This window comes from Haemaphysalis longicornis, unplaced genomic scaffold, assembly GCF_048455015.1.
Source record: "Haemaphysalis longicornis isolate Haplotype H1 unplaced genomic scaffold, Haemaphysalis longicornis Haplotype H1 scaffold_8, whole genome shotgun sequence".
NCBI lineage: Eukaryota > Metazoa > Arthropoda > Arachnida > Ixodida > Ixodidae > Haemaphysalis > Haemaphysalis longicornis.
Window position 1 is genome coordinate 9,937,041 of NW_027526445.1, and position 72,089 is coordinate 10,009,129.

The 72,089-nt window shown below is 47.3% G+C and overlaps 2 pseudogenes; one reads left to right on the top strand and one right to left on the bottom strand.

The window, feature by feature from the left end:
* The first annotated feature begins 25,283 nt into the window (after nucleotides 1–25,283).
* LOC144149770 (uncharacterized) lies at nucleotides 25,284–55,012 on the top strand (annotated as a pseudogene).
* Nucleotides 55,013–55,449: 437 nt separating this feature from the next.
* LOC144149771 (uncharacterized) lies at nucleotides 55,450–57,718 on the bottom strand (annotated as a pseudogene).
* Between the last annotated feature and the right edge of the window lie 14,371 nt (nucleotides 57,719–72,089).

The window sequence follows — 72,089 nt, forward strand, 5'->3', positions numbered from 1 at the left end:
TAAAAAACACACCAATAAATTTGGTGGGAACATGAGACGTACGCTCAGATGTCAAGACAGCGCACCGCTGCTAGTTGCTATTTAACACCAGTAGACCATATTAAAATACGATAACTATGAGCAGCGAAGCATGCTAACTTCAATTTGTCGTGATCGGTTGAGCGATAAAGCGCATAACTACAAAAACAAAAATCACGCACAATTGTGAAGGTAAAAAATAAAAAGCAATCAAAGGGTGTTCTCATCTTTTCTTGAGAATGTCTTATCCATTTGTCTCAATCTTCGGTGACGGGGAACTCGTGAAAGAAAACATTTGTCACCTTCTTCAGATCTACAATAAGGTACGAAACAGTACACCATCGTGCTCCTTCAAAATAAAAACTCGCTTCAGAGGAATGAATAAGCTGTATTTTTTATGTTTGAAACTTCGTCCTTTACATCAGCAGACGCAACTTACGCTAAACGCCGCGTTTGCAATAGCGCCTTGGGCTGTCTGCGCCCACGCGGGTGGTGGCCGGGGTGGCGAGGATCGACAGGGCGTAAGTAGAGCCACTCCACTAGCAGCGGCGAAAATTATCTCTGCGACGGCGGTGCTGGGGCCGCGCTCGCTGGGCAGGTCCGAAGTATAGTTGGTCGTGCTTACAACACCAAACATTGAATATGCATCAGCCATTTGGGACCGTTACCAAGCTTACATAATCAACAACAGCGAATCGCTTCAAAACCACGCAGTTCGCTTCACCTTTTCGGACTACTCCCGTCATTCCAGTGTTACAGCCTTGAAAATTCGTGCAGAACTGCTCGACTTGTCGCAACGATGCACAGCTTCTACGTTATCACTTTTTCACAAATGTTATCATTAATAATGGCTCCATGACGACTTCTTTTCATCACCAGCTTCCATCCTTCCTAGGCTAGACCATCCTTTCAAAGGGAAGCGTTTAGCATGTCATACTTTTAACTATTCAGGGTGATACGTACACCGTACAATCGTAGACTGGAACGCATTGCCATCACACATAGCCACCGTCATTATTGCTGTTAAATTTAATCAACTAATACTGACGGAAGTTGCGAATTGAAAACAAGCTATCGCTTTCTATTGTATAACTTCTGAAAGATTGTTCTTTTTTCTAAAGAGGTTTGTGTGTTATTGCTTCTTTTTTGTTTATTTTTACGCGTTATTTCGAGCTGATGTTACTTTGTCATATTTCTGATCGCGCATTCGCTGTTCTTTTTATGTTGTATTTCTCCCCCTGTATATCTTTGTATTTGTTTTTTGCATTGACCACTTCCTATGTAATACCCTCATGCATGAGGGCCTTTAGGGGTACTTTGAATAACTAAATATATAAAGCGGAGGAACGTAGCCCCCCGTCGCCCCACTGAAAGACCGAGTGAAATAATCTTTTTTACCAGAGGTCTGGTTGATGCGATCTGCGGACGACACAGGGAAGTATAGCCGCTTTTCCGAAAGCTTGGACGGGTACTCCCAAAAGTGAGAAAGAACACAAGAGAAGTAATAAATAAAATGAATAAAACAAAAAAGGAAAGAGAAACAAGTCTCAAAAGAATTCTTTGCCCTTAAAAGGCCAAAACTTGATATATGACCACACATTACGCGATCTTCTGATTTTTATACAAAATGATCGATATGCCGTGAGCCGACTTTTCAAGCTACGTCAACCGAGTCCGTATCTTGCAAAAGCAAGAATATAAATGCACATCTTTTCTAACAGATATATTCACTCCAATTTTCCAACCCCTCAGGTTAAAAAATCAGGAAAGAAGCGGAGACTCCTTGAGTACGACGGTGCGTCTGCTGGGCTGCTGTTCTGATGCAAGCGCTTTTGCAGGGGTCTTTCTGCAAACCGCGGCGCTATTTAAGCACAGGGCACCTGTTATGCATACCAGGCGAAGTAAAAACATCGGTACGTTCTGTACAAAATTTCTCAAGGTGTCACCCTTTGCTTTATGCTACAGCGTAAGCTATGCACAGGAATCACAGGAAGTTGTTGCTGTGTATACGTCAGCCAAGAGAGCAACGGACGACACTGAATAAAATATGGGAGCGAACAGGTGAATAGAGCTGCCTTGCGGAGTGGACAGAGTTGTCCTTGTAGCGCGGCCGACGTTGCCACACCGATGTAACATAGTAGTGCTGCTCCCCACTTCCGTCTGGCGACACGCCAGATGTATGACGTCTCGCCAAGTCCCGTGACTTTATTTGACGCCTGTGCTACTCGTGAAATATCGTGTGCCAGAAGTGGAAAGCCGCCAAGGAAAGGGAAAGGAAACGAACTGGCAAAATACCGGCAGTGGTGGACATGGGAACGCAGGTGAGCAGGCTCCTTGTGCCACTACCAAAATGAGCAGACGTGACTACTGAGAGGGTTATAGAGGCCTAAGAATGTTTGGAGCTCTGTACGAGGAATGTGCGGAACAGCCGTGTTGTGGACTTCTGTAGCTGTAGCAAGGCGTGGAAATTGGGCAGAGGCTCAAGTTAGGTATTGACAGGTACGCAATGCTTGCGCATTGTTAAAGAGGCACCAACATATGTTTAATTACTATTTCCCCATCAGACACCTCGCATTGTCGTTTTTTTGGGGATTTTTCTCGGAGCAGCATCAGAGCCGAGCACCTGACCCCCCTACTGATTTTCACCATGCATGCTCGCGCATCCTATACACTCGAATACCTACTGCAATTCGCCCGCTTCATGAAAAGATAAACGGGATGATCACACCCGGCTGGGTACCTTGTCTGGTCGGCATGGGGGGTACGGATAGTGCGAACCGACACACCCGCAAAACGGGACTCCGGGCTTTCTGCAGCCGCATCAAACCCTAGAGATATCCCATCCCAGATAAGCGCATAATGCTAAAATATCTACGACATACCCCGGAAGCTTACCATAAACCGCACTGATGCACGCACGAATGCACGCACTCATGCACGCACGCACCACACACACACAAACACACATGCACACACACAGGCACACACACGCAGGCACACACACGCAGTCACACACACATGCACATTCACACTCACAGACACACCCACAGACCACACAGAGGCGCGCACACGCACCAGCACACACATACCCGCCCACGCAAACTCACACACACGCACAAACACACGCATACGCACACAAAAACACGCACGTACACACACACAGACGCACGCACACAGACATACACGGGCACACACGCATGCACACACGCACACACACGCACCCACACAGATTCATGCACACACACACATACGCACAAGCACACACAGGCGCACGCACACGCACACGCAAGCACACACGTGCGCACGCACACGCACGCACACACACGCACGCGCATGCGCACACGCACATAGAGCAAACCATACAAAAACAGATCTTAGTGAAACAATCTCAAACGGGCACCCTCCTAATTGCGGCATAAAAGGCCCTCTATCAAGGCCGTCCACGCCCACAATGCTCTAAATCCCTGCTACAGTTCGGACAGCGTCACCTATTCGGAAAGTGCAACAAAGTACCAGCAGAATATGCCAGCGTAGAAATTTAGCCACGACAATAAAAACAGCCCTTACGGCCTTCATGAAGCACAATTTCGAATGACGTCGCAAGGAAGAGCAACAAGCCCCTGAGAATGACTGAAACCAGGCCACAAGGACTACGATGCTGTCTAGGTAGCCAGGACAGGCAACCTAGGGGTGCCGTGAACTTAGCAGACCTGTACAGTGAGAAATAACAAAATAAAGCTTTCATTCATTCATTCATTCATTACAAGCCACGAAATCAGTTGCTACAAAAACTGTAGATTTATCTATATTGGACAACTGACAAAAATGTCAATGAGCCCCTTTAAGTACTGGCGCAGCCACCGTTGGCAAGTACCATCGGGTTACCTTCCTGCGTCGATTCGCTATCCGGTTGCGCAGCTGGTGCAGCTTCGCCAGACCTCAAACAGCCCATCAGCCTTCCTGGCAGTACCGTGAGGGGCGCAGACTTGCTAATTTTAAACTGAGTGGGTATAAAACCAAACTGTGAGATGGCAAGACATATTCAAGAAGGTTTTGCTCGTATATTCCAGTTCTTTATTTGAAAGTGAGAGTTAGACAAAGTGCATATTGACAGATCTTGGACTTTAGGCCGTGCTGTTACATAATATTGGGTCTGTTTTTTTTAAGGCGCCGTAGTTTTTTTCTTCATTTAGGTTCTAATAAAAAAAAGTACCGCAGTACAACGCTTGGTAGGCTATATTAACAAAAGTTAGTTCTAAGCTATACAAAAAAAAACAAAAAACAAATATTTTTTGTTTTTCAAAAAACAACTTCCAATTTGTCCTATAAATGTATTACAACAAAGTATCTCGTACACGTTTAGTCTGCGAATTATCATCGCCTGTTTAGACCCTTTACAATAATAGTGGTGGTGTTGTTTGGGGCGAACTAGTTGTGACATAGCAATAGTTTGTGCGCCTGCTGTATACATTTTTTAATTGTGTGTTGATTGCTGGGAGGACCAGAAACTCATTTTACGCCATGTGCTGTAACCATTAGTTGATACGCCCTCATGCTATTTGGTTCTAATCATTTGTTTTCACATAGTAAGTTATTGGGTGATTTCGGCAGTTTTCGGATTTTGTGTAGCGTACAGCACTGCCAGAACGATAAAATAATGCGAAAATGCCGTCCAGAGGGAACCCAAAGCAACACGTGCATGCGAGTTCCGTACAAGCTGAATTTCAGATTCCACACAGTCTGCTTCTAGATAAGGCCAGCGGAGAGGTATGTCTGCATTTTTAACCAACCGGCCAAACCGTTACGATTTCCGCAGGCACTTGTGTTCTCGGAGATCTTTGTCTTGCCGCCTGACACGGTTTGCTTCACGATCCCCTTCACCTGAGGCTAATCAATTTCTTCGATCAGTCTTCTACCCGCTTCCCCGCTGCACATCTCTGCCGCCACGGATTGGCACAGAGGACGGCGAACGCGTATTCCGCTGTCGGTTTGTACACCCACCAGGCTGCTTTCTGCTGTTCCCTTACTTCATGTGATGTTCCCACAGTTAGAGCACATGCTATACATTGAAGTTTTTGCGCTAGAAAATGCCTCGTACGTAGGGAGAGAGAGAGAGAGAGAGAGAGAGAAGTCCTTCGTAACGAGGGCTCTAGGCATGTTGGGGAAAGGGGACTAATGAATGGTCTAAAAAAGTGGGCGGTAATTTTTGGGGGGTCGTTTTAGGGTGAGAGCAGAAGCAGCGCCCTATAGGCTGCTCGAACAAGACCACTTAAAAGTCGGAAGAGTGCGATTAGGTGAAGAGTTGGGGGAGTGTCCGCGACCCTCGCAAGTATTTGTGAATTTTATTGACATGACCAGGAAAAGTCTATAGAAATCTGGTAAGAAACAGCTCCGCTGTAATAACGAGATCAACGATTAAGGCAGAAAGGGGTAAACTTGGGTACCACGAAATATCGTTCGCTTGTGCAAAAATAGAATCCCCATTTTTATTACAAAAGCGCAAAGACCCATTTAGTGAAATAGCCGGCGTAGGCGTTTGTAGAGGTGAAATTTCACGTACATCCTCAGTGCATGCCGAAGCGAGCATACACCAGACTGACGCCCACTTAAAATTTGACGGAAGACGGAGCCCCCAACGCGCGTACATGCGCCAGCTGGGTATACGCGTCATCAAATAGGAGCCATCCTGAATGCTGAAGGTGCACGTGTAGGGAGGGAGACGCTGATGTCGCCTGAGTCATATAGGGCGCAGCAGTCACCATGGCGTCATGCAACTCAGACCGCACTCCCTTGCAGCGCTGCAGCCGTTCCGGCTCTTCTCGGAACAAAGAAGCGTGCCGGCGCTCACAATAGCGGAATATCTGTTTCCGCAACATCGACGTTGTGCAAATAGCATGCTGCATTCGCAACAAAGCAGTTTTTGGAACTATCAGTTTGGAATTGGAAATAAAGAGACAGGAAATAAAATGAAATCACTGCACCAGTGGTGGTGGAATCGAGATTAAGCTGTGCTCTTATATAGGGCATTTAAACCTGGTTCCAACGCTGGGAAGGACAAAGAGCAAGAAATTATTTTTTTTCTGGAAGAAAAAGGGTATAATCGACAGATTTAAGGTGAATCCCTAGGGTAAAGTAATTTTTTGCCAAGGAAACTTTGACATCCACCTGAATGCAGCCATACGGCTATCAAGAAACGCTATAAAGCGTCCTCGGTAATTTTCCAGTGGAAGCAAAATTCGTCCTGCTCCGGCATTCGAACCCGGGACTACCGCTTAACCGGAGCAGTCGCAATATACCAGTGCAAGATCTCGCATAGGCCAGGTGAGCGAATTTTTTTTCAGATAACGCTTCATCTCCAAGGCGGAAATGTATGTCCCGGTGAGTGGCATCATACTATGTTTTACATTGTTGCTGCGCGGCTTGAGTGTTTATACGGGCTAGGTGACGCCGGTGATTGATCAGAGAGAAGAAATGGTCGGAAAAATGGAGTTTCAGCAGAAACCGGAGCAGAGAGGGTTGTGGTGTCCATAACAAAGAAGAGGGAACGGCCGAAAAGGCGGAAGAAAAGTGATCAGCCGGTGGTGCGCTGAACAGACATATTATAGGCCAATGTTACGAAACGAAGAATGGGTCCCTGTTGGTGCGGTCTGGCCTAACCTACATTGTGAGCATGTCGGAGACTGTTCTATGAAATCGCACAGGTTTACTTGTATTACTCAAAGGGTGTTGCAGGGTCCCTTTAGGCCATCTCACGGCCTTTGAAGCAGGAACGTGATGGCATCCCCTGGCGACAACGTATGGTACACTTACAGGCATAGAAGAGGTTGGTGCTGTATGGTATGGTATGCTATGAGACGGCCGACATATCGGCTGCGTTTTCAAAAATCGCAATTCAGAAACTTTTGAGGCATGGTGTTCCTGCTATTTAACGTATTTCAGCGCTGATAGCTATTTCTCGTGGCCTTCAAGCTTTACCGAAAAATACTCAGGACTTCTGTAGCTGGAGCATGGCGTAGGAATTGGGCACAGGCTCAAGTTAGGGATTGGCAGGTAAACGATGCTTGCGCGTTCTTAAACAGGCACCAACATAAGTTCAATTATTTTTCCCCTTCAGACAAACCTCGCGTTGTCGTTTTCCTGGGAATTTTTCTCCGAGCAGCATCTGAGCCGAACACATGAACCCCCTACTGGTTCGCAACATGCATGCTCGCGGAAACTATACAATCGAATACCTACTGCAATACGCCCGCTTCATGAAAAGATGCTTGGAATTATCACACACTGCTGGGTACCTTGTCTGGCCAGCATGCAAGGTACGGATAGCGCGAACCGACACACCGCAAAACCGTACTCCAGGCTTTCTGCAGCCGCATGAAACCATAGAGATATCCCATCCAACATAAGCCCATAACGCTAAAATATCTACTACATAACCCGGAAGCTTACCATAAATCGCACTGACACACGCACGCACGCATTCACGCACAGACACACGCACGCACGCATGCACGCACAAACACACGCACAAACACACGTGCACACACACACACAAGCACATACACGCTGATAGACACACAGGCACACACTGACAAACACACACACGCGCGCCCCTGCACACACACGCACAGAAACACTCACACACACGCACGTGCACACGCGCTCATACACACTCACAAAAACACGCACACACACATACGCACACGCACACACACATACACACGCACACAAACCAACACGCGCATACGCACACACACAGGCACGCACGCAGAGGCCATTCCAAACACACGCACACACACAGACACACGCACACGCACACGCACACACACGCACACTTACATACAATCAGACACACACACGCACACACACATGCGAAGGCGCACACCCATAGACACACACATAAACACGCACACACACACACACACACACACAAGCACCACACACGCGTGCACACTCGCACACGCAGCAAACCATACAAGAACAGATCTTAGTGAAACAGTCGAAAACGGGCACTCTCCTAACTGCGGAATGAAAGGCGCTCTATCAAGCAGACCACCCCAAAAATTCTCTAAATCCCTGCGACGGTTCGGCCAGCGACACCTAATCGGAAAGTGCAACAAAATACCAGTAGAATATGCCAGCGTAGAAATTTTGCCATGGGAATAAAAAACGGCCATTACCGCCTTCAGGAACCACAATTTCGAACGACGTCGCAAGGAAGACGAACCCCCTAGAATGACCAGGCCACACAGGAGTACGACGCGGTCTTGGAAGCCAGGACAGGCAACCTAGGGGCCCCATGAACTGAGGAAACCTGTAACGGTAAGAAATCACAAAGTAATGCTTTTATTCAGTCATTAACTACAAGCCACGAACTCAGTGACCACAAAAACTGCAGATGTATCTATATTGGACAAATGACAAAAATCTCAATGAGGCCCATTGAGTACTGGCGTAGCCACCGCCGGGAAATACCATCAGGTTACCTTGCTGCATCGATTCACGATCCGGTTGCACAGCTGGTGCAGCTTCAGCTTACTTCACGCTGCTCATCTGCCTTCCTGGCCCTAGCTAAATGGGCGCAGACCTGTTTATTTTAGATGCGACTGCATCGCATTTATTCGCCTTGTCCATGCAGCGTCGCCGTCGTTGTCGTCCGCCCCTTCCCCCTTCTCCTCGCCGCGCGAGCTGCGCTCTCGGCCGCTCAACCCGTCTCCTCTCCGTTGCCCCTGTCTCGTTCATACATTCCCCCTATGGTATAAAAAAAAATTGGCCGCGTATCTGCTCCTTTCGTTGCAAATGTCGTCAAAAGACCATAGTCGTTATCGGCTTTTGCGAAATAAATGCCTCCCTTCGCTTTCCCGCTCACCTATCATATTGTTCCTCTTGCGTCACGCTCCTCCCAAGGTAAATACGCAAAATGTGTGCTTAAATCATTTTAAATTTCCCGTGTTCCACTGCTCAAAACCGGGTGTCTCGATGCGAACGCTGCCGTACGGTGAAGACGAGTGTTCATCGAGGCGCCCTACTTCAACGTTTATAGAACCGCGTTTCACTACTCCACGTGCATTGCAAGCAGAACGTGAAACCTGCGTTTCACTACTCCACGTGCGTTGCAAGCAGAACGTGAAACCTATCTAGTGGAACCTTGCGTAACTGTTGCCGGTTGATTTATTAAAATGCCGCCAGAAGCTGTAGTGGCGCGGGTGACAGCAGGCTACGGCGGAGTGAATTCTTTTTTTTTTGCAGTTGATAAAGTATTTAATTTCGCAAAAGTCAAGCGTGTTTGATTTTTTATAAGGGAAATCTGCAAATATCACTTCTGTATTGATTTGTTGTCTCATATTTGCGCAATGTCTTGTTCTTCTTCATCAGTGTTGACAAGTATGAGCATTACACCGGACATATACGGGTATTTTTAGCTCTGACTATATAAGACTATTGAGCAGGCATTGTTTTGCTTTGGCCAGGTGGCTGAATCGAGTAACGACAGACAGACGGACAGACAGACAGACATAGAGAAAGACCAAAATTTTTGGGTTTAAGTAGCCCAAGAAAGGCTATCGTCTTTAAAAAATTTGGCCCATCTCCCGCGAGGGGGACTCGAGTAAATGCGTCGCATAGGGGTTGGGTGTATTGCGTTAAGGTTTAGTGTTTGGGGAGTTTGTGGTAGTGAATGCGTTGTATCAGCAGCTTCTTGACGTAGTTTGAATGACTCAAAGATATAAGGCGCGTTCGTAGCCTTTGATTCTGTGTCGGTTTTGTGGCGCAGTGGGTAGAGCACCATGTACATTGCGTTCCGCCCGCAGGGTCGTGGGATCGAAATCAGGCGCCGATAAGTTATATTTTTTTATAAAATTTAGGGGGAGGGGTGCGGACCTGTTGTTGAGAGCGAGGAGGGTAGCGTGATGCGGGAGAGGAGGAGTGTGGGAGTGGGCGCACCTGCGCGCTGAGCTGTTGCGCGCGGGCGGTGGACGATACATGTGAGGTAAAGAATTGCTCTGCATTTAAAAATCATAGTTAGCGGAGCCCTGTTTCTATCCCACGACCCTGTGTGCGGAACGCGAGGTACATGGTGCTCTTTCCACTGCGCCACAAAACCGAGAAGGAATCAAATGCTACGAACGCGCCTTATATCCTTTACTCATTCAAACTATGTCAAGATGCTACTGATACAACACATGATGGGGCAATGATTATCACTTGCAATAAAAGAAAAGAAGCTCCCACTTACAGCAACAATGATGGAGTGAAGGTCGTTGCGACAGCGAAGCATACCACTTAGAGAGATTGACCAAGATTGGCCATTAACACCAAATAATAATAATAAAACATAATATTCATACGTGTTCCCGACACGTTTCACGCGATTTCAGAATCAATCCAACGGAAACACCAAGGGAACCCCACGATGCGTCGCATCTACACAGGGTTCCCCTCCCGGGGCGGTGGGCGCAATTTTCAAGTGGGTGGGTATAAAACCGAAATGTGAGATGGCAAGACATATTCAAGAGGTTGTTTCTCATATATTCCAGTGATATATTTGAGAGTAAGAATTAAACAACGTGCATGTTGACAGATCTTGAACTTTGAACTGCGTTTTTCAAATATGCGTGGGCCTTTTGTTTTAGAGGTTCCGTAGCTGTTTTTTTTTTCATTTAGGTTGTTTAAAAAAAAAGTTCCGCAAAACGATGGTTGGTAGGCAATATTAAAAGAAAGCTAATGCCAACTTACAAGAAGCACAAAGAACCAATATTCTTGGGTTTTTTTAGGACAAGTTGAACTTTGTCCTATGAATGTTTTACAACACACGCATTACGTCACACCTTGGCACGGTATGTAGTGATGGTACTCTTCAACTATTTATAATAAAACAGCTGTGGTGTTAGTTTCGTGAACTAGTTGTCATTCACCAATAGTTTGGGCATATCTATATACATCTTTTTAATGTGTGTTGATTGCTCACAGGACCAGAAAACTCATTGGATTTTGACATTTATTTCCGCCATGGGCTGTTACCACTACTTGCTACGACCTGGTGCTATTTGGTTCTAATAATTTTCTTTTCACATAGAACGTTGTTGGGTGGTTTCGGCAGTTTTTGGATTTTGTGTAGCGTACAGCACTTCCAGGACGCCAGGACGATAAAATAATGCGAAAGTGCCGTCCAGAGGGAAGCCAAAGCAATACGTGCCTGCGCGTTCCGTACAGCTGAATGTCAGCTGCCACACAGTCTGCTTCTAGATAAGACCAGCAGAGAGGTATGTCTGCATTTTTAAGCAACCGGCCAAACCGTTACTATTTCCGCAGGCACTGCGTTCTTGAAGATATTTGTCTTGCCGCCTGAACACGACCAACTATGCACCTGACACAGTTTGCTTCACGATCCGCTTCACCTGAGGCTTATCAATTTCATCGATCCGTCTTCTATCCGCCTCCCCGCTGCACACCCCTACCGCCACGTATTGGCACAGAGGATGGCGATTGTGCATTCCACTGTCGGTTTGTAAACCCACCTGGCTGCTTTCTGCGGCTGCCTTACTTCATCTGGTGCTCCCACAGTTAGAGCACATGCTATTTATAGAAGTTTTTCCGCTATAGAAAACCTCGTGCGTAGAGGGAGAGAGAGAGAGAGAGTGAGAGAGAGAGAGAGAGAGAGAGAGAGAGAGAGAGAGAGAGAGAGAGAGAGAGAGAGAGAGAGAGAGAGAGAGAGAGAGAAGTCCGTCGTAAGGAGGGCTCTAGGCATGTTGGGGAAAGGGGACTAATGAATGAGCTAAAAAAGTCGGCGGTAATTTTTGGGGGGTCGTTCTAGGGTGAGAGCAGAAGCATCCTTCTATAAGCTGCTCGAACAAGACCACTTAAAAGTCGGAAGAGTGCGAGTAGGTGAAAAGTGGGGGGAGTTTCCGCGACCCTCGCAAGTATTTATGAATTTTATTCACATGACCAGAAAAGTGTGTAGAAATCTGGCCATAAACAGCTCCGCTGTAATAACGAGATAAACAATTAAGGCAGAAAGGGGGAAACTTGGGTACCACAAAATACCGGGGCGCTTGTGCAACAAAAAAACTCCGAATTTTCAGTACAAAAGCTCAAAAGGCCTATTTAGTGAAACAGCCTACGTAGACGTTTGTAGAGGTGAAATATCACGTACATCCTCAGTGGATACCGACGCGAGCATGTACCAGACTGACGCCCCCTTAGGTTCCACGGGCGACGTAGCCCCGAACGCGCGTACTTGGGCCCGCTGGCTATACGCGCCGTCGAATAGGAGCCATTCTTAATGCTGAAGATGCACGTGTAGGGAGGGAGACGCTGATGTCGCCTGCATTATATAGCGGCGCAGAAGTCACCATGGCGTCATGCAACTCAGACCGCAGTCACATGCAGCGCTGCAGCCGCTCCGGCTCATCTCGGAACAAATTAGCGTGCCGGCACTCTATAATGGCGGAATATCAGTTTACGACGCGTCCACGTTGTGCAAATAACATGCTGCATTCGCAACCAAGCAGTTTTTGGAACTATCGTTTTGGAATTGGAAATAAAGAGACAGGAAATGAAATGAAGTCACTGCACCAGTGGTGGGGATGTCGAGATGAAGCTGCCCCCTTATATAGGGCATGTAAACCCGGTTCCAACGCGCGGAAGCAGACAGAGCAAGAAATTAAACTTTTTATTATAGGAAAAGGTTTTAATCGAGAGATTTAGGCGAAATCCCTAGGGTAAAGTAAGTTTTTACACATGAAAATTTGACGTCCACCTGAATGCAGCCATACGGCTATTAAAGTATGCTATACAGCTTCCTCAGAAATTTTGCAGTTGAAGTAAAATTCGTCCTGCTCTAGGATTCGAACCCATGACCGCGGCTTAACCGGAGCAATAGCAATATACTGGTGCAAGATCTCGCATAGGCCAGGTGAGCCAAGTTTCGTTCAGAGTAACGCTTCATCTCCAAGGCAGAAATGTACGGCCGCGTGAGTGGCATCGTACTGTGTTTTTCGTTGTTGCTGCGCGCCTTGAGTGTTTATACGGGCTAGCTGACGCCGGTGATTGATCCGAGAGATGAAATGGCCGGAAAATGGAGTTGCAGGAGAAACCGGAGCAGAGAGGGAAGTGGTGTCCATAACAGAGGAATGGGTACGGCCGAAAACGAGGAAAAAAGGTGAACAGCGGGTGGTGCGCTGAACAGCCGTATTATAGGCCAATGTTACAAAAAGAGAAAATGGGTCCCTCTTGGGGCGGTCCGGCCTTTCGTCGACAGTTATATGAAATCGCGCACGTTTACTTGAACTGCTCAAAGGGTGTTGCAGGGACCCTGTATGTCAGCTAACGGCCTTTGAAGCGAGAACGTGATGGTATCCCCTGGCGATAACGTATGGAACACTTCCAGGCGTAGAAGAGGTTGGTGCTGTATGGTATCGTACTATGAGACTGCCGACACATTGGCTGCGTTTTTAAAAATCTCAATTAAGAAACTTTTGACGCCTGTTGTACCTGCTACTTAACGTAATTAAGTGCTGATAACTATTGTTGTGGCTTTCAAGCTGTACCCAGACTCTCGCACAGGGTGATAGCAGCGGGACACCCCAATGAAGGAAGCCAAGGCACTGAGAACGGTTTCCTGGTCACCTCCCCGAAGGGAATCGTGAGGAAGTGCGAATGCCGGAAATGCAGCTTAGGTTGTTATCGAACCACAGCCGGTCGCACACGGCGCAGCTGTTGCCGAAGCTGCGGTCCAGGAAGTCTCGCTTGAAGCGCGCGTCCGGCCGATCGAATTCGAGGGCCCGCACACGCTCACGCGCCGCGCGCTCCCGGGCCAGAACGCCTTCGGGGTCCTCGGCTCGCTTCGCACGCTTTCGTTCGGCGTCTCGCTGCCGGCCTTCATCACCGCAGGCGATGCGCCGCTTACGCCTCCCTTCGGCCTCCCGAGCGCGGAGTTCGGGATCCGCAGCCCGCTTCGCCCGCTTGCGCTCGGCTTCACGGGCCCTTCGCCGCACTGCCTTGTCTTCAACCGCTGCGGTATCTTCAACGACGCGTGCAGTGCTCGCATTCGGTTGCGTTGTTGCTTCCATTCGGTTGCGCGCATTCGGTTGCATTCGGAGAGCGGTGCGGGGAGTGGCGCGCGCCCGCGCAAACCGCGGTGAGGTGGCGGAGCGCGCGCAGTCACGTGGGGTGTGACGTCGCTGCGCCGTTGCTACGGACGCTCCTCTCCGCTCCTTGCGCCGTTGCTAGGGGAGAGGAGGACGATCAATGCGGACCGCGGAAGGTTCGGGGTCGCTTATAAAGTGCATTCGCACTTGCCCCCACCTCCCCGGCGGACGATTCAGGCTCGCTTAAGAAGTGCATTCGCACTTATTCCTGGCCAATCTCCCACGTGGGTTGCTAAGCTGTTGCTATGCGGACGGCGGAAGGTTCGGGGTCGCTTATAATGTGCATTCGCACTTAAAACGTGCCCACATTTTAAATATCGGCTTTGACAAGAGAAGACGGCAGCAAAATTGGCAGGTTTAAAAGCCTGCCAAGGGGATATTTGTACGTTTCTGGACAAGCTGCCGCGCCGCTTATGCGCCACCATGATATGTACTTCGAACGGAGCATTGTAGCCTGCCAATCTAGGGCGGTGTGCTCCCTGAGTTGCCGTTGTCAGGATAGCCCTCGTTTCTCTTTAGTACCTTTGATTCCGCGGTCGTGCATTCTTGATGTATCACCGAATATATTTTGCTAGTCTTCAAGAAGGATCATCGAAGCTTCACTAGTATTATCGTGAAGGACGAAGCGCATACCCTTTTCGGCCGGATACGTCCAGTTCTAATGGGCGAATTGGGTGGGAAAGCAGATCGAAAGATAGATCGCACTGATGAAGGCATCCCTCCGATTCGCTACCGGAGACTGTCACAAGACTTCCTGTACTAAAACACCGTCACAGCACCATGTTGTAAGGCCAGTACCCAGGGTTGGTGAAGAACTCCCTTTAGGAATCAGGATATTCGGTGGCGGACCACTGAAACCACAGGTTGTGAGAGCGCGTGCGGGTAGTGTCGCACCCCTTCTAGGTTTTCTTTCTCTCCTGACAGGTCAGGGCAAAGCAGGCTCTTGCCAGCCTGGTTGCAGGAGCCACACTATTTTTTATGGCAGAGGCTGATGCCTTTAATGATGTGACATACGGGGTCAAAGGAGACAGTCTCCGAAGGATCCCATAAAAATCTGATCTTGTGTGTACGCACAAGTACTGATGTGTCAAGAACATGTATACATGCAAAGAAATAAAAAAAGCTGCCGTCCGGACGACGCTATGTGCTACCGAAAGAAATGTACCGAATTGCCGACCTGCACGCAATGATTAAAGAGAACATTTGCCGAGCAGTTGCTCACTTCTTTAGAAATGTCGTCAAAAGACGATAGTCTTCTTAATAGGCGCCGGTCTTCTCTACCCCGACCACATCTCATACTCTTCTCTTTCCGCGTCGCTCTGGCCACGACAACTACAGGGCACGTTTTCTAAACTCAAATAAAATTTCCCGCGGTCCACTGCTCATACGCCACCTGTTGTTGGGACCTTCCGTTGGAGATGGATATGGAATGGAGCGTAAAGGTCTATAGTTCATTAAAATAACCACAGAAATACATTAACACAAAATAAATCAAATAAACATCAAAAACATCAAAACAAACGATTTATATTGCAGCTTTGTACAGTATAGTCACTTCTAGATCGAAAATGACAACAGAAACACAACAGATATCTAACCATAATTTCTGTCGAACGACAAAAATTTTTCTTCTGTCGACAGAAGCCTTCTTATGGCAAAGCCATCTCTTACGACATACATTTTTGTCATAATGACATAGTCAATTCTCACAAGGAGAAGCGTTTCTGTGGGCTCAACAGAACTACCCGTCCACGACCGCCGTGATGCTGTCATGACGTAGCAAATTGTCGTATAAGCTCTGTCCTTACAACAAAACCACCTGTCACCACGAGAAAAATGCTATAGTAACACAGCCAGCTGTAATGACAACAGAATCTTGAAGACACTACAGATGCGGCGGGCGTGAGGAATTACGCCGCAATACAGGAAGCTGTCCACACAACAGACAATAGGGGCAACAAGGCGATTCTGTCGTGAGGTTCAGATTTGCGGCTGCCTATCTCTTTCCTGCGATGAAAGAGAAATGTTTTACAATTCGGATTTCCACTTTTAAGATTGGGTACGGAGAGTAGGGCATGGAGCAGGAAGACCTTAGCTGGAGGAGAGTAGAGTATACCTAGTTTGCCAATTTACTGTTCCTAGTCAACATAAAAATGAACCACTATATCAATATCTGGAGGGTGATTTAAATGTGTGACATTTTATGCAACATGGCTGTACAGTCTACTCCGTTACTGGGAATAAATTTCCGTGGTGGTGTCTGTTCAAATTAAAAAGTGTTGCTTTTACACTACTCTACACAATGGCCAATAACATTCACATAATCTACGACTACTGACGCCGACGAGGTTTTTACGAGGAACTGTTACTCCATTTTCGGCCTTCAGCTCGAGTCCTTAAGTATAAATTAAGAAAACAGCATCCGGTTGCATGCGTATTATAATTAAGAATTGTGCGAATGCGGCAGCGGCCACTTTTCAAAACCACTAAAGCACAACTTGGCCAGTGCTGCATTTTCATTCTCTTGCTTGCGGTTCTGACAGTAGCATCCCGTGAAAAGCCACAAAAGGATACCAAAGGGAAAAACGAAGTAATCTTGATTCCCTAATCTTTAAATGTAGGCAACTTCGCAAATTTATTTCTGTTTGCTTACAGGGAATCGCCGATCAGCAGTCCCCTTGAGTTTACATACGGCCTCCTCCGCGTGGGCTTCATACAACTCGGCCCTCCACCTTAAAATGGAAGGTAGCCCATTACTGGTTGGATGTGAGCACACTACACGAACTTTATATTTTTTATTTTTATTTGAGGAACAGCAAAGTGGTCGGCGAGCCACGAGACGGCGTAGATGCTACCTAAACAAAGTGTATAGTTTGCAACAGGAAAAAAGTCTAATAGACTTTTTATTTATTGATAGACAAGCATTCCAATAAGCAATCATTCCCAAGCCAGTGCGTTGGTAAAAAACAGAGGGCCAGCCACATAGACCCAGAGTTGTAAGGAAATCGGTGTGTTTGGGAAAAGGCCACGAGGTATTTCCCTCTGCCATGTGTTACAGCGTAAGGAATTGATGGTAATGCCTGAAAATGTTTCGCGTCTATCGGTCAGCATGGCGGGCAGTGGAAGAGCTCTGAGAAGAATGTTTGAGATAGTGCGTGGACAGATTTGCCTTCGAGAGTTGAGCGAGATTTCTGATCAACGCTGCCGACTTGCCACTGATACTTCACGTTGTAGTAGAGCTCGCAACCTGCGTCTGCCGACAAATCGGGCGCATGCCATCTCTATATGTAAGTACAGTGAATGATTGTGCACGCAGTGAAATAGGGGTGCAGTTACCGCAGGACGGCAAAGAGAACGGTATGGGAGGGAACGTTACAAAATGCTGACAGTGGTAAATGTTCCAGAAAGAGGGAGCCACACGGCAATGCCGCTGTTAAAGCGAGCGAATGTGACCACTGAGACGGTTATGGTGGGTTAAGAATGATTGGGGCGGTGTTCGACAGACGTGTGAGAAACACCGTCTTGTGTAGCCGGGGCAAGGCGTAAAAATAGGTCAGAGCCCCAAGACTGCGAAAGAGAGGCACCGAATGTTAAATCATTCTTCAAGCTCCACCACTATATTTTCAATTATTTTTTTCCGCCAGTTTAACTTCGCAGTGTCTTTATCCCAGGGCTTACCCTTTGAGCAAAAGAATAGCTGAGCATCTGACCGGTATACGGATCCCCAGAACGCACACTCACATATAAAAACCCCTTCAGTGCACGCACGCTTCATTGAAAGATACAAGGGACAATCAAGCTCTGCTAGATACCTGGGGGTGCTGGGCTGCAGAATAATGAAAGTGCAAACCGACTAACCTGCAAATCCGCACTCTGAGTGCCTTGAAACCACATCTAACCCCCGATTGATCTCACTCAACTAAACCCCATCACACTAAAAGATATACGACGCAACCAGAAAGCCTAACGTAAATCAGGCATTTACCTAACCAAAGAAGAACAGGTCTTAGTGTGGTAGGCGCAAACGGATACCCTCCTAACCCCAGCCCTAAAGGCGCTTTAGCATGGAAGAGCATTCCCAAGATGCTTGAAATGCCAGGGAGTGAAGGACCAGCGTCACCTATTCGGCAAGTACAACAAAGGGCCATGCGAGAGAGTCATCGTAGGACTTTCGTCGGGGAAAGACCGAGCCACCAAAGCAATAGATCAACCGAGACAGCACAGTACTACGAAGCAGTCTAGGAAACCATGACAGGCAATCCTGGGCCCCCTTAACGAGGGGACGTGTTCCAACAAGAAATCATAAAAGTAATCTTCCATACGTTGGTTAGTGTATGGCGACGAACTCAGTTACGAATACGAAAACTGCATGTATCTACAACGGACAAATGATGAGAAAAATCTCGCATGGCGCCAGATGACGTAGCCACCACCGGCAAGTACCTATGGTTACATTCTGGCATCGAATCACTTGCATATTTGGCCATTGTGTCACATGGCCCATAGGCTGCTTGGCAACACCCCGATGGGCGCAGGCGTACAAATTTACAACGCGGTGTGAGTGAAACCGAAATGTTAGTGAGACATGTTCAAGGGCTTGTCGGGCGAATGTGCCAGTTATTAATTTGAAAGTCATATTTTGACCACCGGCCTTTTGACTAAAGCTTGGATATAGAACCGATTATTTCTTGTTTAAATATATCTCGGTTGCTTTCTATGTCAACCAAGTAATATATCTTTAACCACGTCTAAAAAGTAAACAAAACGAAACCTACACAATCATATTTGCTTAAAATTTAACGAAAAAAAACATTTAACAAAAAGTTAGCGAAAAAAAACGTATAGAAATATTTGCTGTTTTGCAGACTCACGTCACAACGTCTTGTGTTTACAGGTTTCCCAGCGAAAGTTCTGCTGTGCTGCCACGCCTAGAAACCTTACTATTGCACAGGCCGTTGCACGGAATCGCAGGATACATATGCAGTGGCCCTTGCTTTTCTTTATCACACAGCACCTCGTGACCTCTCTGGAAGGCGAGTTAGCCTTTTGGGTGGGGAAGAGTTTCTCCGACTTTGTTTCACTCGGTTTATTGAGGTTTTGAACAAAAGGGTTATTATAAATGTCAGTTTTCCTGACCTGTGTTCTTAGAGATTTTTGTTGTAAAAATTTATTTTGGTGTTAGAATTGTGTTAGTGCGCTCCAGTAGCCGTTGTGACATAACACCAACCCTGTTCTGTATATTGCTGCATTAATGCAGCGAATGTTTTTGTACCCTTGTTTCCCTCGCATGTTCATCTTTCGTTTGTAAGCAACTCTAAATTCTTTGTGTATGAATCTTTCGTCTACAATCAACTTTAAGCTGTTTATGTGTTTCTGTAAGTGTCTGTAACTGGCAGCCTTCGGGCTCTATTAGTTCTGTAGCAGCAGGCGTTGCCCTTCTTTAAGTGTTTCTGGTTGTTTCGTTGTAGCATTGATACCAGAATTGAGGACGCAAATGGTGAATTTCTCTGCATGTCTGTTTGCACACTTGGAAGCGTTCACCTGCGTCTTAAGTCATCTGCGGCTGCTGCGTAAAATTCCGTATTATATATGGACGTTTTTACGTAATTAATGCCTCGAGCTTAAAAGAATGAAAAAGATAGAGAAGGAGAGAGGGAAAAAGAAAGAGAGAGGAGTAAGAAAAGGCTTGGTTGATAAGAAGGCTGCAGGCTTGTTCGGGAAAGGGGTCTAAAGAAGGGGATAAGTTGTATTGGAATAAGATGAAGTTGGCGGCAGTCTGGTGGGTGTCGTTATAGGAAGAGGGGTGCAAACCCGTTGTTCTTTACTGCTCGAACAATATGACTTGAGAGTCCTAACAGTGCGATTCGGTGAAGAGTGGTAGTGTCCACGAGCCTGAGGAGTAATATGGCGTATGCGGTAGACATGACCAGAAAATAGTATAGAAAATGTAGAGATAAGCTGGCCTGGGCTAGAAATTATATAAATGATTAAGGCAGAATGAGGGAAGCTACTCTCACGTGAAATACCGGGGGGCTTAGTACAAATAGGCGATTTTTTTATACAAACGCATACAATGACCATTGAGTGACACGGCCTGCGTAGACGTCTGTAGAAGCGAAATGGCGCCTACATTCTCCGTGGATGCCGACATGAGCATGCACGTCCTCTTTGGATGCACAGGCGACGTGACTATGAGCGCGAATATATGCGTCACCTGGCTATACGCGTCGCTGCATAGGAGTCATGCCAAGTGGTGAAGTCGCAGAGGTAGGGAGGGGGTCACACATTGTGCCCGCCTTAGGGCTGCAGCAGTCACCCGGGAGTCATAGTACTCGGTGAGGCGCACGACGGCGCCCACGTGCAGCGCTGCAGCCACTCCTGCTCATCATGGAAATCAGGAGCATTCCGGCGCTCCCAATGGCGCCAAATCGGTTTAAAACATGCCTACGTTGGGCTAACAGTAAAAGCGGTATTTCAGAAATGATTGATTTATGTTTCACTAATTATGAAACAAGCATTTCGCAAGCAATTGTAGTAATTTTATATGTTAGTGATCATATACCAGTCTTCATGTTTTTCATGCGAGGTTTATGTCGGCGCAACAAACTGTGACAACTGCACCTATTATGCAGCTTGCGGAAATTGTTGCGCCGCTTTTCAATATCATCTGGATATAACTGCATACTCGACAATAGTGATGGCGAAATAAAAAAACAAATAAGAAATCGGTACTCGTACGTTAGGCTTTAGATGCTTCCAAGAGTATCGAGAAATGGATATACCTGTTTCGCCTCGCTCTTTAACACACAGGTTTCGTTTAAAAAAGAATTACTCTTCGGGGAAGTGGCCCGCCACTCGTTCATTTGCGAATTTTCATCGCAATTTGGGTGAGCTCATTCCTTTGGGGTTTTGGTTTAATTGCGAAAGTTTGCTCTGCAGCATAAAACGGTGGGGGTGAGCGTGTCTAAATGTACGTTAAAAGGAGTTTTCACTCAGAAAGTCTTAACGGCTCCATTGATACGGCCAAAACAGCCAGCGTCTGTAGTCGGGCGGCAAGCCTGGGTTGAGTCCCACACTATATAGTCGTGGTGTCGGGAACGTCCATGACCACGGCAAGTCCACCAAAAAAGTGAATGTCTGCGGATGATACCGACGTGGTGCAAAATGGACATGTCCGGCCAAACGAAGCCCGTAGATCCGGGGCCAGGTGTGGGTTGCAGCTGGTATAAGAGGAGCACTGAAGCGAATCCTTCGTAGCGCCACTTCCTCATGGCGTGTGAGCCCACCAGGGAGGTTTGATCTACACGGGGGAATAAGTGCAAGTGTGGAGGTCCGAAGGTCTTGTTTGTCGGTGACCAACTTTGACATCGGGTCGACTGGAAATATGTGCAGAGGATGCGTCGTGGGAGGTCTCCGAGTCGCCGCATCCTCCTGTTGCGGTCGAGGGGTCGACATCCTCTGAGCCCAAGTAATCTTAACTCTGAAGCTAAGAGTCACAACCTTCGCATGTATGGTTTGGGTCATGGGCACATGATATAGTTCCTTCCGGAGGTCTCGGACTGCTTGCATTGAATCAGTAAAAATGTTGAGAAGTTGTGATTGGTCTGGGCTCCCCAGCTCTATAGTAGTGAAGGCGTCGTAAATCACTCTGAGCTCAGCAAGTGTTCAAGGGGGCCTCTGAGGGGCGTAGTAATGGCAGGTTTGACAAAATTGCAAGGCCGGGTTTAAGACAGCTGTCGCTATACGGCTTCCTGAAATACTCGCATCGACGTAAAACCGGCGTCCCCGAATGAAGCGCGTACGAAGCACAGTCTCACGGTACTGCTCTACCGACGACGAAATGCCAGCTATATGAATAGCGAACCCTTATTCCCCATGTTTATTGTGTAATTTGGCCACTGAACATATTGTCACGTACCCACAAGCATCTGAATGAACTTTTAATTTGTGACATCCCAGCCGAGGCGACGACGACGACGAACGAGCGCTACCGGGAACGCATCATCATCAGTGTCTTGCTCTGGCAGCTCGAGTGCTTCGCGGTCAAGAGCGTTCTTCTCCGCTGCTCCTTCTACTATAGCGTTTTAGTAAAGCTTACCAACACCCCCAACGCGTATTTGCTGTACGCGACAATATATTCCAGTTCGCTCTCCGCTGCCCATAAAGTAGGCGATTTGCAAGTTTTATAAAAGAAACTATTTAGGCGTTTTTGCTGCCTACTTCATTACTTAAAAATGATAGAAATACGTACTCACATAACTTGTCTGTTCGCTCTCTCCGTCGCATTCGTAAAAGTGCACCTCGGGCTCCCATTGAATGCAGTAAAATTATTCGCTACTTTTGAGAAGCTATTTTTCAAAGGACACTTGCCGGCTTTCTAAAAGGCCAAGACATGCTGTTAGCCGATGAATTCATTCCTACGGGGATGAATTGCTCCAAGGCTTGAGCAATTCTTGAAGGTCGGCTTGCATCGATTGATTATGAGGTTTTAACGCGCCGATGCTACACAGCCGATAAGGCGCGCCGTAGTTGAAAGCTCCGGATTACTTTTGATTACCTGGGAATGTGTAACATGCGCTGAAATCCCCAACACACTTGAGTATTTTCGCTTTTCGCCTCCGTCACAAAAGGCCCACCTTGTAGATGCCCAGCGGAGCGGAAGAACAAGGCAACAATGAAACTGGAGGACAAGGTGATTGTTTTTCAGTGCTTAACACCCGTTCATTAGTTACAAAAACATTCGGAAGGCCCTAAGTAGCGAATAATATTACGGGGAAAAGTAGCGAATAATGTTATGGCGTTCTTCGATGGGAACCCGAGGTGCCGTTTTGAATAATGGCGATGCGCAGAACGAACAGATAATTCGTATGGGTATATCTTTCCATCATTTTTAAGTAACGAAGTAGAATTAATATAAAACAGGGGATTTATTTTATATATCTTGCAAATCGCCTACTTTATGTACAGCGGAGCGCGAGCAGGAATATATGTTCAGTGGCCAAATTACACAATAAAGAAGGGGAATAAAGGTTCGCTATTCATATAGCTGGCATTTCGTCGTCGGTAGCGGGGTACCGTGAGACCGTGCTTCGTACGCGCTTCATTCGGGGACGCCGTTCGCAAGCCGCTAGTCTCATCCTCTATAAACGATACAGCGCAAAACAAACAAACAAAAACATTCCACGCAAGTGTTTACCAAGACGCGAGGAGCACTTGCGCCAAAGCCCGCGCAATCGTCACATCAGGCCCCAAATGTGCCATCGGGAAGAAAGGAATGCTACAAAGGCGTCGCTAGGCGGTGGTTGAGTGACCATTGCAGCACTGCTGCAGGAAGCGAAAAAATCCGCGTCCCTGCAAGGGAAACAGGACGTGCATTCGCGCCGCACCGATCTCGACAGCAGGCGCCGGGCCTCCAGAGCGCGCATTGGTGGCTTTTGTCACGCGCTCGCGTGGTCTGCAAAATTAAGCCCCCGACTGTACATCTGCGCTCGAAGAGATTGTGCTTGTCACTGCTTCTGAACCAACTCATCTATTGTGTTAAGGCCAGCTTCTGCCTGTAGAGTAGAGATGGGCGTAAAGTGAGGAAGGCAGGTAATAGTCCTCATGGCTTCTCTATTGATGGCTTCTAGACGATCGAACTCCGCCCTTGTCGTGCATCGAAACAGCCTTGTACGTGATACGTGGCTGCAGGATTGCCCGTACGAGAAGCCGAGCCATCTTTGTGCGAGGCCTCTCCATTCATCGGAATCCGGCGAACTAGATGTAGCAGTGTAAGGGCACGCCGGTGAGCTTCCTTGCGCCATGACGTAGAACAAGAAGTCGGTGACAAGTAACTTCCGTTGCTGGCTCGCCATCTAGATTTGCTGAAATGGGTCGGTTTTGGAGATTTTGCCGAGCCCTTCGATTGCGGCGATAAGTAATACGATCTCATCTCGGGATAGCATGAGCCCTACGCGTTCGCACCACGTGTCAACCATATTTTAAGCACTCTGAAGAGCCTGTGCTTGAACCGCAATGTGTGGAAGTCTCGACCAGAGCGTTATGTCATCCGAATAGATGAGGTATTTTAGAGCTTTCAATGCCCCTACTGTCCAAGCGAGCGGGAGAAGGGCAAGGTTGAACAGTATGGGTGCCAGGACCGAGCTTTGTGGTGCCCCGCAGCATGTTGAAAAGAAGCCCACCACCTGTCCTGAAACTCTAATTGAATATGTGCGGTGTGTAAAAACGACTCTATAAAAAACACCACAGGCGTCGGGCACCCAAGCCAGCGCAGTATCTGTAGGACTGCTTGATTGCTCACACTGTCGTACGCTTTCTTCACGTCAAGGGAAAGAATAAAACGAATACAAGTGCGTCCTCCTATGAGTACGGAAGTAGAGAATGCTTCAAGCCCGTCCTATGCGCCGATGTGGGGCGGAAAGCAGATCTGAGAGAGATGGTACCAACCCATGCCATCAAGCCACCATGTGAGCCTTGACGCCAGCATACCCTCACTCAGCTTGCATAGGGTAGATGCCAGCGTGATCGGCAGTAGTTTGCTGAGCCTATCGGGTGGTTTTCTTGCTTTCGTGAGGCCTATAATTTCTGCATGCTTCCAGAAAGCGGGTACGCAGCCAGTGGCCCAAGCTTCATTTATAGTTAGTAGTATGACGTGAAGAGACCACTCTGTGCAGTTTTTGTACACTTCGTACTGTATCTCATAGGGGCCCGGTGATTTATTTGTTCCTGCTCAGTCGATAGCTGCCAACAGTTCCGCCATGCTGAAGGGGGAAACAAGGCCAGCTGCCTCTTCCATATTAAAGTGTCGGCCAGCCTCATGGGGAAGGGGTGAAGGTCAACCAACGGTCGGAGCAGGCATGTCATAATAGCAGGAAAAAGCGTTCATTGCCTCCTCTGCAAATTCTTGCAATGAGAGACCCGATGCATGGTAGGCATTGTCCAAGAGATCCTGCGGCTTGCGGCCTTGTTCCATTGCCTTAAGCGTGCGCCATATCCAGTCTGTGTTTGTTGAGGGATCGAGTGAAGCACACCAGTCCATCCAGAGAGCCCTGGAAAGTCGTAGTTCATGTCGTCGCACTTGGGCTGTCAGGTGAAAAAGGTGGATCTTGGCACTCTCAGATGATGGTTGGCGGGCAGAGGCAGTTCCGCGCGGCGGCGGGCGGCCAACAATCGGAGCACATGAAGTTCAGGCGTAGGTCGGGCTTCAGCTACCCAAGAGATGTGCGTTGATGTGTGCAATGTGCTTTGTGGGTAGTAGTCGGGTCATCAGTCTTGGTCGAGTGGGGAGAGTTGGGATCTGAACTCATCCCAATCGATGATTGGGCAGCGTCGACGAAGGCGCTGTGCCGGTCCTGGAGCAGACCTAATATAAAGTGGTTGGTGATCACTAGCCCAGAAGTTGAGCTCCAAGTGCCACGAGGACGCACCGTGCCCCAGCCACAGTGTGGTTCGAATGGTGTGACGGTGTGAGAGGGTGTGTTTGCCTTCGAGTGGGGTTAAGAACATCATTTAGGAGTTGAAAGTTCGCCCTCTAAATGTGTCTTCAACCAGCTGACCTCTACAGCGGTTCGTCGGGTAACCACAGGATCCATGCCGAGCATCAAAGGCTCCGCACACCAGAATCGGGACTCCTGGGAAGTTGTGGCTGAGATCCGAAAGCCAGCCTAACCGAATGCGACTTCCATCACCACTGCTCGACCGAATGTCATAAGATACAAGATTCACCTCTGACTGTGACAGGCGAACCCGCACAACTACCACCTCTTCTCAAGCGGGGCACCACGCGGGAAGAAGGACCTGGGCTGGTGGCAAATGGGAAAGTACGTATTAAATTGTTTTGCCAGGGGGAATGTCCGGACGCACACCCCGGCGGTCCCGAATACTTAGCGACATATGTACACTGAACTCCGATATTTGCGGAGCGCAGTTTGTTTCTTGTAGCAGGAGGGCCTATGGTGATAATTGGCCAATGCGGGTGTGGTATTTCAGTTCACGAAGCTTACTCATTAAGCCCCTACAGTTCCACTGGAGAACACAAGGCAGTTGTATAGGCTCTGCGGTGCTAGTCATCGCGAGAGATGAGCCGAGGGCACCGACGCCAAATGCTGTAGTGTCTTGGACACGAACATCGGGAGCTGCTGTGCTGTCATCGGCGTCTCCCTTGTGTGCACCGTTAACGACGGTGGTGTGGCAGGTGAAGGTCGTGAAAGACGATGTTGGGGCAGGTGGAGTCGGTGAGCGCTGCTGGTTGTGTCGCTGAGACAGTATGGCACGTCCTCTCCGGAAGCGCAGAATTTCGGCCTCGAATGTTTCGAGGCTGTCTGTTGGCAGTTGGAAGTCTAAACTGTTGGCAGCCTGTTGGCAGTCTAAACTGTTGGCAGTCTAAAGCGTCCAGTGTTTCAGTTTCTTCGGTTAGGGTCACCCCTATACGGGTGCGTGAAGGGTGACTCTTCGAGGGACTTCACCGTACGTCGGTTTGAACTGTGGGTCAGGTTCGTCAATTTCATACGACTGTTCTTCTGTATGGTCGGTCAACAATGCTGCGTAACGATTTGATACTCCAATTGTGGTGACATTCTGACATGAAGTAGCGAGTTGTAGGTTCTGGCGTTGTCGTATCTGCTCTGTAGTCTTCCGCTTGGGGGGCAAAGTGGAGAGGTAATCTGATGATCGTTTGTCTTGCAAAGTCCACAAGTGAGCTGCGATGTCATTGTCTCCACCACGTCTGCAGCAGTATATCGACATCAAGCCTTTATATGTCCGGGGTGGAGGCGTTTGTAACAGTAAACTGTATATAGATGGTACTGGTGAAAGTGAAGGATGCATCCATAGTAGCAAATGAGTGGCGGTGGATCAGAGGGTCACTTAGAGCTACGAGACAAGAGCGCCCCTTTACAAGGTAACGGGGAGCAACCATGCGGTGCATAGGGCACTTCAGGTCTTGTAAAAGGGTGGCCGTGTCTTCGCCAGCATCCGCGCCAGAAACAACGTTCCGTCGAAGGTTTGTGCCTGAAGAGAGGCAGCCCTGCACAGGTACAGTCAGATATTTAGAGACCTCAATTGTTTGCAGAGATTGTGGAATACTGGCATCTTCGATACTATGCAAGCCCTTGAATTCACTTACATGAAGGTAGACGTCCATGTACGCTGAATGATGCAATTAGAAAGCCTTGAGATGTCAAAGTTCCACTTGGGTTTGATTATCATCTTGTATGATGATTGGGATGCAATAGACTCCGGTGGACGAGGATTGGTACGAGGTCGTTTTTCCCCCGGTGAGACGGCAATGTTTTTGCCATCCTGAGATGACCTGGTAGCCTGGTGTGGTAGCCTTTTGGAAGCGGTTCACGTCCCAGGCTCTAATGGTGACCGTGGTCGATGTCCATCGGTCAATGATCAGGAGGCGGCACAATCATCACCTGGGGTAGAGGTTAGTCGCTGTTCGCAGGTCTGCGCCGTAGTGTTTATCTGACGGCTAGTAGAGAGGTCACTTGTACAGACACTGCTGTTGGTATACCAATCGTTGTCGGCGACATAGCTGCTGTTGAGGCTGTGCTGGCTTTCATCTTCGTCCGAGGCTGGGCACAGAGGCGGTCACGGTGGCCAAAGCTCACCGCCGTGCACTTAGCAAGAAGTGCAGCAGAGAGGCTGGGGGGCGCCGCAGCGCCCTCCGAACGTGAAGCTTAGGTACTAGATGGTCGCACGTAAGTCTCAAAGCAATGACAGTTAGTTCAAAACCCGTCAAGAAAGAGAAAATCACCAGACTGGGGTAGGGCTTGCCTGTTCTGATTCGTCTTCTTCGAACCTTTGGCAGTTACTTGCGTCAATGAAAGTGCTTCAGCCCAATCCTCTCGTTCGGCTCACCGGCCACGACTCCTCAAATACTTGCTCGCTGAAATATTTGCGTCACAGTGAAAGCGCAAGTTACGCGGCATCTGAGAAATCAGTTCTCGCACGTTAGGATTTAGATGCTTATATGTGTCGCGAGAAGATATATCTGTGTCGCCCCGGCAATCAACACGTAGGCATCGTTTAAATTCGACTTTTTATGCCATTCGGTAGGTGTTACCCGCGTCCAAGAAAGTGCTTCAGTCGCGAGGATATCGTTCTGCTCACCTGCTGGGACTCCTCAAATACTGGCTTGGTGAAATATGTGCGTTACCATGAGGGCACATGTTACGCAGCTGCTGGGAAATCGGTACTCCTGCGTTATGCTTTAGGTGCTTAGAAGATCCTCTTGAAAAAGTCTAAACTGAGTCCAAGCACTTGGTTACTCGCTTCGTTTCCGAATTATGCTATTACATTTATGACATTGGCTCTTCACCACCTTGTAGCGGAAGCCACTCGGCACGCAAGCGCAAGCGGCTCCCGCGAGACAGGGCTTTACCTTTCTCTCTGGTCTGCCGCCGGCTCGTCGACAGTACGCCTTTTGTGGGGTCATTCCCCCGTCCGATTCAAAGATCGCCTATCGTGGGAAAGCCTAAGTTGTTGTGCGTCCGACTCCTGGCAGTAGTCCTGGCGCCTTTGCCGTCTGCTCGCTTGAAGGGCCTTTTTCCTATCTATTTTAAAGGACGCGAGGGTTTCCCTTCTTTCCCTTGTAGGGGGACGCTGTCGGGGTTCCCATCTTTCGAAAATAAACAGTCTGGTCTTGAAACTGCAAACCAGCTGCACGTCTGGTTTTTCGCCTCCTTCAACAGCCGACATTACGGGCTGCTACGGAAGTGGTAACCCGAACAACGCTCTAAGGAACACGGCACCATTAGCTCCGACGACATCACTGCCGCCTCCACTTCTTTTTTTCTTCGGCACAGAACTGAATCGGCCAAAGTTATGGCGGAAATATCCAAGGGTTTGGTTCAGCCAAGTGGAGGCCCATTTTCAGCTCCGGCACATCACCTCGCAGTTGGCGACGTACCTTTACATCGTCGCAGCCCGGGCCCCAGAAATCGCCGAAGCTATCCACGATATTTTGATTTCACCCTCCGCCTCCAACAAGCGGAATACGACACCCTGAAAAAGACGGTGGTTGAACGCCTCGAGGCGCCTGACGAAAGCCGACTTCATCAGCTCTTATGTTGGGAGCAGCTGGGCGACCAATGACCTTCCTAAATGCTGCACCAGAACGGCAACTTCTCAGTTGGCACGCGCGTCCGGACGGCCAGCTTCCACTTCTTCGTGAACTTTTTCGGTAACAGCTGCCCCAGTCGGTGCGGGTGGTTTTCGCGGGTTCAGATTAGACATGCCTTGATCGGCTGGCGCAACTAGCAGATCGAATCACCGAATACTCTACTCCAAACTTCGCGCCCATAGCTGCTGCAAGAACACACGAACAACAAGATCCACTGTCGCGCCTTGAGGAGAAAGTGCACCACTTTACCGAGACCATGCAGCAATTTTCGCTGTCTGGCTCTCCCCAACAGGGCCAGCAACGACGCAACCGATTCGCTTCAAGACAGTCAAGCTCTTCCCAGAGAAGCCAGTCACGAGATAGACAGGACGTAGTTGGCTGGTACCACCATCGTTTCGGCAGGGGTGATAGCCGCTGCTCCTTCGTGGGAAACGCTTCCGGCCAGTCGTTAACGGTGGCTAACGACATCAGCCCTCCATCCAGCCGCCTCTTCTTCGTAGTCGACCGTGTAAGCAACTCGCGCCTGCTAGTCAACACGGGAGTTGAAATCTCTATTGTCCCTGCAACCCCCGAGGTTCGCCGACGTAGCAAGACGTAGCAAGACACCGCCATCTCTACGTACGGCTTCCGCTCGCTGACAATAGCCGTCGGCCTCAGGCACCTGTTTAGTGGGGTCTCCGTCGTAAGGGACGTTAAGGTCACTCGGAGCAGACTTTCTCAGGCACTTCAACCCGGATGCGAGCGCACGTGACCATTGCCTCAATGGTAACAACACATCCCTCAAAGCCCGTGGTTTGGAGTAAAACATCTGCTCATCTGGTATCTGCGCCTTCCGTTCTCTCCCCAAGCCCCGCAACACGGAACAGCAGGTGAAACATAATGCGACTCACCACAGTTTAGAGCAACGGGAAAGCTTTCTGACATTGAAACTGCGTCAAGGTGGGCAAAATATTCGCTGAAAGTGCATCTCATCGATCGTTAAAATTTCAAACACCCCAATCACAAGCAAAGAACGAGCGCATGCGACAATTTTTAGCGCACTAAGCGGATGCATCTCAACACAGATTTTTGGGCTAGTTGATACGACTTCTACATGGTAAAAAGCGCACTACACAGGGCAGGAAAAAGACAGTGACATTGGACGAGGGCTCCTCCCGTGTCACTGCCTTTTCTTCTGTCCCCGTCTAGTGTGTTTTTACGTTGTCGAAATGCATCTAAAAACTACGACAACGTGTAATACTACGTGGTTGAACACACAAAGCTATACCAACCCACACCGTCTTCGTGATCGACGCGAGTATTGTCTTACCCAGAAGCGTCTCTTTTTCAAAGATTATCCAGTAACCGTTTTCCCACCATGGAAGTCCTGTGTCACGCACGCTGCGTGTGTCCAGGGATCGTATCAGCAGTTTTCGCCCGACCAACCAGTACAGAGCTCTAGTTCTCTGACAGGACGACAGGACGCTAGTTCTATGACAGGACGGCAAAAACCTCTCGCTTTAGTAAACGTTTCCTTCATTTCACTCTCGTTTGCAGCGCGGTGAACGGGATTAAATGTCTTACATAAAACAACAGCATCATCTCCATCAACCCACCGCTATCGCTTTCCCTTTTGTGTCACTTCCGAACGCAGCGTGTCGTTTGCAAAACGTTGACGCACCTGAAACGTAGCCGCTGCCATTGAGAGCAGTGGCACGTTTCTCAACTACGAAAAGAGTACGTGAGGCTGTGGCTAGCAAGTCAGTGCGGTGGGGCGCCTCACCCAGTGTCATGACTCCCTGGTGAACGCTTCGCCGCCAACTGCGGCGGGGGCATATGAGCGTCGCTTTTCGTACCTCTTCGCCTTTCACATATATAATGACCCCCACGAAACAACGAGTATACGCAGCTCGAGCATATACGCGGTGAGCGCGATGACGGCCCGCGATGCGAAGCGGGCCTCCGTGACGTGGGCTGAGGGATTCTAGCATTTCTCGTCTGCTTCAATCAGAATCGCTCTTCCGGCGGTTTATTTGCACTCGTTTGACCTTTGATGCTTGTCGGGACCAAATTTGCGTATGCGCAACAATTTATCTCTAATAAAAGACTTAAACTCGCTGACACAGCTCAGCGGTTGATTTAAATTATAGTTCGTGATACTGCTCCGGAAAGAAATGTTGCCGGCATCGCCCCATTAATCGCGAAGCCGGTCCTCTGCGGCCTCTGCCACCTGGGGCGCTCCTGGCGCCCTCGGCGGTCGCGGCTCCAACGAAGGGCACCGTGAAGGGTGCCAAGTCGCAGCGGTCCGGTCCGCCGCGTAGTTCCCACAAATCTGATGATGAGATGGATGGGGCAGCTTTCCTGTCTGCTTCGCAGCGGAAAGAGCGGGTCCCTCCATCTAAACGTCCAGAGAAGGTAAAAAAACGTCCCTAGATTGCAAGCCCCGAGAGCCCTTACATAAAGAGTCATATTCCAGTAGCTCGAACACATAATAATAGGAAGAGAAAATATAGTTCAATGAAACTGCAGAGGCTTTCTTAATAATCTTGACGACGTGTTCGAGATCCTGCATGCTAATCAGCCAAGTGTAATGTGTGTTCAGGAAACACACCTGAATTCCAAACATACAAATTTCTTGAATACTTACCTGGTATACCGAAAGGACAGGGATGGCTGCACACACTCTTCTGGGGGTGTGGCCATAATCGCCCGGAAGTCCTTAGCATTCCACCCTGTCACTTTGAACACTATCCTTGAGGCTGTAGCAATTGGAACAATAATATTAAAAAAAGGTTGATCACGGTATGCCCCATATACTTTCCTCCTGATCTTGCACTTTTGAGCTCTAAATTCGAGGCACTGGTCGATCAGTTGCCCGAAGCATACATCCTAACAGGCGACCTTAATGCTCACCATTCTCTTTGGGGCTCCGCCAGAACTGATGCCCGATGTCGCCTGATAGAGGAATTCCTTACATCTCCAGGAGCATTCCTCTTCAACAAAAAACAGGCTTCATACTATAACAAAGGACACAACACATACTCAGATCTTGACTTGGCTATTGGTTCCGCAGTTCTTTTTCCATGTCTTGAGTGGGGCGGGGGCACGAACCCATATGGTAGTGACCACTTCCCCACCTCACTAAGATATATAGGTAAAGGCCCATGCAGTCCATCTTCCATAAACAGGTTGAATGAAGCAAGAGCTAACTAGAATACATTTACAGAGACATCCAAACTACATCACACATCCATAGGACACCTACACGTTGAAGAAGCTACCCAACTTCTCACTGCACACATCCTCGACGCCGCCGAAAAGTGCATTCCCCAAGCATCTGGTGCCCCGCGCAATCAGAGAAGGCCGTGGTGGAATGAGGACTGTAGGCGGGCGCGAGAGGACCACAACAAGGCGTGGGGTATCCTTCGGCGGTCCCCACGTTGGTTAATCTCCTCTTGTTCAAACAGGCCAAGGTGTTCGGAAAACGTGTGCGCCGTGAGGCAAAACGAGAGAGTTGGCGCTCATTCAAGCATTCATAAACTCATACACCAACACTCGCAAAGTCTGCACACAAACACGATCACTAAAAGGACAACAGACACACAGCCTGCCCCTGGTTAGTACAACTAGGGACACACTGCAAGACCAGGCTAACACGCTCGCACAACACTTCCAACACGTGTCCAGCTAAGCACATTATACTAATACGTTCATTCAACACAAAACATCTGCGGAGAAAAAGCCCTTAAAAGACAAAGACAAATCAAAAACTTCTTACAACTTTGTATTCACACTCTACGAGTTGAGGGCTGCCCTAAGCACAAACAATCCTTCAGCTCCAGGCGCCGATAAGAGAACATATACCATGATACAACACGTACACCCAGACACTCGTGGGACACTCCTACACCTATACGACAAAATATGGCTTTCGGGGCCCCTTCCAAGGTCTTGGAGGGAGGCCATTGTAGTGGCCTCCCTCCACGTGCAAGCAAATGGCGTGCCGCAACGTGGACTGTTGAGCCGCACTCTTTTCATGGTTAAGATGAACTCTCTTGGAAAGGCATTTCCACCTACAATATCTTATTCCATGTATGTAGAAGACGTGCAGATATCCTTTAAATGATGTAACATGTCCATCTGCGAACGTCAAGTTTAGCTTAGTATCAACAAACTTTCCAGCTGGGCAGACAAGAATGGTTTTAAACTGAATACTCCAAAAAGCTCCTCTGTTGTGTTCTCTGGGAAGGGCGGGGTCCATCCGGACCCAGACATTACTCTTAATGGCGTGTTGCTTCCTGTGAACAAGGATCACAATTTTTATGTGTTGTGTTTCAGCACAAACTCATGTTCATTCTACACGTATAAAACAACCTAAGGATAAATGTCTGGAAACAATGAATATCCTTTTGGTTCTCTCCCACCAATCGCATGAGGCTGACAAAGAACTCCTGCTGAGCTTGTATACTGCTTTGGTTGGGTCTCGTTTAGACTATGGCAGTGTGGTGTATGGGTCGGCAACTAAAACAGCGTTGCGAATGCTTGACCCAGTGCTACACTTGGGGCTACGTCTTGCGTCGGGTGCTTTTCGCACTAGCCCTGTCGAGAGTGTGTATGTCGAGTGCAAGAAGTGGTCCCTTCAGAACCAACGGACGTACATTCACTTGCTTTATGCTTTTAAAATTTCATCGCTGAACAACTACCCTTATTTATCCTTTCTTTAACAATACATCCAGATCTGTGCTCTTTGTAAATCGCGCATCCGTGCCCGTACCTTTTTCGCTTAGAGTGAGAGAGCAAGCTTCGGATCTCAGCGATTTGTTTTTAGATGTGTGCAGGTCATCCTTTTCAAACATTTTACCGCCTTGGCAAGTTCGCCCTGTGTCCTGTGACCTTTTTTTAAAAAACCTGACAAAAATCGAGTACCGCGAGCTGCAATACTGGAGCACTTTCTGTCTCTGCAGTTTAAATACCCACGTGCAGAATTTTACATTCACGCTTCTAAAACCTCCACTATGGTCTCCTGCGCAGCTCATTGTCCGAATTCCAATAAAGCCAGAACCGTGACCGTGCACAAAACTATTTTTTCAGCAGAAGCGTATGCTATTTTGCTGATTGTACGACACATTCTTGAAAATCAAATTCCCAATTCCATCATCTATACAGATTCCTTTAGTGTTGTTTAGCGGAAAAGCATGAGCTGCTCCTCTGCTGGGTCCCAGGACATGCTGTAATCGCTGGGAACGAGTTGGAGACGAGAGGGCCGCTGCTGCTTTACTCAGAAACACTGTAGACATAACCACCGTACCATATACAGACGCGAAGCCACACATAAGACAACACTTGCGTAGAACATGGCAAACACACTGGAGTGAACAGACAGATGACAAGTTACATGTTATAAAACCATGCTTGGGAACATACACCACTGACACAAGCACGAGACACACGGAAGTCGCTTTGGCTAGGCTACGAATAGGGCACACCCATGTAATGCACTCGTACCTGTTCACAGGATCTTCAAGACCCCAGTGCAGAAGATGCGGAGAGGCCCTACCCGCAGTTCACATACTCATTCAATGGACGGCACTTCACACAACGCGACGCAAACGCTTCCCACAACTATACAGACTACACGTCCCACTACATCCAGCGTTTTTATTGTCGGACGATACCAAGTTTTCTATAAAGTGTGTTTTAAATATTTAGAAGAAATATAAATTTTTAGACCTCATTTCACACCACGCATGATCACTCCCTGGCCCTATACCTAAGCCATGCTCATTGTCATTTTCTGATTTTACTTGTGTTTTTTTCTGACTCATCTTAGGGTTTACGATTTCACCTGTCATGCATAACCATTGTTTTGGCACTCTTTGCCCCAGTTGTCCTCGCGCCATTAACATCGAACGATCATAATCATCATAAATGAGCAACGCATGCTGCGGATAAACACCTTCTACCCCGCAGCCATAAAGAAAGCCTATTTGTGACCCTCGTAAAAATTGTTACCAACATTGAATTAAATGTTTGTTGACATAAGTCGACAGACGCTACCCACATTGAATAGACTGTCTATTTACTGACTTTAAACTTCCTAGCAAAAGCTTACCTACTCTTTCTCAACCATTGGCCACCGTGTTTGACCTGAAACGTTTCTGTAAAGTTTATACAGAACGTTTTGCGTAGACTTTATACTCAATCGCTGTTGCTAGCCGAAGCGTTTTTGACAGGATATTCAAAACGTGATGTAGCGGGAAAAGCCGACCATTTGTAGACCATGCTGTCAATACAGGTTAATTGAACATCATCTATCTTCCGCTCTAAAAGATCCTGTAGTGTCAGCAAAAATGAAGAAAAGGAAACAGCAACAGGTTAGTTTAGTGGGGTTCTTCCAGGGATAAGCGGAGGCAAACATTCACAGGCTCACTTTCTGAAATGTAACATAACAACACAGCTACACCTCAGAAAGGTACTCCAGCCGAAAAACCACGAACGCAAATACGCACATCTTAACCGCCCATTAACTAGCAGGACACTTATTAAATACAGGGTGATCAAAGTTAAGTTGACAGGTTTTTTTAAAAATAGGCGCTTAGATTTACGCGGAGACCCCCACTACAGTGAGGTAATGCACTCAGGGGGACGCATACTTACGAGGTATTTTTCGATGTAGTTTGCTAAATGACTATAATTGATAATTAACTTTTTAGTGGCTACAGCAACCAGGCACGTTTGTACTGGAAAGTTAGACGAAGGGTGTTTCTACGCAGTTTCATTTGGCAGAATTCTTCGAGGGCATCCGTACTCCGAGATATTTACCTCCGAAGTTTATTTGCCGCTGGCATGATTACGCATGCTAGAATTCAAGACCGGCTCATAGCTCCTCCCTTTTGCTCTGTGTTTCGATAGCGGTTTGGAGTACGGCAGATTGCGATAACGCCAGCCAAAAAATAATGGGCGCCAGTTATTATTTTTGCCTATGCCTTCATCCCTTCGTCAAAATAAACACCGTACACAGCGGGCACGTCACAGAAGGGAGGAGCTTTGCGCCGTTGTGAAGACTGTCTTGCATGCGCAATCATGCGAACGGCAATTAAACTTAGCCATTTCATATCTCGGACGATGGATGCGGTAGAAGAATTCTGCCAATTGAAACTGCGTAGAAACATGATTGCGCCTAACTTTACAATACAAACTTGCCTGGTTACTGTAGCCACTACAAAGTTAATTAGCCAATTTTAGTTAGTTAGGACTCCGAAATGTGTAATTACCTCCTATTTATGTGTCTCCTTGGACGCATAACCTCACTTTAGAGGTGGTCTTCGCGTAAATCTAAACACCCATTTTAAAAAAAACCTGTCAACCTAACTTTGATCACCCTGTATATAGCCGCCATCCGCGGGATGCCGATGCCGCGGTGAGGCGTGCCTCCCATTGCATGTTTAGAAAACTGCGCGTTATTATTTCCAATATACAATAGCGGGAAACACTGTGATGTAAACAATTGCACATATCTTGTTTACTTTATAGTTGGAAGCATTAACCTAGCAAAACGGAAAACTCGAATGGGTTGCAAGAAAGCGCGTCGCCGGAACGGGCGCCGCTTTACGGCTGCCTGTGGTAATTGACGCGTTTTTCCCGGAGGTACGCAAAGAGGGAGGGGCGCCGGGGGCGGTTGGTCGATAGCGGCCAAACCATCTTTGCGGCCCGATCAGATTAGCATAGCGGCCCGTTTTCATATTATCGCCGTTGTTAGAGACGCGTCGAGCAGTCTGTCGAGAAATATTTACGCACATAATTCGTTTCTTTCAACAATGTAGCACTTAGCTTGCGTAAATCAAAACACAGTGACGAGCGGTTGCGAGTGGTTGATGCCGCTGGTTCGCGCTTGTTCGGAACCGCTGATTAGCCATGTTCATCACCATGAAGAGTGAAATCGAGAGGGTCGTGAAGGGCCGAAACCCGGGGATGAACTGGTTGTTCCGAGGGAGAAAGTGCGTGGCTGGGGGTGCGAACATTGGAAGTTGCTCCGTTTTGAGACTTTTTTTCTTGGACTGCAGAAGTGTGCAGATACATGCAGAGAAAGAGAGGGAGAAAGAAAGATATGTGTGTGTGTGTGTGTGTGTGTGTGGGGGCGCACGCGGGGGCGGGCGGGCGTGTGTGTGTGTGTGTGTGTGCGCGTGCGCGCGCGCGCTTGTGTGTGTGTTTAAAACCTGATTGAAACAAAGTAACGTAATTTGGGTAAAGTCTAGGTAATAGTTTGTACCGAAATATTGTTAGCCTGTCCAGGTATTTCGAAAAAAACCAATACGAAATAATTCATATCGAACTCCAGAACGAAGGAATCATTAGTTTGCTTTAAATTCAACTTGCGACAAAGCGTCTCAAAACACTTTCAGGGGTCATCCTACAGAAGCTCGTCAATAGACAAATATCAACCTAAATAAGGTAGACTTTCTATATACAACACTCAATTGACGGGTGTCAACATACATTCAATAGACTTTTTACAGACAACTGTGAATAGAGTGTAAGAGTATGTAGGATAGCAATAAAGTTGGTAGTATGTCTACTTAATGTTAAGAAGCATTTTTGTAAGGGGAAGAAGGTACTGTATGCCTTACAGGCTGAAGAAAATATCCACACGAATTTTGTGAGTCTCCCAAACATCTCTAAACCTCCTAATAAGGCGTTTGTGACACTGCGGAACAATTAAATGCTTTCGGCAGAGAAAAAACATCCCCCTGAAACAAGTCAGCAACAATTAAAGACATAGAGGACAGCCGTTTTATTTACTGCTGTGCTATGCCCGTGAGAAGTCTTCAGCTTGGTGCATAGCATTACACAGTTAAGTCTTCATAAGAGCACCTCAAAATACGGTAGGGAAACGTATGCATTTTGAATACTTATCGAGGAGCTCGCAGCACTGAACCTTGAAAATAGGCTAGAAAGGACGAGTCACACAATATCATCTCACCGATGCTCTGAAGAAAGTTGTTCCCTCGCTCCGCGTGTGTAGCAAACTTGTGCGGTATACAGCTTGAAAGTATTCAGTGGCTTCAGAAGCTGGCAAAATACCTGAATTACAGGAAATACACTTTTTAGTTCACTAAAGCATCAAAGGGGGCGGGTTCTAGCCCAGGCACTGCTGCCCCTCCCAAGGAGTCGACAGCGGCGCGAGTGTAGCAGCGGCGTTGTTACCGACGTCGGAGCCAGAGGGCGCCTCTCAAACATTTCACCGCTAATACCCGATTTCGCAGCCACGTGACCCTTGGCTTCCGAAGTAATGTCAGGCTAAAGCATACTGGCGTCGGCATCCACAGAGGGTGTAGGTGTCATTTCCCCTCTACAGACGCCTAGGCAGGCCGTTTCACTAAAGGGGCCTTTTATGCTTTTGCATTAAAATATTTGAGGTTTGTTGTATGTTGCGCACCCGTATTTGTGCGGGAGCGCAGTTTCCCCCATTCTCTCTTCATCATTCAGCTCATTATTACAGCGGAGCTATTTGCAGCTAGATTTTCTATACATTTCTAAGGTCTTGTCAACAGAATTCGTAAATAGTACGCTCGAGGATCGTGGACACTACAACTCTTCAACTAATCACATAGTTTGGACACTCAAGCGTTATTCCTCGAGCAGTAAAGAACGACGGTTCTGCTCCCATCTTCCTATAACAACGCCCAATAGATATCTTATGCTCATGCCATCTTAGTCCACTTGAACTTACCCGCTTCCTTATCCCCCTTTCCCAAGCAGGCCTACTACCCCCTCACGAAGAAAGTCTTTTCTTTCTCTCTTTGTCCTGTCTTTCCGTCTGTCTGTCTGTCTGTCTGTCTCTTAGCTCAATGCATTGGATGCTCGAACCCTTCCATATTGCATGCGCAAGACCTCCACAGCAGCAGATGAAGTCGAAAGAAGATATCAGTAGCATAAAGATGAAAGCAGCAAGGCGAGCGAACAAACTGGCAGCTGAATCCACTTTCGCAGTCCGCTTTCCCAATACACGGCGGTAGGAAAGAGCAGCGGGGCAGCGGGATAGAGGCTGGTCGAAGAAATTTGAAAGCCTCAGGTGAAGCGGATCGGGAAGCTAACCGTGTCAAGCGCCAGGAAGGCAAAATTCTTTGAGAACACATTTCCTAACAAAAGTGCAACGGTTTAGCCGTTTCGATAAAAATCACGAGATAGTGCTCTCGCCGCGTGTCTCCTGTGTGAGGAGCTTTGGTGGCAGCTGTAATTAGGCCTTGACGAATGTCGTGGGGCGCCTTGCTTTCTGTTCGGTCGGGACGGCACTTAGCATTCTTTTGTCGTCGTGTCAGAGCTGTACACTACACATGTCCGTAAACAAAATACACAAACCACACAACAACTTGCTGTATGAAAAGAGTTCATTAGAAACGACATATGAAGGCCCAGTGGCTCGTGGTAACATGGCCTGCAGTACAATAAACGAAAAAATTCAATCAGTTTGAAGTACTTGGGGCCTTCAACACACTACGAAACAAATTTCTGTTGCGGAGTGGCATGGTACTGAGAAATCAACTCACACAAGACGCTAAGCAGCTGAACTAATGTACGTAATTATATTGAACGCCTATGAAATAGCATATGAACGGTGACGACTGCGTGCATTTGAGATCATTAGAAAATTAACGTTCCACAAACTTTTTACAAACAAAGAGAAAACCTTCTGTAAAGTTATGTTCCAAAATTTTAGTTGCGTTTCTTCATTAATTTGTCAAAAGTGCCACTGTACCATACTCTTTGATTTTATTTTCCAGCTGCACTAGAACTTTGTGATTCTGTTTGCACAGAAACAGACTGTCCGAAATTTACAAAAATTACGCGGTTCAAGAAAAGGTTTTACGTAAATTTTAGGTTTTCAAACATACGAGTACCAAATAAATACCTGAACTTTACACGGGACAAGCTCCTGCACACGTCTTGCCATTTTGCATTTCGGTTTCTTTCACAACTGTTAGAAATTTTATTGGTCTGCGCCCACACGGGTTGTGCCGTGCCTGCGGATGACACTGTTCAACTTTATACCTTTCTCTCTCTCTCTCTCTCTTTCTACTTGATCCTATCACTCCCCCGCTACTTCCCTTCCCCTGCACTGCGTTGTATGCAGGTGAGCTCCCTGCCGAGCTCAAAATATCACCAGTGAATTTCCTTTCATTTTCCCGTCGCAAACCACAACCCCCCGCCACCCCCCCCATTTGCGAAACCTGCACCAGTGAATTTCCTTTCATTTTCCCGTCGCAAACCACAACCCCCCGCCCCCCCCCCCCATTTGCGAAACCTGCACCGGCTGATGCAAGGAATAGCGACTGGACGCCGGAATGAAACCAGACGGTGCTTGGCGGCGGAGGCTACGCCAGTACTCATCAAACCTGATTCGAGCCTTTTTCAACATTTTTCCAGTGTACATAAATATACAGTTTTCGTAGTCGTGACTGAGTTCATCGCCTGGAGTAAATGAATGAATGAAACTTGTTGTTACGATTTCTTGCGGGTGCGGGTCCCTATTCGTTCTTGAGACCCAAAGTTGCCTGTCATGGCACTCTAGGCGCGGTGTAGTCTTGTGCTTCCTGATAGAGCCATTGTCGGGTACTTGTTGGTCTCCCTTGCGACCACCTTCCAAATGGTACTTGACGAAGGCGGGGAGGTCGGTTTCGTCTTCTAGTGACGAAAGCGATATGGTGGTTTCTTCTCCTTGTCCTTTGTTGCAACTGCCGACTAGGTGACACTGGCCCAGCATTCCCTTGAATTTCGGGCATTGTTGGAGTGGTCTTCCTGAGTAAATGGAGTTTCATGTTGCAGCTAGAAGGGTTCCATTTTAAGCTTGTTTCACTAAGACCTGTTCTTTGGTTAGGTGTTTGTATGTGTGCATGGTTCAAGGTAGGCTTCTGGTAGGGGCAGTAAATGTTTTATGTTGTCGCATTTGTGGGGTGGGAACTCTCTGGTTTTTATTTGTGGCTAAAGGCATCCCAGTTTCCGGTTTTGCGGGCGATTCTTGTTTGCTCTTTCTTTATTCGAGCTGGCGGCAATATCAGGTACCCAGTAGAGTCTGCTGGTTCCTTGTATCTTTTCATGAAGCGTGTCTGCTGCAGGACGTATTCGATTCAAAGTTTCAAACTTTATTTCAAAAATACAATAATGCAAGATTACACAATGTAAGTATGCAAGAGGAGGTCCCAAGGTTAAAACAACGCGCGGGACCTACCATGCTTCTGCCACAAAAAAGCGATCATGTAAGAAGACATATTTGGAAGTTAGCAATCCATTACGACGAACCCGTAAAAAAATTAGTGGCGATGCAGAAACACCTCAAAAGCAAACAGTAGCAAAGTATATATACATTATGACTCAAATCTATGTACCATACCGAGCAAACAAAAGAAAACTGTAAAAGAAAAAAGTGAAAAACAGAGAAAAAGAAATTAAGTACAATACATTTCTTAGAAATAATTTTTACATGAGCACACGCAAACAAAAAACGAGAGTCCAGAAGTGTTCTTGACAACCAAAACCAGTAATAGTGGCATAGTCCAGTTCATTTTATGCTATTAAATGCATGCGTAAATAGAAGAGGTATATGGGATTTTCAAAGTCAATTGTTAAAGTGTTCCAAAGGTTTGTGCCGGAAAATGATATGGTTTGTTTTCCGTAACTCGTTCGTTTTTTGGGCAATGACCGGCTATTTTGAGACGGAAAACATCTATTTTTGCTGTTGGACAATAAATGAGAAGTTAACATGTGGACTACAAGGTCATTATTTAAGGCAAGGAATAAAGTGCATACAATTTACAAAGCGGAAGAATATACAGCTGAGCAAATAGAGGTGACGACCGTGTTAGATGGAGCGAGTAAGTTATAATACCCATGACCTGTTTTTGAATCTTTTCTAAGGGGCTAACATGAACATTGTGCGCTTCCCCACGATGAAATGCAATAGTTTAAGTTACTGTGAATGAACGCAAAATACCGACAGTTGAGAGTTCGCACGTTAAAGAAATGCCTTGCCATTCGAAGTGAACATACTCCATCAGCAATTTTTTACAGGTAGAGACGATATGAATTTTAGATGCGTGTCCTTAATGACACCTAGGAAAGAAGCTTTTTCATGCAAAGAAATCGGCTAAGAATTGATATACAAGGGTAAGATGGCGGGCAATTTTCTTTGAGTGGAATGGAAGGGTGCGAACAGCTACGAGGATATTGCAGCGGCCAGTCCCCAGGAAAGCAAAGGGGACCGGAACAAACCTTCAGACGAAACAACGACTCTTCCTGAAACCCGAAAAGAACCTGGTATACGAACGACCCACCGTCGTGAATGGGAAGTAAATCCCGGTACTAAGCTCAACCCGTCCAATTAGGTAGCCGCTATGAGGTCTGGCCCGTAGCCACTGCTACCGCAAGACGAATACGAAGTCATCAGGCGACCGCACAGCGGCCTACACCAAAATGACGGCGGAACGGTAGCACCAGTGAGAGCGCTCAGCGAAACGGTAGAAGCACCAAAAGAAATTCCAAGTGCCTGGACCGTAATCAATGACCCAAACCAGAATATCGGCATTGCAAGCACACCACACGCTCAAGCAGCCTTATACCTAAAAGCCGTGCGAGCTGTCCACATCAATGTGCAAATGTGGGAAATATCAGCCTATTTGGCGACTTCAGGAAACACAACTAATGGAGTTATTCTCCAAATTCAGCAAGGGATCAAAGATGAAAAGCCACTTGAGCAGATACGGGCGGACAGAGCCCATCACCCAAGCGAGGAAGCTCAGACACTACACTTCAGCCGGCATCACAACCGTGGGCGATACTCCTTTCCACCCCATCTGCTACTGGGGTGCATGCATTGGATGCTACCCCTACAAAAGACACTCTCGTATGCAGCGCGTGATGAGGATGGGACACAGGGCGGACGTCCGCGCCAACTCACCAGCGGGAGCACGCGGTGACTGCGGAGAAAAACGCAACCCGCCACAGCTGTACAAAACCGAATGCGCCATCTGTAAGGGAGAAAACTAAGCAGGGTTGAAGGCTTGTAACCGGCGATAAAGAGCTGGTGCAAAACCGAAATGAGCCAGTGATAATATTGCTTCAACTACGGGCACCCGGAAAACAGAATTGGAGAAAAAAACCAGATAACTGCGCGGTCCATGTCTAAAACAAAAATATTATCCAACACATCAACCTTTACAGCACCAAAACGGACGGCCAAGCAGGGACGGCCCATTCAACGAACGGCGTGCCGGATCCAGATCAAGCTGCCCGCCCTGAACCAGGCACGGCCCGAAGGCGGACCTTGGCCAGAAATCCCAATCGGTAAGCTGCACAGACGGTCTCGTCTCCAGTTCCCCCTTCCAAAAATGATGCCAACAAGAACGACCCACTTTTATCAGTCTGGCAGAAATCAAACTCAAAAGCGAACTGCAGCTAACCTAACACATTAATAAGAAAACACTCAGAAAAGTGAACTTTGGGAGCAGGTTATGGCTAAACCAAACCAACCCCAACCGCAAGCCATTACGGAAACCTTGCCTTCCTCATCCCAACACACTCAATCCGTGGAAATACCAGTCTTTGCCCAACCTCATACACAAGCTGTGCAAACCTCATCTCAACAAACACAACACATGCAAATCCCGCTCCATACCCAATCAGAAATGTTCTTGAGCGTTTCTGGCACAGTCTTTACGAGTTCAGAGGGCAAATCCAACAGTTTTCCCACCTGTACAGACGCATCATGGCCAAATCAAATGAGCTTGATGACCAAAAGATTAACCAACTTATATCCGTGAAAGAAACCACCATGAAAACCGAAACGAATTACCATGGCGGGCAAAGGTAAAAAACTAAAGGGAATAAACATGTTCCACTTACGGCCGTGTAATTGCACGGGCATCAAAGAAAAAGAACAGCGCTCTCCTTTATGCCCAAACAAACCCAACACCCACAGACGTTACCTCCTTACAGGAAAACAATGCCGAAAACAACAACGCTTTTAAGTCTTCTCCGGGGTTACAGATAACACCAAAGAAACTACTTTCGTACAGAAAAAGCACACAGCAACTGAGCACAATATCGACGCATCAGGTATCGCCAACTCAGTAATCGAAATGATTCCTGGGAACAAATCCCAAGAGTAAAGATTGTGGATGTTCGGTTACCTGAAGTCCGGTGCCGATCAGGAACCGAATCGCCCTGGCTCCGGTGGATTGGACAGGAGGCTCGCAGGGTGATGGTGTTGAAGTTCTTGGAAATGGTACTTAATTGACGAAGTCAAGGCGTTCGTATTCGATAAAGGGAAACGAAGAGTTTATTTACAACTTTTGCATTAGAGTATCTGGATACATAAGTGACAAATGGGGAAAGACTTGAACTAGTTAGAAGCTAGCTATAAGTGCGTACAAATCGCTCCAGCTTCTGAAACTTCGTTTAACTCTGGTATGATAGGAGCGTACACAAATTGCTAGAGAAACGACGGCCGAGACTCTGTCCCCGCGGCAGGACCCGCTTAGTTGTTCGATGCACAGCTGCAGCCTAAACTTCTGGCGTGATCCACAAGTCCACCTCTCGCTTAGGGGCTCACAAATCACAAAGTAGCTACAGCGGTCGAGGCTCCTTGTCTCACAGGGAACTGCGTAGCTGAGAGCTCAGACAAGAACGCTGTTTTGCGGCGAAGTTCGGCCTTATAACACTTCAGTATTACGCTCTTTCGGGCACACCCCTCTAGCGTTCTTACCCGTGTAAGGGAGGGCCCAAATTCACGTAGGCAGCTGTCACTCAGCCATTTGCCGAGTATTCAAAAATGGGCGACCATCTTCGGGTCGAGGGCCTGTACGCGAAGCAGCAAGCATGCGGCGGCGAGTACAGATGCATTCGAAGGGAGGGGATGAAGGGCAGCGGCTACCAAAAAGAAGCCGTTCCGACGCTTGCACGCGACAAAGGAAAATCGCGGAGAAGCCACTGCCACCGAGATGTCGGACAACTATAATCAGCCCTTCGTTGTCCGCTACGCGCAGAATCCCCGGAACTTGGCGGCACTACCTGCATTCGCAAAGGGGATTATTCCCGCGGCATTTCTCCATCTAGACAAGCCGTCTCCCGAACACACCGCAGCGAATTGACGAGGGCCACAGTGTTGTGTGGGCAGTGCTGTGCCGCTAGACCAAGCGGCGGGAATCTACCCATTCATACGCGAGGCCGGGGTGCCTAGCCACTGACCTCATGAGTTGACCTTACACTAATCAACGACTTCGATACTTTTTTTAGCCCTCCATTTATAACAACTACAATATACACCAATTACCCAAGGCTACAGCCAAAATAGCAAATTAAGACTCATAATTGTATTGGGGGACTTCAATGCGGCACATCCCCAAGGGGGTACACCAAAGAATACACTACAAAAGGAAGACATGAAGCGCCGAGTCTACTCAATGTAACGCTGCGTACCGATTCCCAATACCCAACCAGAACGGGCACAAGTATAACCAGGGAAACCTGTCCAGATCTTGCCTTAACTAAAGACGTAACGTAGGTCATCTGGGAAAACGAGGAGTAAAACCTCTGTAGCGACCATCTCATACTAATCGGTAGCATAAAGGAAACATTACCTGAACTAAAGATCAGAATTAAGAAAATAACAGCTGCGACGCTGTTCGTAAGGATAGATCTACCGAAGGTCAACCCATTCAGGATATACAGGAGTGGACAATGAAAAAAACTCGGATGTAAAAAGCACACGAGAGCGATCGTGCGTAGGAAAGACATCTGTGATATTATGGCAGGTTCAGGGGAGTAGTTGGAGTGGCTAAATAGTTACGACGCAAGGGACCATTATGCGACCGTGGAAGCCTTTACGCCTGAAAACAAATAGATGGAAAAGGAATGAGGGCGGCGCTGTCCGTAAGGATAGATCCAAAGAAAGCCAAGGCATTCAGGATGTACAGGAGTGGAAAATGAAAAAAAGTGGGATGCAAAAAGCACGCGAGAGAGATCGTCCGTAGGGAAGAAATCTGTGATAATATGGTAGGTTCAGGGCAGTAGTTGGAGTGGTTAAAGAGTGACGAGACAGGTGACCATCATGCGACCGCGGACGTCTTTACGCCAGAAAAGAAATACCTGGAGGAAAAAGGGATAAAGAAGTCTATGCGTCCCTCGTAGCGTGAGAACACACCTTGGCAGCAAGAAGAGTTAGAGTCCAAACCCCACGGGGAATTTGACAAGGAAAGTTCTCGCAGTTTTCGTGGCAGTGGGCGGAAGTACAAGCTGCCGTCGAAGGCGACTGCCGCTGGCAGTTTTTATCGTTGATGCGGCGCTGCCCAGGTATCCGAGCACAGTCACGGCGCCGTGATCACGCCGCCGTTGATTCGCCCGAAAAACTTGTCGGCTGGGAACACGGACACTGCTTTTAGTAGCGCTCCCGAAATCCAGGCGACAGCCGCTAGAGCTCAGTGCATTCGAAGGATCGGCGTACCCGCAGTACGGTCGCTGCCGCTGGTCCGCAAGGGTACCTCGGGGTAGACGATCCGCCAGTTCCTCTAGATCGCTTTTCAATTATTCTCGAACCCTGTGACTTGTTCATCTTCTTCTTCGCCTCTCTTGTCTCGAGATCCCTTCGAACCTTCGCTTCTTTCTCTTCACTCACAGCCACCCGCGTACTTGCTGCGTCTTGTTCCCGTGATTTCTTCTTGTTTCCCTCGCTCGGGGCACCCTATAACAACATCCCATGAGTTGACAAACGACACTCGATCGCTGGTATCCATGCTTGAACCTAAAAGAAAGTTGGAAAAGGTAACGACCCTACAGGGAGCTTTAAATTAAAATAAAATGGTGAAGATAACAGCGGAAGCGATTCAACACGTGAGAGAACTAAACACACAAAACTGGGCAAATGTCTGTAACACCCTAGAAGGTACGCTGTACATGTCCCGAACATTGGCACTGCTTAAACCACTAGCCGGCCCAGCACCGAGCACCCAGCAACAAAAAACGTAATGGAAATAAGATTATACATCATTTCCCGCGAACAGATGAAGAACTAAACATACCACTAAGAGAAAAATATCTCCGAAACTCCACGCAGACTGGGCAGCAAACCAACACGTACAGCGGCGTCTCCAACCCAACCGTTGACGGGCCAATTACGAAAATAGATATCAGGAAGGTCCTTACTAATTTAACAAAGTGCACTATCACCGCAAATACGGAACATCTTACCAATAGCCGAAAAGCGTAGTCTAGAGATATAAAGGATATCTCGCTGACTATGTACTACAGTAGCCACTGGGAGGAAGGAACCCTGCAATCGTAATGGCAGAACACGGAAATGATACTTCTACCCAAACAGGGTAAAAGATTGTCATACGGAACATGAGGCCATGTTAGGTCCCTGTGTAGAAACAATAATGGAAACACTTTGCCCTGGATGAACTGCAGAAGCACTTAGCGACCAAACACCTTTTTCACCATACCATACGGTTTTGGGCGAAAGTTGTCAACCCAGTACATTTCACTATAATTGATGGAAGATGTTCTAAATGCAGCATTTTTTGCAAATCAAACGGTGATCATGCCCCTACATTAAAAATGCGCATTCGAAAATGTCGCCCACCAAGCAGTTCTATCCAACGTTAAAGACGTAAGCTGCGCAGTTAGAATGTTTAATTATGTGCTTGCTTTTGTAGGGGAACGGACGGCCAGAACAGGAATTGGGGGAATACGCACATACACAAAGCACCGAATACAGGCATACCAAGAGCTCGGTGATTTTTCCAATTCTCATCACCGTAGCAATGTACAAGTGTCCAGAAAGCCTACACAAAATCCCTAATAACGGACAGGCAATATACGGCATGATATTGTTACGAAAAAGCGATGAAGAGGATAATGCAGTGTGGTTTGTGATCCCAGCCTACGACGACGAAGAAGATCTGTGGGCGCGTGCTGCCTCTGCGGGCTCAGGCTTTGCCACCATGTAAATAAGCTGTAAATGCATCGTTCCACTGTCTCATCGTTCATGACGGCTGTATTGTTCATGTCGTCATGTCGTCATGTCATCGTTCATGTCGCCACCAAAATGTTACGTGGAGGCAGGACAATGATGAGGCGAAGCGTGGGCGATGAAGAAGTGATGTATTTACAAGATGTTGCCGCAGAGCGATGCAATCTATTTACAAGCGGCCATGATCGCTCGGGCAAGCCTCACCCTCTTCGTCGTCCTCGGTGACGGGTTATGGCGCTATGGGGCACTGATAGCTGTTCCGTGACATCCCCCCCGGCGGAGGACGACCCTCCCGGTCGAGGCCAGGGCAAAGACAGGGTGGCGACGCGAATGAGCAAAGCGATAAGAACATGTACAATGACGTCCTTGCCGCCACTGAAGATGGTGATGGTCGCGATGAGCACCGGCCCCAGAACAGCTGTGACCACCGCCGACCCCACGAGGCAGCGTCCAAAGGTTGCTGAGAAGCGCCGGATATCTGGGCGGGCGGACGTCGTCGGCTATACGTCTGGTCGTGGCTGGCCAGTTCGTCAGGTCTCGGCGGGGCATGGGCAGGGGACACGGGGCTGAGGAATGTCACGTCCGTGGCTCGCCGGCGCCGGGGCGGGCCGACGCTTTCCAAGAGCCCGGATGAGATCGCTTCATGAGCAGAGACGGGGTGAATTTCGGGGCCGGGGTGGGACTGAAACCCGCACCCTCCACCAAAATGTTACGTGGCGGCAGGACACTGATGAGGCGAACCATGGGGGACGATGAAGTGATGTATTTTCAAGATGTTTCCGCAGAGCGATGCGATCTATTTACAAGCGGCCATGATCGTTCGGGCCAGCCGCACCCTCTTCGTCGTCTTCGGTGATGGTTTATGGCGCCATGAGGCATTGATCGGTGTTCCGTGAAAATATAACCATGTGGATAACCACGGTGTCCGGCGGAGAAAAGGAAGAACTAAAAATAGCAGACACGGCCCTGCCAAAGCTTGCCTGCAGTGTGCTAGGTGTAATAATCAGAGTTGCTCCAAATTCTAGAAAAAGAAACCCCAGGGAGCGTATACGCACCGCTATCTCCCATGAAAATCAACCTACACTGGAAACATATCCAAAAAATAAAGACCCTAAAATGCTGGGGATGAGACAACAGCCGGACAATCATTTTGCAACAGCGTTCAACCATTTTATAAAACCAATAGAACAAGCACTACGATTGATTAACCAAGTAACCAACAGAAGGAAGCGTAGGAAAGAAAAGGGCATTCTAAAAATTGTCACCGCTGTCGTAATTTTCGAATAGCATACTCGGCATCATCCCTATGTTTACCAGAAAGATAATCAAAACCGCGCTAGGACTTCCCCAATGGACGTAAAAGCAGAAATTTAATGAACTATCAGCAATGCGGTCGAAGAAATAATAGAGGCGAATAGAATCGGCCAGCTTCAAAGGGTAAAGGGAAACTGCATCGCTTACCCATTACTACTGGAAATGTATTTTGAGATAAAGCCTATTGTCCCAGAAATCTCCTCCCCCACGTAATATTAAAATCCGTTTATTATCACCGAAACTACGCGCGATGAGAAATCGCGCATAAAGCGGCAACTCCACGCACGCGTTCGCGCGCAAGATTCCACGCGCTGGCGCGCTCATGCGTTCAGGGCGCCTGTGAAGGGGGAGGGTGAGCAACCACATGAGAGGCGCGCGAACGCTCACCGTGCTCGACCGGCGCAGCCCAATGTCGCTAGACCACACTGGCCTGAACTGCCTGGTTTTAGACACCAATGCGCGCTACCAACAGGCCGCAAAATAGTTACTAAAACGCATAAAAGCATTTCTTTTTTATTTTGAGACACAGAAAAAACTGTTTCTTGTCGATGCTAACTATTGACACGACATGACATACACACACAGCAGCCGAGCCTAGCCACGAGTCGAGAATTCGAGCCGAACCGGCGGTTTTGTTTACTTGGTAGCGCATTGTTTCGACATCGCCCCCTCTGGTTTTGCTTGCCGCTCTTTCCTAGCCCGCTTCCGTTTATACTGCTTTATCGAGGGAAAATGGTCGAGTCGCTGACTCGCAGCCATCCATTCCTGCTAGCTACGCGAGTAGCGAAGGCAATCGTCAGAAGGGCGACAGCGAAGGCAACGAGAGCACCGATGCTGGGTGCGGCCTGTCTTCTTGGCGCGAAAACAGGAAGGCTTGTACCACACAGCCATGAGTACCGTGTCGCTATTTCGCAACGCATTAATGCTTAGCCCTATTATTGTAGGCATGGTTATCAGAGTAGGTTAGTCACAACGGAAATTTTTGATAGTGTTTTCTGAAATCTGTATGGCGTCATGACCAACAGTATGGTGGACACGTTGTAAGCGCTCGCTTCTCGTCTGTTGTCGGCGCTTTGTTTGCGCGAGCGAAGCATTCCGCCGCATTGCAAACCGCAGCTAGCGTGTTCCTTTTTGCACGAAAGAGGTTAAACAATGTGTGCAGCGCTAAGAAAACGTTTAATGCGCTTGATATAAATTAAAATAAAATTCCAGAGTGCTCTAGATGCCCCATTTTATTCACCAGAGTTTGTAGCAAGTTCCCTTAAAGATAGTACCTGTGCATCGTGTAAATACATGATGAATCATCTGCCCTTTTCATAGCCCGTTGGAGCTGGCTTACACAGTGTACACCCGACCAATGTTTTACCAATATCACGGGAGCGTCGACCGTTCCGCCGATCAGCGCCGTATGCTGGGTTATACGACAAACTCGGCGAGAGTAACCGCATGCGCACTAAGCGAAGGCCGCTGCTGCAGCCGTCTGCTAGGATTTTCCAAGAGCCGACAGCCACCCCATACTGCTCTTACCACTCGCTTTCACTTGCCCTCTTCGCCCCTTTATTGCGGGTTGGAGGCCAGTGTGATAAGCGAATAAAATAATCGGGGGTGGTTGTCTGCTCTTGGAACAGCCCAGCACAAGACGATAGCAGCGGCCTTTGCTTAATACGCATGCGGTTACTCTCGCCGAGTTTGTCGTCACTCCATCATACGGCGCTGATCGACGGAGCGGTCGACGCTCCCGTGATATTGGTAAAAAATTGCGCGGGTGTACAAGTAACGCAAATGGTGTTCATCTTCAACAGTACAGTTTCCTTCTCCCTACAGATGCATCGAAGGCGGGAAGGCGACGAGCAGTTTTTTTTTAATTTTACTGCATTACACCCACGCTATTCGACAAGTTGCTGGGCTTTGTTGCTGCGGACTTGACACGGCAGCAGTTCATACGAGAGCCCCTAGAGCAAGGCGAAAGGCTTGCAATAACCTTGAGGTTGGTACAGGTTGACTTCTGACGCTGATGGAAGAACATAAACATGTCAGTGGACAGATCATAGATGCATACGTCAGTTTATAAAAATGGCTTTTGCATTTGAAATGGCAAAATGGGCGTTGCAATCATTCATGCTTTCTCCCATTGGCCAAGTCTTCAAAAGGTTTTAAAATAGAGGCCATTCGGTGTCAGAAAGCAATGTTGCCATTTCCTGGTTAACTAAAGAGGAAATCCTGTCCAGAGTTTGCATGTTATCAAACACTTTTGTTGCACTTGTGCTGGCCATGTATTGTGAATCGGATGAGAAATTACTTTTTCTCGGTGTTGCAGCTACCTGGCTTCAGGGCAGTACATCTGCAACGTGGCCCTCGCCTACCGTGTCGGCGTTGAAACTGCATGGAGAAGCATTTATGTGACGTGTAGAGCCATTTGGGCTCGCCTCAAGGACCACTTTATGAAGGTGGGGAACATCAGAGCCTGTATGAAATATTTTTTCAGTGAATGGTACACTTGCTATCTGCATTACCAGCAATTCCTTCGAAGGCTCGGTGTTTAAATGAAAAAAAAATTATTATTAACAGTGCCTAAGGCAATTGTGATTAGCAAATACAATATACCCCTATCGGCTTTGAAAGCCTGCTGAACTATGTCTATTTGATTACTCTGGTTTTCGAAATGCAGTAATCACAGCTTTGTGTTGTCGAAATAAAGAATGGGGTGGTAAAATGCACTGCGTTGACCGTGTACAACTCGGCAGCAAAAGTGACACCATGCCTTCAGCATGATTGGAAGCTTCCACCTTCTACAAAATTTGGTTCACCGTGCCGTGGATGCATGTCCAAAGAGCATGCACAAGAAAAAAGAGAATGTCATTTTTTCACATTGCACCTAACAAACATATTTAGCTAAAAATAGGTCTGTTCAGCCTACAAGTTTGTTCCTGGTTTCCAATTTATTCCAGGTACCAACCAAGGCTGACTGGGTCAAGATTGCTGGCGACTTCACCCGGCGTTGGGCAGTTCCCAAACTGTTTGGAGGCTGTTGACTGAAAGCACGTCGCCATCACCTGCCCGCGAAAATCTGGAAGTACCTACTTCAATTACAAGGTAAGTTACTCTGGCCATTTATGCATCTTTTCACTTTTCTTTACCCTCAGTATCGGCCCTATACTGAAACGGGCAGCTGTAATGCGAGAGGGGTAGTGTGCCCTTGTGTGCTCGAGAATGTGTGGTGGCAACATCGACAGCCAATGTGCACCACACATTTGTAGGGATGTGGTGACAGTAGCGTAACTGTGACAACTAAAAAAGAAATGTGGCTAAGTGCAGTGGTAGAAAAAGTTGTCTTAGGTATTTTCGTTTCTGTAAGCTTCCATACTCTGTAATGCAGGAAGTTGCCTAAAATTCTTCACCCCTCTCTTCAAGTACCTTTTAATTTAAAATGCTTGGACAACGTCCAGAGCTTTGCCCTGCAATACTATACTTTTTTTCGTATGCACCACTTTTGAATGGGGCACAGGGGCTCTAGAAAACAGGGGAGGGATTGAGAAAGAGAGAGACAGGGAAGGGGACTGAGCTCGCAGTTTGTCAAAATGAAGGAATACAGCCCCGTGGTATAACTCGTTTTGCCAGAATACTTCATGTATGCAGTATTCTTCCAGAGCTCCGGCAGGCGCATTGGTACTTAAGCATCTTGATTTAATGCATAATTTGAAATTTAATTTCAGCAGAGGTGTTTTTCAGAGCCCTTACAGCTAAATTAATTATCACTGTGCATGCCAGAAATCTTTCAAGATGAGCTGGTACAAATAAACGCGTGACAGCACAGGTGATTTCAAAGTAAATTTTGTCGTACTTTTCCTTTGTAATCGCTTATTATTGTAGGTCCCACCTACACTTGCAACTTTACATGTGGTAATGTTTTGTCTAACGCCTACTGCTGCAGGGTACTTTCTCCATTGTGCTCGTGGCCGTGGTCGACCGTTCTTTGAAGTTCGTACTGATCGATGTTGGGGCGGAGGGCCGCCAGAGTGACGGCGGAGTGTTCAATAACGCAGAGTTTGGGAAGGCCCTTATCAAAGGGCAGCTTGACATCCCCTCACTTGGGCAGCTCCCAGGCACCACAAAGGTTGAGCCGTACGCTTTCGTCGGGAATAAAGCGTTCCAGCTGCGGCGCGACTTGATGCGCCCCTTCCCAGCTAAACTCCTTGAAGACGAACAAAGAGTCTTCAATTACAGACCAATCCGAGCACGGTATGATATCAGGCACTTTCTTTGGGTATGCAGAGCCTGCAATACTCAATTTTACAAAAACACTGAAAGCACTTGAAATAACGTTTATTAGACACTTGGCATCATCACATCGATGAAGAAAAATAAAAACAATGAACACAAAATACATAGCTCAAAAACAATGGCTCCAATTTGACAATATAGTGCATATAGTCAACCACGTAGCTCAAGAACAGTGGCTCTAACTTTCGTACAAAGCTGCTGAACGAAAACAGTTCAGAAGAAACACATCTAAAAATATAAGGGGCACAAAAAAAAGCTCACCACAGTTAGTACAAACCATCATTATGACAAAACGATCTCGGAAGCGCAGGTCAAATTGAGGTGTGCATCGTGCGCAATGTTCGTGTGGCCCATCTCAGCAACAAGTCCCCTTTACCCAGCTCAGAAAAATAGGGCATGCGTAGCAGCTTTCGCGACTCGGGATTAACCTTACATTACAAACATAAATGCCGATTTCAATTAGCTGTGCTTGTTGCTTCTCTAGAAGGCCGTACAGAAATAAGCGCAAAAGATTAGTTTACGTACATTCAATGAGCAGAAGGCTTTTAATCTAAAATACGCGAGCTCATGAGCACTGTGCTCAATTTACATTGGCATTCTTGTAGCTGCAGTTTCAAAAATATTCTACAGAATCGGCTCCGAAAGGTGGCTTCTTCTAAAACCTGTTTCGTACTATTATTTCATTTTACCAGGAGGTGTGCAGAAAACGCCTTCGGCATCGCAGCGGCCAGGTGGCGCGTACTACTCCGCACTATTCAGCTCCTCCCCAGGAATGTGGATTATGAAGTGAAGGCAGCATGCGTACTGCATAATTTCTTTGCTGTCCTAAATGAGTAATCGGAGCAGATCCTCGACCAAGAGGACAGGTTCGGGAATGTGGTTCCAGGACGGTGGAGGCAGGGCATCTAGCAGATGTCGGGGCAGGAGCATGTGGACCCCTGCTATTTCCCGCTTGAAGGAACCCAGTCACGGAACTTCAGTACAGACGCTGCGGATGCAAGGACGCTTTTCTCGGCATACTTTTGGAGCAGCGCTGGAGAGGTAACGTGGCAGTGGCACCAGCCAGGCGTCTCCAAAGAAGGAGCCCTCAAGCGCCTGCAGCAGCTGAGGCTGCACCCACTTTACTGAAGGTAAACTTTTCCTCGAATAGCAAAGATGCTCTGCATCACGTTTACGTACCCTATATACCGTATCTTCGCGTGTATTACCCGCCCCTGCATATAATCCTCACATCCACTTTCAGCCCGCCGAAAAGAAAAAAAAATCCTCGAATATTGCCCGCACAGTTGATACAGGAAAGGTGGCTAAGGCGTTGCGCTGCTGAGCACAACCGCTGCCATGGAAATCTTAGTGTTACTGCGCAGGAGCTTCACGGCACAACAAGCATTGCCGCGAAGCTGCACTAAAGCAAAAACCCGCGTATTATCCGGACCCCTATATTGCCACTGATAATTTCGCATTTTTGGTGTGGGTAATACGTGCGGAAATACGGTACTTCAACTCTTTTTGCGCCATGCACATTAACATGTCTTATTTTGCTTGCACACGTTGTCGGCCATCAGCTACTAAAGAAATTTAAACTTTTTGATTACTTCCATGATCTTCATCCGCATGTCCACGTGGGGTTCTTTTTTCACTTCTCTGATCAATCTCACTAGCGACAGTGCGAAATGGTGATGGTCATTCTGCTCGTCTAAACTATTCGTTAACTTTCCAAGATGCTCTATCAGCAAACTATCATCATCGTTTTTCCTTTTTTGGGGGTTGGCTGCATCGCAGACATGCTGGCAAGGCAGCGCTCGTGGCTTTGCAGTGAAGACGCCGCCGACCGAAGTGATTCAGCCGCCGTTCCCAGCTACCGCGGTGCCGACTCACTTGACCCAAGCGACGATGACGACACCGGCAGCAATGGGGAGCACTTAATCGACATTGGATGCGCCGGGTACAATTGGGGATGGTCACTTGTTTGGTCGAAATCGATGTCCTCAAATTGGTTTTCAGTAATCCCTCTCAAAATTCTCTCCGCCGTCTCCTGGCTCCCTGTTTGACTGGCATTCTTCTTGGGAGGCTCCGAATTGCCAGAAGTCATGCATAGTAACAACAAGGGTGCATGTTATAAAATTGTGTCAATGTTGATGCTGAAAAAGAGCTGTGTTCGTAGGCGTGGATGGACGTGTATGCTTCACACTGTTAAGCCCCTCATGTAAAGAGCTGACCATCCAGAGACACCGAGTTTGTCCATAGCAGGAGCTCTTAATTCTGTGGAGAGCAATTCAGGCCGCAAAAGCTGCCGTACGTTTGAACTACTTTGACCGCCTTTATATTTGTCACTGCCACCGGGAAATCGCAACACGTCTGCAATAAGGCTGTATTGAATGCCGGCAATGTTTTGAAGGAGTTCGGGAAGCCCAATCATGGCCATGTTGAACAGGAAAAGGGAGGGGATCACGCCTTGCGGCCTCCCGATGCTCCCCACTCGCAGCGTGTCTGACTGGACCCCCCCTTACGACGAACACAGCTCTTTGGCCCGAAAGAAAGTTGCTGGCCTAGTCCAGTTTCCCTCGGTTTTCAAAGACGGCTGTGTGCTTTATCTAGTCAAAGATTTTTGTTACGTGTCTCAACGTAGCTCTAGTGTGTAGTGGTGAGCAGTGTTCGCATTCTATGATGTCGTGTTTCAGTCGAAGCATCACATCTTATATTGAGAGTTTTATCTAGAAACCTATCACAGCGTGTGGAAATGTGTAATTTTTTGATGTGCCTAAAATTACGTGTTCTACAATCTACCCGCCTCATGATGTGAGAGATGTCGGCCTTAAATTTTATAACTGAAGCTTTTTTGTCCGGTTTGGGAATCATTACAACCTTCGCAATTTTCCAGTGTTTGGCTTGACCATGTTCCCAGCACACATTTAGTCCTGGGTGAGGACTATGAGAGAACTGTCGTCCAGGTCTACAATTTGTAATATTTTGTTAGTAATGCCGTCTGGACCTGGGGTGCAGAGTAAGGTCTCAGGTATTTACGAATGGTAAAGCATCTCACATTTTCTTTGCACAATAAAGGACGAACGTTTAAAGAAGCAAGGTATTTCTCGCGCTGTTGTGGTATGAGGTCATCACCTTTGGCACCACTCACTTCTGGCTGATATGTCATGTATAGATTTCCTGCATGGTTCAGAATTGCAAGGGGATCACTGCTGCATGTGAAAAAAACAGCTGTTTGCTTGATTAAAACCTTCATCACTGCAAGTTTGTGTCATTTCTTCATAAAGGTTCTCCAATGAGTGACCCCACCAATCACTGAAGGCAACGAAATTCTCACTTATGTTGACTCTACCCGTATAATCAGGCAAGTTTTAATTATTGTAGGTTTCTACTTTTCGAGCAATGGCAAGTCGCACATTGCAGCTGAGGCTTTGATACTGTTCCAAGCGATTTTCAGCTTTCAATCGCCATTCTATTCTAGTGTTGGAGCGCGGGGCACGGACAAAAGTGTATGGAAAGTGAAAAAGTGCAGGGAAAACACGTATCAGCAACAAGCACTCCGTCTACGCCCTTGCCTTGACTGGTCGCATATCGTGTAAAATTCTGTAGCGTATTATCAACTTCCAGAAACGCTGCCGCAAGGCCCACATTCGCAAGCTACGACGCAAAAACCACGCCAGCTTTTTTTGCCAGCTTGTAATGACACTAAAGGCGTCAATAAACTTACTCGCGGGTTGTCATGGTGTCGCGCAGGAACAGGAGCTGCTTGTAGTACGGCAAGGCAACCGGCGTCTCTTCGTCGTTGTCACCGCCGTCTCTTCTGGCGGAGTCGTCGGCGCAATCGGTGCCCATGCCACTTTTTTTTTATGGGCTGCGACGTACTAGCGGCGAAACTTGTCCCTCAAGAACTTCCACCGCTTTTGTAATGCTGCGATGCACTCTGCGTAGACGGAATGAAATGATCAGCTGCTGCTTTCAACAGCCAAGCCGACGGAGACACGCCGTACGTACCTTCGCTGAATTTTCACGTAAACATTGCAGCGCACATTTCCACCCACAAGGCTGCTTTCAGCTGCCGGTTTTTGTGGTGTTTATGCTTGGCCAGCCACAAAGACGTTCGGCAGGCCACGCAAGAAATCAGCCTTTCGTTGTCAATTGCCGTGGGCATAGATGACGCAGTCTCGTAGGCGGCCATTGTGGATGACGGACAGAAGGACCGAATGGCGGGAGTTGCGAGACAGCGGCGTTTGATTTGCTGCTGCCCATGACGCAACTTCCGGCACGCGGAAAAATATCTGGCACAGCCAGAACTTGCCGAACGTGACGCGCTTCGCCTGGCGCGCAGTCTCCGGCCTTCACGTGGTAGCGCATAGGCGCGTGAGCGCGTTTAATCTACCGCGCGAAAGCGTGCGGGGAGCTGCTGCTTTACGGTCCCCTCTCACCTTCACTACGCACAAAGCGATGAAAGCTGCGCGCTCTCTCCGGAAGGAGGAGGCGGCGGCTCGCGGCGTTTTCTTCGGCGGAGTTCGATATATCACAGGCCCGGATGTTTCCTCTTTTCTGGGCAACGTAGAGGGGTTTATTTCCGGTATGGTGCAACAAAAAAGAAGGCAGGGCTGCTTTTTCGCAAACGCGCGCTCAGTGTTGTTGGGGATTTTCAAGCAATAAAGGATTGTTGTCGAGTGATCTCTTTAGAAGGGAAGTATTGGGTTCATCATTTGAACTCCAGCGGCACTCAAAACACACAATAAACGCCAAAACAGTGCGTACAGTTTCAGGCATACAAGAGGCTCGTACGCAGCACCGACGACCCCGGATCATTAAAGGAAATGCGAGAATTAAGCCGCAAAGTTGACCAGCAACAGCAAATAGGACTGTCATGATCGCCATGACGTCATTGAGGCCTTGCAAGGGGTGCATAATGAGGGAAATTGAAGAGAGAGCGGTCAATTTTTCCGCGTCTTTGACTGCAATTTGAGCGCTCACCGCTTAACGTGCACGTTTATTATTTGGTTCACGTATTCCTGGCAGTGTAATCCAAGTGGTCTAAATATCATAGAGGTTTACATGCACTGGTCGAAGAGGTTTGCAGAGTCCCTTTGATAACCAGCCACATGGGAAGGAAAACCTTAAAGCGCTAGGATACCGAAGACATGACACCATGCACACAAGCACCCACAAGATTTTTTATTGCCTATCCAGGGACCTCGAAGTATCCCCCAAATTAAAAACATAAACCCCATACTCCACCACGGTCGAAACTTAGAAAGATGCCGTAATATCGATAGAATATACCGGAATCAAAAGCACACGTGGTACACACATGCAGCAATACGAGTACCAGAGGCCAACCGCCATCTGTGCGCACAACCCGCGTGCCATCTTTCCGACATCTGCGCGAATACAAAGGATGTACGAATGCACGTGGTATCTGTCTCGCCAAATGCCTGCAAATAATGGGCGAGAGGGCGCACCGGCAAAACTGCCCACAGATGAGCAATCGGCTACACACAAAATTATTCAATCAAATACTATGGCCCCTGGCCATCAAACTCTAAAGGGCAATGAACAGGCTCACGCCCGTGCTCCCGCCTCCCTTCCAAGAGTTAAAAGCCCCCAAGAAGATGTTCATGTTCTTGCCATGCCCATATATTCTGAAATACTAAGCTACTGCAAAGCAACCCGAAATACATTGTGACCTTCTTATTTTAAGTTGCGAAGACGGGGTCAAACAGCACTCCGTTCAACACTGACGAACACCTTCACCCACCTCTACCGACTACACAAACTTTAACAAACCCAATACCCGAAGATCTGCGACAAGTGCAACGAACTAGCCACCCTACACCATACGGCAGCAGGGGGCCGCAAACACCGTCTAAGAGGAGGGAAATGGAGAGAGGCACTGTCCATCTCCGACTCGACGAGGAGTGCCGAACGATCACCAGAACAGAATCTCTCTCTCTCTCTCCCTCTTTCTGAAAATGTGCACATTATCAGCATAATATCAAAGCAACAACACGGCGTAAAAATTGTGGTCCCCATCTTAGTGAAAGAAGCGTATTGTGATGAAATTAATGTAGGTTACCTAATATTCTACAGGCAGTAAAGAGGGAAGTGAAATTGCAAAATATACAAATGTAGGATTACAGTTCAGTTGTTCCATTACCAAAATTACACGTGTTTATAGAATGCTACCTAAAACTTGTGGAAACAATTCATTTTCGTGGAAGGGAACAATATCGGTGGAAAGGCGGTTTTATTCTCGGATATTTTGTAAAGAAAAAGCGTAACGAAAGCATTTCGAGTTACATGCTTGCACACAATCCTTGTGGTTATGGTCAATGTGGTGTGATACCTTCTGGGGCTGTTAAAGCAGTTCATCCCGAAGAGTAGCATTTAATTATAGCTAAAAAACTATGCTACAAATGTATCGTCACAATGCTAAAATGGGAGGTACACATGCAGTCCTGCTTTCATTAGAAAGAATTCATTAGAAAAAATTCAGTAACGATTGAGAAATCTGTACATTTATTTACATCGGGCAAGTGATGACAAAAATACCTAACGGCGCTCAATGAATACTGCAGTAGCCACCGCCGGGAGGTTTCCTCTGCTTATACCCAGGAGTCAGGATACGACGTAGCACTTCTGCCGGTGCATTTTTTCACCGATACTTCGCGCAGCCTTAAAACCTGCACTACAGTACTCTAATGGACTGAAATGGAAATGGAATGTATAATAGCGATGAAATGGAATGTATAATAGAGAATGAAATGCAATTTAAATAGAGAAGGAAATGGAATGTATAATAGCGAGACGAGTTGAAAAGTTTGCCTTCCGTATACGACAGTTATTTAGGCGAAATTCATATGGTGACACCGTGCATCCTGAGCAACAAAGGTATGACTTACTCTGGACTTTCTCAAAATAAACTCCAACAATTTCTTTGCAAATTCAATAGTATCGCTTTCTCCACTTCGCATTCTAAAAAAAAGAAGTGCGTACAATGCGATTCGATAAAAAATTTCGAAACAGAGAAATAAAAACTCGGACGTCTTAAATGTGTATAACTAGTTTTTCTGCCTCTGTCCATGCAGATAAAGAATATTTCTATTAAAAAGGTAAAAAAACGGTTACGCTACAGTTCCCACTGTAAGTACCATCACACAGCATCTATTAAATAAGGCTTTTGTTCATTACTTACTTGCATGCAATTAACGTGGATATTACAACTATAACTGTACATTTGCTACATAGAAAAAATGATGACAAAACATTACACCATCTTCGCACGTGGGAACCCTGAGGGGATGCCCAGCCGTGGAACAGTAGCGTGTAATTGGTTGTAGAGTAAATACACGTGTAGTAGCGTAATAAATGTCTTGTTTATTTATAGAGTAGTGGGGAACGTTTTGCGGCTTCTCGTTCTCGAAGCGAGGAATCCGCTGTGCGACGCTGGCGTTTCGAAGCGTTGTCACGTTGCCGAACGCCATCAGGATCAGCTACTCACCGCTGGCGTTTCAAAGCGGCTTCTCGTTCTCGGAGCGCGGAATTCGCTGCTCGACGCTGCCGTTTACATTCCGCGTCGGGAGCTCTCCTCTGTGCAGCCTTGTCTTCGGAGGTACTCAGTGTTCTGACAGTGTGCTGGCTGGCGCTAGTTGAAGTTGTGCCAGCCAGTTCGCTGACGGAATCGTTGGCGTCCATTTGCAGCCATCGGACGGTGCAGTACAGAAGAAGCAACTGAGCGGAGCGCGGAACGGTTTATTTGCAGAGCAGAGGGAGTGGAGAGGAGGAGCAACGCGCATGGGCGTGATTGGACAGCACAGGGAGGAGGAGGAGAAGCGCGTGCTAGCGCACAGGTGGTGTGGAGAGGTGGACGGGAGAGAGAGGGGTGTTATCTAGCTGTTGTGGAGAGGAGGGGAGGTGCGGACGCCGGACAACGAAGGGTCGTCTAAGAGATGCTTTGCATCTAAAACTTGAATCGGGCGCGATGAGTACAGTAAGAGCCACCGTCCGCGAGTCCGCTATGGTTACATTCCGTTGTCGAGTCACACTAGAGTCCTTCAGCCGGCGCAGATATCCCCAGTGCTGCATGCAAGTAATTGCCCTCGCTGCTAATTAATGGGCGCAGACATGCAATTTTTCAACCTCCTGGGAATTAAACCAGTATGTAAAATGGGGGCACATGTCAACGAGCTTGTCTCTTCGTATATGCCAATTACTAAATTTGTGAGTCCTAAATCGGCCAAATATATCTCTCTAAACCTTAGATTTTTCACGGTCTCCATTTTGCACAAATAATATCGCCGTCGGAATCTTTTCAGGCACAATAGTAATTTTGAAAATTATTTATTCATTAAACAGATTTTTTAAGAATAACATTTCCGCTTATATAAAAATTATAAACAGAAGTTTTAAACGTAAGAAAAAAATCTGTTAAAAATACTTTCGGGTTGTTCAGCAGCGGACCAAAATAAATTCTCCATATACTAATTTTGTACCTGCGTAGGCTCATGCAATCAAACAATCATGTTGACAATTATCAGCTCTGATGATAGGAATTGTGACTGGTGCTTGAATGTGGATAGTTTACTGGTGGAGAAGCGGATTTGGGCAATACAGGTTAGAACATGTGTTAACCTTCTTAGTTGTCTTCCAAGCAGGCACATTTGTCGTGTGTTGTTTATAATGTCCTGAGTACTTGGAAACTGATTGGAATTTGTTTTTTAGGGCAGCGATGTTAACATTAGTTGCTGCGTCCTGATATTTGCTATCTTATAAACAGTGTTGTACACGTTCCTCCAAAATAGGAACGAAAGCTCGTTCCTTGACAATGTTGAAACGAGTTCCCGTTACAAGTTCCTTTATTGCGAAAGGAACGCGTTCCAGTTACACTTCGAAAATTGGAACGTGTCGTTACATTAACGTTACAACTAGGTTTTTAAATTAAAATATAGTGTCGGATAATGCTGAGTCGAAATTAAGTGAGACATTTAGAACTCACATCGAACTACGTATATTATACGAATATTAACACCACCGGCAGCAGATTATCTGGAGATAAAGATAAGCATGAGAAACGCTCCTAGTCGAATTTTTTAAGGGAGCACCGGGCAAACTGCAGACGGCTCGAGGACATTTCGGTGCGGAAATTTCGGTCTGAGTACATATCGGTGTACGGACATATCGGTGTACGGGCGTTTCGGTGCGCGCACATTTCGGTGTACGGACATTTTGGTGTACGGACATTTCGGGGACAAAATTATCCGGTGCTTGCCTGTTTGCAACAGCCGTTATATTTTTATTTCCGCTTAACGTGGTGTATGGACAACAATCTGGAGCAGTGAATGTATTTTTTTTATTGATGCCATGTTCGATCTTTGCCAGGTAGTTTTAGAAATTGTACATTTATATAATTTTGTTTAATACCTCTTCCTGGGGACACCTGTTATGCAGCCGATTGAATTCTTTAGCACACCTTTTTTTGTTCATATATGACAGGCTGTTAATTCATATTCGCTCTTTTTTAGCTAAGAAAATTACCCCTGTTTACAATGGTCAACCCCCTATTTTGTATTTTTTTAATTACACCCCCTAAAATTACATAAATTACATGCGCACTCCAATATCCAAAAAGTAACAAACATTAGCTAGCCCCCCAGAATGAAGAACACCTTATTAAGAGTATTACGTAGGCTGGGCTGCCTTGCTAAAATGAATTCGCGAACACTAATCTAGGATATTGTCGGGGAGGAAAAACGGGTCTTTTGGAAAACAGCCGCAGGTTCTAATGTCTTAAATGCTGATTAAGCGTGCACCGGTTGTGCATACAAATTTCACTCATTGTTTTCAGAACTACCAACCTTCGTTTAATGTTTACAAGCCTACATTTACCACATTTTAATTATTTGTTCTAGAGCCCCTACCCCTCCCACCTCCCGCCTGTTCGGTCGAATCTAGATTTCTTTTTCAGCCATGTTATTTTCGGTTTCCCTAAAAATCCTACTGCCGTGGTGGAGTTCACGGTCTCCGAAGCGTCACCGCAGTGATTTTTTATCTTTTATTTAGAACATACTGCTAGCCTCCTAGTGTTGGCTTTTGCAGGAATTGGGTGCTACATTCAGAACAATGAAATAGCCCACTTCGCGTTTAAAACAAAGAAAAAGCTTTACATTCACCATAGGCGCACGAAGCCCCTATAATGTGACACAAAAAGCCACCCAAAAAGCCACTGAGAACACAATGGCCACTATCGTTTGCTGGCTACGCCCTTCCGTGCGACGCGGTCATATCGACGGCGCCCCCACTCTAGGATTCGCTCTTTCTGCGCCTTCAGTCGCCTCCTTGGGAATTAACTCAAGTCGCGCATATCATGGACACCCCACGTATACATCGCTTCCTCCCATTATAAGGAGCAAAAAATGAATAGGCTAGTGGGACGAGAGCGGCAACAGTCGTCTTCAAGTTTTCGAAGTCCAGTCGACGCAATGCTGAAGCACAAGTGACCCCCTCTCTCTCTACTTAGGGGGATGATTGCCGGTGGAGCTCAGCTTTCCCCCCTCCCCTTAATAACGCCACTGTAAGTGCAATCGTTGGTTTGTTAGTTTTAAGTAGAACTGACACCGAATGCAACGAAGACGAGATTGATTGAGAGAATAATTAAAATAAAATGCACACGTGCCTAATCGACCTCGTTTTTCTGTTGTTTTTTCGCGGACCCTTTGCTGGGGGGGGTGCGGGAGGAATAGATTAAAAGCAGCAGCGTCTTGTACCGCTAGGTGAAGTGAAAGGAACGCGCTTTGGTAAGACTAAAAGTATTAGGCTTGTTCACATGAATGTTAAAAAAACAAAAACCAAATGATTGAACGGATCCAAAATAACAACGTTAATTTTTACCATCTGCTACAGAAATTGGGTTTCACGTGGCAATGCTCCGCCAGGGTTTAGCGTTCCTTTCCACGAACGGCGGCGCCAGCACAAGTCTCCAACGTAAAATCATATCAAGTCAAGAAATTATAATATTAAAGCTAAAATGTTCAAGGAATGCCTGGGACATCCCCTCACTCAAAATGTCTGGGCCAAGACGTCGTGCACCAAAATGTCCGTGCACAGAAATGTCCACACCGAAACGTCCTGGACCGAAACGTCCGACACCGAAATGTTCGGATCCCGTTTAGCAGTCCGTCCGTTTCGTTGGCTACGTTGTTATCTAGTTTACCGGGACCGGTCTGCTCCTGAGCGCGCGGAAGGGCAAGTAGGAAGGGTGCGGAGGCACGGACATGGCGAAGGCTGGCCCGCGGAACTAATCCCCCCAGCATGACGAATGCCCAAGTGCCCAGCCGGGTCCCGGTCAACCAGTAACAACGCATATGACAGAACGGACGGACGGCTAAAACTGTCTATTCTTTCCCCGCCAGAGAACAATTCTATCGACCAGACGCACATCCTGGCCTCCCCAGACAAACGATGAAGGGTGAAACGCATTCTCGCGGCTACGCTATTCACCCGTCGAACGCCGCGTAAGCAACCAGCATGAAAGCAAGCGCAAGCTGCAGCCTGCTGCGGGGTTATCCTTCTGCCGTTGACTTTTGACGAAGCACGTACGACTGAAGGGATGGTAAACTGACCATTTTATAGGAAGAGAAACGCAGTAGCGATTTCTCGATTTCTGTACTCGAGCCTTGGCATCAAAAACAGCCAAATCCTAGAGATGTAACGGCATAAACACCGTTCCTGCCGTTCCTTCAAAAACGTAACGAGTTAACGTTACAGTTCCACCGACCTTAATGGAACGGTGGCGTTCCCCCGTTCCTCCAAAAAGGAACTAGTTCCAGGAACGCCGTTCCTTGTAACGCCGTTCCGTACAACACTGCTTATAAACTCTCAAACAATGAGTTGTTTATTGGCCTCGCCAGTTTCTTTTGGGCAATGTGTAGCTACAGCAGTGACACCACGATGAAATATTGCTAAAATGACGTCCCGACAGAACCCAAAAAAGGACGTCCGCACGACGAGGACGACAGCAGTGGGCTTAATTTTTACGCAACCAGCCAAACCGTTAGGCGGTGCTTAGGATCTGCGTTCTCGAATAGGTTTGTCGCCTTGGAGCCTGACTCGAAATGCTTGACGATCCGCTTCATTTTATGCTTTCGAATGTCTTTGATCAGTCTCCTACGAGCTTCGCCGCAGTGCGTTAATTGCTCAGTAACGCTTGGTGTTTGGCTAGTTGCTATCGGTAGTTGTACATGGTTGGAAAAGCGCATTTTTGTAACACAAGGGACAGACGTAGAGCGAAAGAAAACCAGAGAGAAGGAGTGAGGCGCCTCACTCGTTCTGTCTGTTTTTTTTTTTCGCTCTACGTCCGTCCGTTCTGTTACAAAAAAGCGCTTTTCCAAACATGTACAACTAGCGTTCCTCGCGTCGGGTATTTGGAGAGACAACGGCGGTGGTGGATTTGGTTGCCGGTTTGTTCGCCCACTTGGCTGCTTTCTGCCGCTGCCTCATTTCATGTGCCGTAGCAGCGGATTCAAGCGGCATAAAACATATATAAAACACTCCGTGCTGTAGAATACTTCCCGCCTAAAGAGAGACAGAGAGTGAGAGAGAGAGAGAGGAAATCCTATATTGTTGGGGGGGGGTGTGCAGGCCTGTTGGGGAAAGGGTTGAAGAATTGGGTATGTTTGGGTGGACTAAGATGTAGTCGGCGGCAGTCTTGTGGGTGTAGTTATAACAAGAGGGGAGCAAACCAGTCTTCCCTGTTCGAGCAATGCAGCTTGAGCACCGCCGTGGTGGCTCAGTGGGTAAGGCGTCATGCTGCTACGCCCAAGGACACGGGTTCGATTTCCGGCAATGCCTGCGCTTTTCTCATGTAGGCGAAGAGCGAAAATACCCGTGGTTAGAGTTAACGCGCACGTTAAATATGATCCGTAGGTCGTGGAAATTAATCCGCAGGCATCCACTACTGCGCGCCTCATAGTCTGTGAAGCGTCGGCGCATGAAACTTTGTAATCGATTCAATACCGCTGGAGAGCCCGAATAACATTCGAGGTTCGTGGTAGTGTCTGCGAACCTCGGATGTATTATTTGCGAATTCGGTTGACATTACAAGCCAAGTGTACAGAAATCTAGACATAACGACCTACTCGGTAACATTTAAATAAGTAATAATTGCAAAAATGGCGGAAACTACGCTCACGCGGAAATACCGGTGCGCTTCGTGGAAAGGGGCTCCAGTCCGTCATTCGAAATCATCAAAGGCCCGTCGAGTGAAAAACCAATGCTCACAAGGGTGCGCAATTCGTTTCGGACTGTCGACGTTGTACAAACGATATGCTTCGTTCCGAAGTCACAATGAAGTCACTGCGCCAGCGGTCGGAGGATCAAGATGCAGCTTCACCTTTAGGTGAGGCATTTAAAGCCGGTCCCGGCGCTGCAGGAGCGGCAGAGGGAGAGTAAACTCTTAAAGAGAAGATTTATTGTTCTCACTCATTCTGTGTGTTGTGCTCAAAGGGTGAAGGGAAAGGAAAAACTGCCTCCGGTAGCCTGATTCGATTCTGGTCCTTTGCGTTAGGAAATTGGCATCTATCCGATTATTCAATTTCAACACGGTAGAAGCGGTTTTTGGTAAACTTAATGACAACGCTCCGTTAGCTGATAACGGCCATAATAAAGATTCGCGTTCAACCAGCCTTGTCATGTCACCAATAGGTGCATGATGTTTTAGTAAAATGACGCTTTCTTAGTAGGACAGATGACGTCCCTTCTAATATGTTGTGTGTTTATCCATGTACTGGTTTGGCGATCGAATAGCACTGAAAAGATCCCTGGACACACGTTGCGGGCGTGAAACTGGGATTCTACTAGTTCCAAAGCAGTTCCTTCAGAATGTGCCAAAAAAGAACGGTTCTTGGAAAGACACTACACGCGTCGATCACGGAGGAGTAGATCAATATACCTTTGTGTCATAAACCACGTATCAGTATACATTTACATTGTTCGTAGATGCGTTTAGGTTATGAGGGGAAAATTGCCACATGCGTTTATTTTTCGCTTCCTATTTAGGGCTTTGACATTTTAACTATTGATTGGACGCACATCTAATGTGAAAAATCTTTCGACCTTTTCTGAACTTTGTTTTGTAAGGTATGGTAAAGTTTATTTTTTTATTGGCAGGTAATTAGCAAAATGTATCGTCATATCAGATCGTTAGCATTTCTGAGAAGCACGTTTCCTTTCCAACGACATAGAATGTCATACCAATATAGTAAAGGAAAATCTGGCACCACGGCCAAGGCGAGGCGCGCTTCAGCGAGCGTTCTGTCATTTACTAGGAATGCAGGTTCCACTTGTTTTTGGTGTGGCTCATGAATAGGTGGAAAAGTTCTGGCGGCTGCAAAAAGGGTACAATTTTATTGAAAAGAATATTTAAATCAGATACATGTTTATAAAAACAACGTCGCTGCAAGATTTACTCGTCACGTATTATTTAGCAACTTTATCCAGGGCGAACAAGAAAAAAAAAACATGTTACATTCTTTCTTCAACTTGGTTTGAAAAACCAAAAAGAAGTCATCTAGTTTGCCAAGTAGCGGAAGCGACGAGCGTCGCTCGCCGCTATGGCGGTGATATCGACGTAACGCGACTGCAGCGACACATTTCCTTCTAGTATGTAATATTATGAAAATCTCGCCATACGCAGCGCGCGCGGAATGTCTATCAAAGTGGCCCCTCGGTTTATCAGCCGGTGCTGACGACGGAAGCGGTCAGCAGACTGGGTATCAGGCGCTTGGTGGCCACAGACCAAATTCTCGCTCATCAGATTGCCTGAGACATGACCTGGTAAACGTATGAATGATGCGCCCTTTGGCCATATACCACGTCGTGTGGCGATGCCTTAACACCAAATGGCTCTCCCTTTCTTCGCCGTGGCGCAGTGGGGAGGGACCTGACCAGCTCATGTCGAGTAAGTCAAGGATATCTGATCTGGAGGGCCCGAGCAGCGTGGCTTGCACTTTTTCTGTGCTTTATGTTGAAAAACTGACTTTGTGCCCACAAATAAAAATGTCGCTTCAGATATTACCATGAACAAAAGTTGTGCGTGGCTCTTTTGCTGCGCTGCGGGCAATATCGTCCTTTCGCGCGGGGGGGTCACGGCAAATTTTCTCCAGTTAGCGGGGGGGAAGGTCTGGAAACTGAACGAATGACCGTAGCCTGCTGAGAAGCGGTGCTCGGAAGAAAAAACGCATCTGGTCACTCTTCTTACTTGCTTTTATGAAAACGCTTTATACCCTATCCGGCGATGGATAACAAATACATATGTTACGGCTACGTAGTAATTGCACCTCTTTCTTTGCTCTTGTTTCTTCGTCTTTAGGCGTGAATAACTTCCACAAGCGAACTAGCGAAACTTCGTGCCACAGCTTCCCCGTAATCGGAGTGCTCCAACGCAGGCGAGAGTCTGTTCTACACACCGGCGTCACATTCAGCAAACCCGCGGTAGGATGTCAGTGCTGGGCTCCCTGGGGGGACTCTTGTTACAACACGCTCAATGTTTCGAGTAAGCTGGTACTCTGATAACAAAGGAGCATGCTGACAGTAATAATTCTGTCATATTCGTAGAAGCGTCGGCGTTGTGCAAACGACATGCTGATTTTGGAAATCACAGCGTTGTCACAGCGAAAGCCTTATGTGGATCTAGATGAAGCTGTGCTTTTATGTAAGGCATGGATTGCTTTGTTTGGCTTCGTTCTGATAGAAATGGCAACACTTTTAGGTCAAACTGCGTACAACTAATGAAAAGGTTGAAGGAAACATGGGAAGCTGTGTTGGCTCGAGTACAACTTTCCGGCAACTTTTCTATGACATCTCTGAAACTTCTTTTGACTGGCTGCCCCCGACCTAAGCCATCACAAAGTAACGTGGCTGGGCGATTGTAGGTATCTTTCCTGTCCCTTTGATCCTATCTTGTGAATGGTAACGTGGAGTTAACACAATTGTAATTACGTTTTACGCGCATTCCCATAGTATGTCCGTCCTACCCATATGAAGTGACTGTGGCGCGAACGTTAAAACTTTCGCAGTACTCCTTTCTGTTTTTTGTTTAACGACAGGTCCGTTATAGCTGAATATGAGCTGAGTGAGGAACTGAAGCGCAATTCCCTCAAATGAAATAAAGTTTTATTTTTATTTTGTGACCCTTCATGGCAATACTGTCTCTCGCGTTACGCCAGCGTATCTGCATCATTCCGTATAATTTCCATCGGCACACCACAAAGTGCAGAGCCGCATCAACCTCCACCACTCTCCACATCTCTGGTCTACTAATGCCCGTTTGTTCGAGATTTCGGGTCACGTTATTGGACCCCAGGTGGACAAAATTATTCCGAAGCCCTCCAACACGACGCGCCTCCTCACCCGTGTGGCATAGGCGTCTTAAAATTTAAAATGAATGTACCAATATTTTGCGTGCACTAAAACCAAACTACCTTTAATAGCTCGATTGGATACCACGTCCTCCATATTTACTAGCCAACACCTCTATATCTGCACTCTTGTGAAACTCCGTGCAGCATACCACCTCGTGTACCAATGCCCCGGCCGCACTACGCCCCTTCCTTCCTCATCCTCAGAGCAGTGAGGGTGTCAGCTGACTAGCTCGTGGCCGGTCAGTCAAGAACATCTCATCGGTCACGCCCAAGCAGTGGCGGCATTTCCCAATTGCTGTGCTTTATATGGCTAACCTGATTATTTATGGGCAAAAAAAAATGTCTCTACAAAGAATACCATGGAAACACTTGTGTATAGCTCTTATGCTGCGCTTCGAGCAATTTGGTCCTTCTGCGCATGCGGGTTCTTAAAACGTTTGTCCAGGGAGCAGGTGGGATGGTACAAGCCTGAACTGATAACTGCAGCCCACCTAGGAGCGGCTGTCCGGGAAAAATATTCCTTAGGGCACTCTGCTTATGCTCTTTCATTGCAAAAGCAATTAGCCCTACCCGGCGATGAATCTTTAAGTCAATCTTTACTGCTACATCGTTTTAGCGCCTCTTCGCTTTCCTTTCGTAGCCCTTTTGCGATCAAATACCATATAGCGACACTTCGCGCCACAGCTTCCTCAGCATCAGTGCTCTGTTACTGGCAGGCACCCCTTCTACGTTCATCCGTCACACTCACCCGACCCCCATTATGACGTCAGCTCCGCACGCACTGGTGGTACTACTGTTTCATCACAGCCAACGTTCCCCGTAAGTGCATTCCGCTCGTACTTTGAGGCCATGTTCAAATCCCCTATATCTAAAATGCGTTTTTCACTCTTTACAGAGAGGGTCATTTTTTGCAACGGGCAACAACAACAAATACGCCGGGTTTTCACAGAACAAGGCACTCCTGGGCTGGACTGGAAATGAATTTATTTGAATAAAATCTGCAGTGCGCTGGAGTCAGTTACGACCCTCGCCCTGACGTGACACACCGTCGCATCTTCGCTGTGGCCCTATTAGGCGCAAGCTCCTTTGCGGAGCCCGTGCCTTTCGAGCACAATGAAGACCTTCTGGATGGCTCCTGCTTTGTCCGTCTAGTTGGTTGACACTATGGTTCTTTGAAGTTGCGCTCGGTATTATTCGCAACTTGCGCCGTCTTATTAAATATTGGATGACATTCAGATTTTATTGCACACATCCCGTATACCTATGGCAAAAGAAATTGCAGTGGTCGGAACAATAATGCACTGACTGAGTGTTAACTAAAGCTTACATTAACAAAAGTGTTGGTAACACATTCCATAACATGACAGCTAACAAATTACTCAGGGTCACCGAATAACCTAATCCATTGGTAGTATTTTTGTGGGTGTTGTAGGGTTTTTCTGTATTGTTACAAATTTAAAAATGTGCGCCATTGGTATTGAGCGCTGGTATTTGAACGCGCCAGTAGGCAGACCTAAATTGAAAACTTCAAGGTTAGTGTGATGGGCGATTCCATATCGACGATTGCGATTTCAACAAAAAAGGAAAGGGCAGAAAATATATCCCACCCTCATATCTCTTGGCGGTGGCTTTGTGAATAGTCCCTAGGGCAACGTAAAGTCTGGGCGAAAAGGTAGATGGTAAACCATCGCCACTTCATCTGTTTTTGTATTATCTCGTAATTGTTTGAAGTTTGCTTTGCAATTGCGCCACTGCCCTTGGGGAACAGCAGCATTTTCAATTTTTGCTTGTATTTT